The sequence below is a fragment of the Vicia villosa genome, linkage group LG4 (genome assembly GCF_029867415.1).
Source record: "Vicia villosa cultivar HV-30 ecotype Madison, WI linkage group LG4, Vvil1.0, whole genome shotgun sequence".
Classification (NCBI taxonomy): Eukaryota; Viridiplantae; Streptophyta; class Magnoliopsida; order Fabales; family Fabaceae; genus Vicia; species Vicia villosa.
In genome coordinates this window covers 113,752,619-113,824,707 of record NC_081183.1, presented here as the reverse complement: position 1 = coordinate 113,824,707, position 72,089 = coordinate 113,752,619, and the positions used below count along the sequence as shown (strand labels likewise).

At 37.1% G+C, this 72,089-nt stretch overlaps 2 protein-coding genes across 2 annotated transcripts; both read right to left on the bottom strand.

Annotated features, from left to right (window-relative positions):
- Positions 1-49,329: 49,329 nt before the first annotated feature.
- LOC131597701 (uncharacterized) lies at positions 49,330-50,004 on the bottom strand. The gene has a single exon (XM_058870379.1). The coding sequence runs from the start codon at positions 50,002-50,004 to the stop codon at positions 49,330-49,332; it is 675 nt and encodes a 224-aa protein (XP_058726362.1).
- Positions 50,005-52,767: 2,763 nt separating this feature from the next.
- Positions 52,768-53,412, bottom strand: LOC131597700 (uncharacterized). The gene has a single exon (XM_058870378.1). It carries the CDS (start codon positions 53,410-53,412, stop codon positions 52,768-52,770), a length of 645 nt encoding a protein of 214 aa, XP_058726361.1.
- Positions 53,413-72,089: the final 18,677 nt, after the last annotated feature.

Sequence of the window (72,089 nt, the reverse complement as noted above, 5' to 3'; positions counted from 1 at the left end):
TGCTTCTATGCAAGAAGCAGATGCTGAAGATCATGTTGCTAAAACTGTTCCTGTTAAGGAAATCCCTGCAAATGATCTATCTATGGAAGCTGCAGATCAACATGCCATTCCTGTGGTTGAAAGCGGTGAAGCTTCTTCTGATGAATCTTCTCGTCTTGCAAGGACTCTAGAAGAAATTCAGAAGAGACAGGATGAGCAAAGTTCACTCAATGCTGAGTATAGTGCTTTCATGGTGAGGCAAGAAGGACACAACAATATGGTTCAAGAGATGCTGACCAAGATCTTATCAAGACTAGGGCCATCTTAGATTGAGTCTGTGTTGTCTCTTTCGTTTCGTTGCATCTGTCTTTGTGCATCTGATCTTTCCCATCTTCATGTACTTCTGTACCTGCTGTTTGAACTTCAATGAAATCAACTTCTTCCTCCATGTGTTTCTTTTTGTTTATCTCTGAATCTTTTTTGCTTTTTGATGATATGACAAAAAGGGGGAGAAAGATAAATGATAAATGATTTGATTTAATCAGTTGCTCTCACTAACAAGAACTGCAAGTTCTATATGGTTTAAGTGTTTTGCAGGTATAAAGAAGTGAAGAAAATCTTCAAAGCAAAACCATGGAAACTGAAGCAAGCTGAGTGCTATCGAGCTTCAGAAATCAGAAGCAAGAAAGAAGAATGAATCAGAAGCACTGATAATAGAATTCGATCTATATTTGTCTATTTATTTTGACAAAATTCTATTTGCTCTGATACATATAATGTTATGGCTCTGATACATTAATTGCTCTGATACATTATTTTAGCCTATATGGCTCTGATTCATATAATGTGTTCAAACATACATTTTATGTTCTAACTCGTTCATGCTGACTTTTGTCGTTTAGTTTTTTGTTCTGTAACATTTCAGGATGTAGAGATGCTCAGATGATGCTCTGGTACATTCAACAATGTTCTGATACAAATCTAGCATGAAGTGATGTTGGTAGAAATTCAAAGCTCTGAAGCTATCCGAGGGAAGCAGAAATCAGAAGCTGCGAATGTTCTAAAAGATCCAGAAAACTCAAGTTCTGAAGCTGTCCTGAATGGAAGCAGAAATCAGAAGCTGTGAATGTTCAGAAGATCAAAGAAATTCAAGTTCTGAAGCTGTCCTGAATGGAAGCAGAAATCAGAAGTTGTGAATGTTCAGAAGATCAAAGAAATTCAAGTTCTGAAGCTGTCCTAGATGGAAGCAGGAATCAGAAGCTGTGAGTGTTCTAAGGATCTAAAGAAATTCTAGTTCTGAAGCTGTCCTATGGAAGCAGAAGTCAGAAGCTATGAATTCTCTGAAGACAAGAAGCTTATATGATCGTCTCTACCGAAATAATCAGGGAAGTCTTTTATTAAAGTTCTTCGAGTATTTATTTCAGGGGGAGATTATTTATCTCAGGGGGAGATTGTTAATCTCAGGGGGAGACATATTCATATGCTTATGCTATAGCTGTGTAATTTGTCTTTTGCCTACTATTCTTTCTGATCGCAAATTCATATCATTTATATATGTTTTTGTCATCATCAAAAAGGGGGAGATTGTTAGAACAAGATTTGTTCTGATCAATTATCTTAGTTTTGATGATAACAATAATATGAATTTTGCTTAAGATAATATGGTACTCTAATCCAATGCAATTTCCCTTTCAGGAAATATATAAAGAGTACGCATAATTCAGCGCTCAGAAGCTTTGTCTCAAATGGTTCAGCATGCAACATCAGAACATGGTCTGGCAAGACATCAGAAGATGGTCGAAGCAGAATCAGAACATGGGTCTATGGAAGCATCAGAAGAACATGAGATCAGAAGCACTGAAGCTCAGAAGATGGTATCACGCTCAGAAGCACTTCAAGGTCAGAAGATCAGAAGATGCTATGCACCAAGCTGTTTGACTCTGATGATATTCAAACGTTGTATTCACAAACATCAGATCAGAAGAAAGTACAAGTGGCAAGCTACGCTGACTGACAAAAGGAACGTTAAAAGCTACTAAAGGCTACGTCAGTAGACACAGCGTGAACAAGGCTCGAGGTAGTTGACAAAAGCGTATAACATTAAATGCGATGCTGTACGGAACACGCAAAGCATTAAATGCATCCAACGGTCATCTTCTCCAACGCCTATAAATATGAAGTTCTGATGAGAAGCAAGGTTAACGATCCTGAACAAATACAATTCAAATTAACTTGCTGAAACGTTGTTCAATCAAAAAAACTCAGAATCTTCATCTTCATCAAAGCTCACTACATTGCTGCTGTAATATATTAGTGAGATTAAGCTTAAACGATTAAGAGAAATATCACAGTTGTGATTATCGCTTTTAAGAAGCATTTGTAATACTCTTAGAATTACATTAAGTTGTAAGGAACTAGAGTGATCGTGTTGATCAGAATACTCTAGGAAAGTCTTAGGAGTGAACTAAGCAGATTGCAACTAGAGTGATCGTGTTGATCAGTAGACTCTAGAAAAGTCTTAGAGGGTATCTAAGCAGTTGTTCCTGGAGTGATCAGTGTGTGATCAGAAGACTCTGGAAGACTTAGTTGCTGACTAAGTGGAAAACCATTGTAATCCGTGCGATTAGTGGATTAAATCCTCAGTTGAGGTAAATCATCTCTGCGGGGGTGGACTGGAGTAGTTTAGTTAACAACGAACCAGGATAAAAATAACTGTGCATTTATTTTTATCTGTCAAGTTTTTAAAGCTACACTTATTCAAACCCCCCCTTTCTAAGTGTTTTTCTATCCTTCAAAGGCTACACCAAGGCTGATCATGTAAAGAAGATTATCAGAAGCTTACCCAGAAGATGGGGTCCAATGGTGACTGCATTCAAGATTTCCAAGAATCTGAATGAAGTTTCTTTGGAAGAGCTTATCAGTGCCTTGAGAAGCCATGAAATAGAACTGGATGCAAACGAGCCTCAGAAGAAAGGTAAGTCTATTGCGTTAAAATCAAATGTTAAAAAATGTACTAACGCTTTTCAGGCTAGAGAAGAAGATCCTGAAGAATCAGAATCTGAAGAAGAAGATGAACTGTCCATGATTTCCAGAAGGGTAAACCAACTCTGGAAGAGCAAGCAAAGGAAGTTCAGAGGCTTCAGAAGTTCAAAGAGATTTGAACGAGGAGAATCTTCTGGTGACAGAAGATCTGACAAGAAGAAGGCTGTCTGCTATGAGTGCAATGAGCCTGGACATTACAAGAACGAGTGTCCAAAACTTCAGAAGGAGAATCCCAAGAAGAAGTTTCATAAGAAGAAAGGTCTTATGGCAACATGGGATGATTCTGAATCAGAATCAGAATCAGACTCTGAAGGAGAGCAAGCCAACTTTGCGCTGATGGCTACAGAAGATGATGGATCAGAATCTACATCAGAATCAGATTCTGTAGAGGTATTTTCTGAACTATCTAGAGAAGAGTTAGTTTCCAGTTTAACAGAACTTCTGGAACTCAAGGCTCATCTTAGTATCAAATACAAAAAGCTGAAGAAGCAGTTTGAATTTGAAACTAAGAAGCTGGAAGTGGAAAATTCTGAACTGAAGGAAAAAGTTTTAAATCTATCCAAAGATAGTGGATCTCCTTCTGAAACAGAAAAATCCATTCCTAGCATGAATCATATTCTGAAAGAATATGACTCGAGCTTCAGAAAGTTCTTATCTAGAAGTATTGGCAGAAGTCATCTTGCTTCTATGATATATGGTGTTTCTGGAAACAGAAGGTTTGGTTTTGGCTATGAGGGTGATACCTCACAAAAATTTGAACCTATTGATGATCTGAAGATCACATACAAGCCATTGTATGATCAGTTCAAATATGGCCATGCACATGATATTAGGCTCACTTCACATGCACAGAAGTTTAACACTGTTCACACCAAGAAGCTTGTGACACATCCTAAGAAATATCATGCTGACAAACCTAAAGAATATCATGTTGTTCCTCCTGTTAAATATTTTGCTAAACCCAAGTTCAATCAGAACTTGAGGAGAACTAACAAGAAAGGACCCAAGAAATTGTGGGTACCTAAGGAGAAGATAATTTCTGTTGCAGATATCCTTGGCAGCAAAGAGGACAAAAAGCAAAATGTCATGGTACCTGGACTCTGGGTGCTCGCGACACATGACAGGAAGAAGGTCTACATTCCAAGACCTGGTGCTTAAACCAGGTGGAGAAGTCAAGTTTGGAGGAGATCAGAAGGGCAAAATCATTGGCTCTGGAACCATAAGTCTTGGTAACTCTCCTTCCATAACTAATGTACTTCTTGTAGAAGGATTAACGCATAACTTATTGTCCATAAGTCAATTAAGTGACAATGGTTATGACATAATCTTTAATCAAAAGTCTTGCAAGGCTGTAAGTCAGAAGGATGGCTCAATCCTATTTACAGGCAAGAGGAAGAACAACATTTATAAGATTGATCTTTCTGATCTTGAGAAGCAGAAGGTGACTTGTCTTATGTCTGTTTCTGAAGAGCAATGGGTCTGGCACGGAAGATTAGGTCATGCTAGTTTGAGAAAGATTTCTCAGATTAATAAACTAAATCTGGTCAGAGGACTCCCAAATCTGAAATTCAAATCAGATGCTCTTTGTGAAGCATGTCAGAAGGGCAAGTTCTCCAGACCTGCATTCAAGTCTAAGAATGTTGTTTCTACCTCAAGGCCGTTAGAACTCTTGCACATTGATCTGTTTGGCCCAATCAAAACAGCATCTGTCAGAGGGAAGAAATATGGATTAGTCATCGTTGATGATTATAGCCGCTGGACATGGGTAAAGTTCTTGAAACACAAGGATGAGTCTCATTCAGTGTTCTTTGAATTTTGCACTCAGATCCAATCTGAGAAAGAGTGTAAAATCCTAAAGGTTAGAAGTGATCATGGTGGTGAATTTGAGAACAAATTCTTTGAGGAGTTCTTCAAAGAAAATGGTATTGCCCATGATTTCTCTTGTCCTAGAACTCCACAACAAAATGGAGTTGTAGAGCGAAAGAATAGGACTCTACAAGAAATGGCCAGAACCATGATCAATGAAACCAATATGGCTAAGCATTTCTGGGCAGAAGCAATAAACACTGCATGTTATATTCAGAATAGAATCTCTATAAGATCTATTCTAAATAAGACTCCTTATGAATTGTGGAAGAACAGAAAGCCCAACATTTCATATTTCCATCCTTTTGGATGTGTATGCTTTATTCTGAATACTAAAGATCATCTTGGTAAGTTTGATTCTAAAGCACAAAAGTGTTTCCTTCTTGGATATTCTGAACGCTCTAAAGGCTACAGAGTATACAATAGTGAAACATTGATTGTAGAAGAATCAATCAATATCAGGTTTGATGATAAGCTTGGTCTTGAAAAACCAAAGCAGTTTGAGAATTTTGCAGATTGTGATATTGATATATCAGAAGCAGTAGAACCAAGAAGCAAAGCTGCAGAAGCTGGCAGTCTCAGAAGCAATGGATCAGAAGATCAAGTTGCTGCATCTTTAGAGAATCTCAAGATTTCTGAAGAGCCAACAGTCAGAAGATCACCTAGACTTGCCTCAGCTCATTCAGAAGATGTGATCCTTGGAAAGAAAGATGATCCCATCAGAACAAGGGCATTCCTTAAGAACAATGCAGAATGTCAATTAGGTCTTGTTTCTTTGATCGAGCCAACTTCTGTTGATCAAGCTCTAGAAGATCCAGACTGGATAATTGCCATGCAAGAAGAACTCAATCAGTTTACAAGGAATGATGTATGGGACTTGGTTCCTAGACCAAAAGGATTTAACATCATCGGCACTAAGTGGGTGTTCAGAAACAAGCTAAGCGAGAAGGGAGAAGTGGTAAGAAACAAAGCCAGACTGGTGGCTCAGGGTTATAGTCAGCAAGAAGGGATTGATTATACAGAAACCTTTGCACCAGTGGCCAGGTTAGAATCTATTCGTCTATTAATTTCTTTTGCCACTCAATACAACATCACTCTTTATCAGATGGATGTTAAGAGTGCCTTCTTAAATGGTTACATAGATGAAGAAGTTTATATCCATCAACCTCCTGGTTTTGAAGACTCCATGTCTCCAAATCATGTTTTTAAATTAAAGAAATCATTATATGTTAGACGCTGGCCTTAGGATCTAGAGGGGGGGTGAATAGATCTTACACAGTTTTACGGAATTAATTGAACTTTAAGCGGAAGTGATTCTGAATCGACTCGCGTCTATTCCGAACCACTATTGAAACGATTGTATATGTGTTAAAACCACTAACCAGCTTGAGATAAACGATAAGAGAATACACTATAGAATCAATACGTCGCTCTATTGAAAATCAATTAACTTCTTATATGATGAACGACGTTTGCAATGCAGTAATAGTGAAAGAAGCAAAAACACAAACACTTGGTGATAATGATCAAATTGATGGTGATTCAATATGTGATGGATTGTGATGTTTATATAAGTTCTTAATTCACAATCTTAACACTCGAATCGTTGATCAATTTGCTATTATAACCAAATATGAACAGAACGTAAATGAAAAGGTAAAAGCGACAAGAACACGATATTTGTTTAGGTAGTTCGTCGATTTTCCTCGCTACGACTATGTCTGCCCCCAATTCCAAACTGAAATTGGGAAATCTTTCATTAATGTTGAAAGCAGTTTATACAAAGAAGATAACAAAGCGATAAACCATAAACCAATTATGTCGATCCTTTGAATCTTCTTCCCCCTTAATCTTGAACCAGATCAAGGTGATCCAAGAGCTTCACTTGATCTCTTTTCTGCAGTGTCTTGAATTGCCTTGAACCCTTGTTCTTCAATCTTCACACTCAGATGGATCCTCGATGAAACCTCTTGATAAAAACCCCCAAGAAACACCTATCTTGGAGGACAAAACCCGCAGATTTTATTCACCAAAAACCCCACAAATCTTCACCCACTAGGAATCTTCAATTCCGTTCCATGGACGTTATCGAACTCGATCACTAACCCTCAACGCAAGAATGATTATGTGTAATTGTGTTGGAGATGACGAAAAACGAAGATGAGAAGCCTTTGTGTATCTTTCAGTCTTTGGTGTTTTTCTCAATAATTGAACCTTGGACAATATATATGAGAGCTTTTAGGTTGATGCAGAGAAAACCAGAAATTTTGACAGTTTTGATCAGATAGGTCGACCTAATTTAGGGCTGGGTCGACCTAACAGAGCTGCATATACTTTGGAAGTCAGTTGTTCCCAGTTAGGTCGACCTGTCAAAGAGGTAGGTCGACCAGAATCCACTTCAGATGCGTTTTGGGGAAATTTTCTCAGATTAGGTCGACCTAGTTGTTGTGTAGGTCGACCTAGCAGAGTGATATGTAAATTTCTTCATTTTAGGTCGACCTGTGTTGGGAGTAGGTCGACCTAACTGCTGATTTTCTGAGTTCCTCTTATTTTGCTTGTGTTGAGTCGACCTGCGTGCATAGTAGGTCGACCTGCCCTGTTATGAGAGACCAAAGCTTGCTTTTCTTTGAGTTCTTCTGCTTGTACCTTGTTGCTTGAGTGCTTGTTGAGTTTGCCATGAATCAAAAATATCTTTGTGAGTGTGATCTTGTATTCACATACTCTGTGAGTGTGATCTTGTATTCACATACTCCCCCTTTTTGATGATGGCAAACCGGTAGTAGAAGCATTGGCAATAAGTGGTAAAAGCTCCCCCGTACACTCAGCATCTATTTACTCAGCTGAGCTCCCCCGTACACTCAGCATCTATCTCCCCCTTTGACAACATCAAAAGAGATTAAAAAAAACAGAAGAGAAGAGTAACGAGAGAAACATAGATAAAATGCTAGCATTCATAGTATAGTAGATAAAAGGTAGATAGTTACAGCATATGAGCAAGAGAGATATATGCATGAAGTCACTATAAGCATGTTAATTGATAGCATATTATAGTATCAATAATATTTTTGGAAGTGAACAACAATTACGTTACCGCTTTCTCAATATGTAGGTGTCAACTTTAGTGGCAGCCTTTAGTCAATGTGGAATGACGCCTGGCTTGATGATGAACTACCTTTACGCTAAGAGAAATGTTAGCAGAAAAATATATATATAAAGTAAAGGTATAATATTAAGAGAGAACAAACGTAATTAGCCCAAATTAGAGATATCGAGTATCCCTAATTCCCTACGAATGTTGAAGTATTGCTCCGTTGCTAGAGGTTTGGTGAAGATGTCAGCTAGTTGCTTCTTGCTTTCTACATGTTCAAATGTAACGTCTCCTTTCTCTACATGATCTCGTAGAAAGTGATGTCTTATTTCAATATGCTTGGTACGTGAGTGTAAGACAGGATTTTTACTCAAGTTTATGGCACTTGTATTGTCGCACATGATAGGTATGCGATCAAGCTTAATACCAAAGTCAAGAAGTTGTTGCTTGAGCCATAATATTTGTGCACAGCAGCTTCCAGCAGCTACATATTCTGCCTCAGCAGTAGATAATGCAACCGATACTTGTTTCTTGCTATGCCAACTTATCAATGAATTTGAGAATAGATGACATGTTCCACTGGTTCTTTTTCTATCGGATTTGCAGCCAGCAAAATCTGAATCGGAGAATCCTACCAAATGGCACTCATTTCCCTTTGGATACCATAGGCCATATGTAGTAGTTCCACGTAAGTATCGCAGAATTCTTTTGATAGCTTTTAAGTGAGATTCTTTTGGACAAGATTGATATCTTGCACACATACACACACTAAACACAATGTCTGGTCTTGAGGCAGTAAGATACAATAGTGAACCTATCATACCTCGGTATAATTTCACGTCAACCTCTTTACCTTTCTCATCTTTGTCTAGATTAGTATTTGTTGCCATAGGTGTGTCAATTTCCTTTGCTTCACTCATTCCAAATCTTTTGAGCAGCTCCGTACAGTATTTAGTTTGATTCACAAACGTTCCATGACTGAGTTGCTTGATTTGTAGGCCAAGGAAGAAATTTAGCTCACCCATGAGACTCATCTCAAATTCACTCTGCATAAGCTTAGAAAAGTCTTTGACAAGTTTTGCATTAGTCGACCCAAATATAATATCATCTACATAAATTTGGACTAAGAGGATATCTTTATCTTTTCTTTTAATAAAGAGAGTAGTGTCAACTTTACCCCTAGAGTACCCTTGACTAAGGAGAAATTTGCTCAAACGTTCGTACCAAGCCCGAGGGGCTTGTTTAAGACCGTATAGAGCACGTTTCAGCTTATAGACATGAGTTGGATACATGTAATTCTCAAAGCCGGGTGGCTGAGCAACATAGACTTCTTCATTTATATAGCCATTTAGAAAGGCACTTTTAACATCCATTTGGAATAGTTTGAAGTCTTTAGAACAAGCATAAGCAAGTAAGAGACGAATAGCTTCGAGACGTGCTACAGGAGCGTATGTCTCTTCATAATCAATACCTTCCTCTTGATTATAACCTTGGGCAACTAATCTAGCTTTGTTTCTAGTAATAACGCCGTTTTCATCAAGTTTATTACGAAAAACCCATCTAGTACCGATTACTTGATGATCTCCCGGATGAGAGACAAAGTCCCAAACATCATTCCGTTTAAATTGGTTTAATTCTTCTTGCATGGCCATTAGCCAATGCTCATCAAGTAATGCATCCTTAGCATTTTTCGGTTCAACTTGTGAAACAAAAGCAAAATGATGACAAAAGTTACTTATCTTGGAGCGTGTTGTCACGCCCTTTGAGATGTCCCCTATTATGTTGTCGATTGGATGATCTTTTACATTTGTCCAGGCCTTAGGAAGTTCTTCATTGTTTGAGATGCTTTCTTTTTCAACACTATCATGAGACTCATCTTTCTCTTTCTTAGCATCTTCCTTTGCAACACTTTCACTTTCGTATTCCTTATCTTTGACAATGTCTTCAATAGATGGGCCTGCACTATCAAAAGATATACCTTTCTCGACACATTTTGCATAAGATTCATCAAAAGGACACATGAACTGACTCTTCAACAATAAGTAGTAACTGAATTGAGAGAACCTATATGCCTATATGCCTTACTAGGTTGAGAGTAACCAAAAAAAAATATGCCTTCGTCCAAGTTTTAGCATATAAATGTGGTTTACTCATGTGCCATTAAACATGATCTCTCTTTTCTTAATATGTTCTATTGTGCAGCCAGAATTTGTAAAAGTTACTTTGAAGTCTTTGTCGCACAATTGACTAATACTTAGGAGATTATGTTTAAGACCTTCTACTAGTAACACATCAGTTATAGTTGTGGTAGACGGGTTACCTACACTTCCTTTACCAAGTATAGCTCCCCGATTGTTGTCTCCATAGGTGACATACCCCTTTTTCTTTGCGTGGAACTCAACAAAGAGTGATATGTCTCCCGTCATGTGTCTTGAACATCCGCTATCAAGGAACCACAACCTTTCGGCAATGTCAAGACACTTTTCCTGCAAAATTAATTTAGAGTGGAAGGTCCCCAATCTTCATTGTGTCCTAGGTGGTGAGTACACAAATTGTTGCACTTAGGCAACCATTGAAATACTCCTTTAGGAACTAAAATCCTCCTAAATTTGCATTTTTCAATGGTATGTCCTTTTTTGCAACAATAATGACAGGTAATATGATGAGAATATGCTGTTTTGCTAGTTGATACTTTTGGTACAAAAGTGTATTTACTATATAAAGGAGTATACGATCTTTTGAACTTATTTGGATCAACGGCAAAAGTCACTTTTGGTTGTAGAGCCTTGTCTAACTTGGCTTTTAGATCTCTTACTTCTTTTTGCCAAATGTGACATGTCTCACAACCAAACCATGATGTAGGATCTATTTCAACTTTATCCTTTTGAATGTCTAGCATAGATTGTTTTAAAGCTTCCATATCCTTTTCGGTTTTCTCAACTTTTGATTCAAGATATGAAAAGATTTTCTTATTTGAGGCCAAAAGTTTGAAAGCTTTAATTGCATCTCTATGTAATTCTTCAAAAGCAAGTTTTAGTTGAGAATGAGATACCTTATCTACGAGTTCAGGTTTAAGATGACTTACAGCTTTCTTTTTCTGGTGTTGATGAGCCATGAAACATAGGTTTGTTGATTCTTCTTCATCGCTTGATGAGCTTTCACTAGATGAATCACTTTCCCATGCTATGTAGGCTCTTTTAGATTTGTTATGACCTTTGCTTTGGTTCTTCTCTTTTTCCTTCTTAAGGTATGGACAATCCGGTTTGTAGTGACCGGCTTTCCCACAATTGAAGCAAAGGCCTTTGATTTTTCCTTTATTGTCGTCATCTTGTTTGAACTTGTTTGATTGCTTTCTATAGTTGATCAAGCCTTTGTCAGAATGTTTTGCTCCATTTTTCTTTAGATATTTGTTGTATCTTCGCACAAACAGTCCCATTTCCTCATCATCGGAGTCTTCGTCATCACTTGTATCACTATCCTTTAGCTCTTGTCTTGAGGTCTTGGAGCTTGAAGCTTTTAGAGCTATTGACTTCTTCTCTACCTCTTTCTCCATGTTCTTTTCTTTCTTTGCCCTTTTCTCATGCATGTCAAGGCATTTAAGGTGTTGTTCATGTTCCTCTAGTTTACCAAAGAGAGTGGTAATGTCTAAGATGTTTAGATCATTTGCTTCCTTTATTGCTGTAACCTTGGGTTGCCATTCCCTGTTCAAGCATCTTAATATTTTGTTAGTAGCAACTGCATTGGAAACAGGTCTATCAAGAGAATTTAACCGATTTTTCAGGTGAACGAATCTCTTCTGCATGTTTTCGATGGATTCACCATCTTCCATGTGGAAGAGTTCGAACTCTTGAGTTAACGTATTGATCCTAGCTAGTGTGACATCATCCGTTCCCTCGTGGGCAACTTGCAATGTGTCCCACATAGCTTTAGCGGATCTACAATGGGAAACACGATAGTATTCATCAACTCCTAGAGCTGAGATTAGAATGTTTCTCGCTTTCCAATCGTATGCATATCTCTTTTCATCTTCAGCATCCCAAGTATTTTCTGGTTTTGGAACAACTGCACCAGCTGCATTTTTCATGGTGATCTGAAAGGGACCATTGACAATAGATGTCCAGATGTTCCTATCAATTGCATTGATGTGGACACACATACAATCCTTCTAATAGCCATACTTTTCACCGTTGAAAACTGGAGCTCTATTGTGAGCCCCTTTAGGTCCGGAAGCCATCTTTCCAATAAGTGTTTCACGTAGCACGGAATAAACCAGAGCTCTTGATGCCACTAGTTAGACGCTGGCCTTAGGATCTAGAGGGGGGTGAATAAATCTTACACAGTTTTACGGAATTAATTGAACTTTAAGCGGAAGTGATTCTGAATCGACTCGCGTCTATTCCGAACCACTATTGAAACGATTGTATATGTGTTAAAACCACTAACCAGCTTGAGATAAACGATAAGAGAATACACTATAGAATCAATACGTCGCTCTATTGAAAATCAATTAACTTCTTATATGATGAACGACGTTTGCAATGCAGTAATAGTGAAAGAAGCAAAAACATAAACACTTGGTGATAATGATCAACTTGATGGTGATTCAATATGTGATGGATTGTGATGTTTATATAAGTTCTTAATTCATAATCTTAACACTCGAATCGTTGATCAATTTGCTATTATAACCAAATATGAACAGAACGTAAATGAAAAGGTAAAAGCGACAAGAACACGATATTTGTTTAGGCAGTTCGTCGATCGTCCTCGCTACGACTACGTCTGCCCCTAATTCCAAACTGAAATTGGGAAATCTTTCATTAATGTTGAAAGCAGTTTATACAAAGAAGATAACAAAGCGATAAACCATAAACCAATTATGTCGACCCTTTGAATCTTCTTCCCCCTTAATCTTGAACCAGATCAAGGTGATCCAAGAGCTTCACTTGATCCCTTTTCTGCAGTGTCTTGAATTGCCTTGAACCCTTGTTATTCAATCTTCACACTCAGATGGATCCTCGATGAAACCTCTTGATAAAACCCCCCAAGAAACACCTATCTTGGAGGACAAAACCCGCAGATTTTATTCACCAAAAACCCCACAAATCTTCACCCACTAGGAATCTTCAATTCCGTTCCATGGACGTTATCGAACTCGATCACTAACCCTCAACGCAAGAATGATTATGTGTAATTGTGTTGGAGATGACGAAGAACGAAGATGAGAAGCCTTTGTGTATCTTTCAGTCTTTGGTGTTTTTCTCAATAATTGAACCTTGGACAATATATATGAGAGCTTTTCAGTTGATGCAGAGAAAACCAGAAATTTTGACAGTTTTGATCAGATAGGTCGACCTAATTTAGGGCTGGGTCGACCTAACAGAGCTGCATATACTTTGGAAGTCAGTTGTTCCCAGTTAGGTCGACCTGTCAAAGAGGTAGGTCGACCAGAATCCACTTCAGATGCGTTTTAGGGAAATTTTCTCAGATTAGGTCGACCTAGTTGTTGTGTAGGTCGACCTAGCAGAGTGATATGTAAATTTCTTCATTTTAGGTCGACCTGTGTTGGGAGTAGGTCGACCTAACTGCTGATTTTCTGAGTTCCTCTTATTTTGCTTGTGTTGCGTCGACCTGCGTGCATAGTAGGTCGACCTGCCCTGTTATGAGAGACCAAAGCTTGCTTTTCTTTGAGTTCTTCTGCTTGTACCTTGTTGTTTGAGTGCTTGTTGAGTTTGCCATGAATCAAAAACATCTTTGTGAGTGTGATCTTGTATTCACATACTCTGTGAGTGTGATCTTGTATTCACATTATACGGATTGAAACAAGCTCCTAGAGCTTGGTATGAACGTTTGAGTTCTTTCCTTCTGGAAAATGGTTTCACTAGAGGAAAAGTGGACACTACTCTCTTCTGTAAAACATTTAAAAAGGATATTTTAATTTGTCAAATATATGTTGATGATATTATCTTTGGAACATCTAATGCTACACTTGGAAAGGAGTTTGCTGAGTCTATGCAGGCTGAATTTGAAATGAGCATGATGGGAGAACTCAAGTATTTCCTAGGGATTCAAATCAACCAAACTTCTGATGGAACCTATGTTCATCAAACGAAGTATGTGAAAGAACTTCTGAAAAAGTTTAATCTTTCTGAAAGCAAAGAAGCCAAAACTCCTATGCATCCAACATGTGTGCTAGGTAAGGATGAGGTAAGTAAGAAGGTAGATCAGAAGTTGTACAGAGGTATGATTGGATCTCTTCTATACCTAACTGCTTCTAGACCTGACATTCTCTTCAGTGTTTGTTTGTGTGCTAGATTCCAATCAGATCCGAGAGAATCTCATTTAACTGCGGTTAAGAGAATTCTGAGGTATCTGAAAGGTACTACTAATGTTGGTTTAGTTTACAGAAGATCCAAAGATTACAACTTAGTAGGATTCTGTGATGCTGACTATGCTGGAAATAGAATAGAAAGGAAGAGTACTTCTGGAAGTTGTCAATTTCTTGGAAGTCACCTGATCTCATGGTACAACAAGAAGCAAGCTACAATTGCCCTCTCCACAACAGAAGCAGAATATGTTGCTGCTGCTGGTTGTAGCACACAAATGCTCTGGATGAGAAGTCAGCTAGAAGATTATCAGATATATGAGAGTAACATTCCTATTTTCTGTGATAATACTTCTGCTATATGTTTATCTAAGAACCCTATCTTACATTCAAAAGCTAAACATATTGAGATTAAACATCATTTCATAAGGGACTATGTTCAGAAGGGTGTTATATCTTTAAACTTTGTGGATACAGACCATCAATGGGCTGATATCTTTACAAAACCCCTTGCTGAAGATAGGTTTAAGTTCATTCTAAAGAATATCGGTATGGATTTATGCCCAAAATGAGAAGATGAGAAGATCTTATGTATGAGTATCTTCTGAAATGAGATTGGATTAGTCTTTTATAAGAAGTTCTGATTGTAATCAATTAGAAGTAGTGATTCAGTTATTACTAACATTTCATTGTCTAAGTTGACTCAGAATCTCCTTAAAAGTAAAACAACTGTAACTGGCTATCCAGGTGGTAAACACGTGTTCACTATTTCTGGACAAACGTGCGTGCAGTTGAGGGGACGCCTACTTAGGTAACTGTGCTAATCACTTCTTTTGTCATTATTATCTCTCCTCACGTCATGTAACATTAAATGCTATCCATCATTTCCTTTTATTTCGTTCTCTTTTATTACTCTTCAAACGTTTCTTTTCCCTCTTATATTTCTCTCTCTTGCATTCAGTTTCTTTTTCGCCCTCTCTCTCTCTCTTTGCATTCATATCGTAAACCCTAGCAATTTTCACTATCTGCAACTTCATCATGAATCTCTCGTCAAGTTCTGCAAATCAAGAAACTGATCGTAAACAAAAGCGAAAGGCAACTGATGAACCTGAAATCAAACCAAAAAGAGTAAGGATCACCTATGACCCTCTCAAAGTGATCCCGTTTGAAGCTATGATGTCTGGAAACTACTCTAGACGTGTGTATCAACCCCTTGATGGTACCCCTCAATCACCTCCCTCTTCACAGACTTCCACCACCTCTTCCTCTTCTTTCACCTCTCTGGAACCACCATCATCACCATCCGATATCCTTTCTCCTACAACCCATCCCACAGATATCTCCTCATCTCTCTCACACCCTTTTCCCACTAGAACACCTAACCCCTACAGTTTTGTGTTTCTTGACTCCAGATTCACTGTCAACCCTCCAACACCTATCACTCAATCATTTCTAGAGCTTTTACATTCTGATGTAAATAGCTGGTTGGAGATTCTGGGTGCTGCTCACCTTAATCATCTGGATAAGTATGCTACCTGCAACCTCTGGGAAGCCTTTCGCCAGGATTTTCTGGTTAGGGCTACGGATGTCCAGAGAATGATCATGACTAAAGCACCTGGGGCTCGTGGTCGTCTCTTGGAAGTTGGTGAAAGCAGCTATCACCATATCATCAGGAATAGAAGAGTTCTTGAAGAGAGGATACCTGCAGATGAGATGGAAGAAGGAAACCCCTGCAGAGACATTGTGGTATGGAGACCAAGGTTTCCAGTGCTGACTGGAGATTTTCAATGGCTGTTCAATTGGTTCAGAATGAACCCTGCTGAAAGTGCTCCTCACATGGTCTTTCCAGAAGTGGTTTATCCTGCTGAAGTTGATGGTCCAACTCCTCCAACAAACCTAGCAGCTATTCTTCAGGCGTTGGAAGTTGGAGCTTCTGAGTTTCCTGAACCAGAATATGCTGAGGCTGGTCCTGAGTCAGACTCAGATGTTGAGATGGAAGGTACAGAAGCTGAAGACCTCCCAGAAGATCGTCCTGCTGAGATTGCTGTCCCTGTTGGCAGAAACTATGGTGCTTCTTCTTCTGGTGTACCCTCAGCTCTGATGGAGACCTTGGAAGCTCTGCATCTGAATCAAGCTTTGCTGGCTTCTCGTTTGGACGCGCAAGAAGCAGCCAATGCTGAGTTTCGCTCCTTCATGGCAAGGGAAACTGCAAGCACTGACGGGGTTCATGACATTCTGGCGCAGATTTTGTCTAGGCTAGGGTCTTAGTCGTTTGGTCTTTGTAGTTTTCTTTCCTTGTTGCATCTGTTTTCTGCATACATCTTTTGTAATTCTGCTTGTTTCAATCAATGAAAAGTTTAATTCAGTTTCTTTCCTTTGTCGTTTTCTACATCTGAATCTTTTATATTCTTTTTGATGTTATGACAAAAAGGGGGAGAAAATATATGATAAATGATCTGATTAATATTATCAGTTACCGGGTAAAAAGGCCCCACATTACTAACAGAACTTGCAAAGTTCTATGTTTTTAAGTTGTGCTGTTGCAGGAATTGAAGATTCTCTTTAAAGATCAACATGAGAAGCAACAAGATGAATCAAGTTCTTGGATTCTTGAAGCAAGCTGAGTGCTATGAAGCTTCAGAATCAGAAGCAAGAAGGAAGAATGATCAGATATTCTGATGATAGAATATGATCTGATTCTGAATGTCTATTTGTTCTGATACATTCTATATGGTTTATATGGCTCTGATACATATTATGTGTTCTGAAACATATTTTATGTTCTGATTCATTCATGCTGACTTTTGTCGTTTAGTTTTGTTCTGTAACATTTCAGGATGTAGAGATGCTCTGATGAAGCTCTGGTACATTCAACAATGTTCTGATACATTCTAGCATGAAGTGATGAAAGAAGAAATTCAAGCTCTGAAGCTGTCCCAATGGAAGCAGGAATCAGAAGCTGTGGATGTTCTGAAGATCAAAGAAATTCAAGTTCAGAAGTTGTCCGATGGAAGCAGGAATCAGAAGCTGTGAATGTTCTAAAGATCAAAGAAATTCAAGTTCTGAAGCTGTCCGATGGAAGCAGAAGTCAGAAGCTGTGAATGTTCTGAAGATCAAAGAAATTCAAGTTCTGAAGCTGTCCGATGGAAGCAAAAAGTCAGAAGCTGTGAATGTTCTGAGGATCTAAGAGAAATTCAATGTTCTGAAGCTGTCCTATGGAAGCAGAAATCAGAAGTCGTGAATGTTCTGAAGATCAAGCACTGTGAACGTCTCTACCGAAATAATCAGGGAAGTCTTTTATTTATAAAATTCTTCTAGTATTAATTTCAGGGGGAGATTATTCATCTCAGGGGGAGATTGTTAATCTCAGGGGGAGACATATTCACATGGTTATGCTATAGCTGTGTAAATTGTCTTTAGCCGTCTGCTCTTTCTGATCGCAAATTCATATCATTTATATATGTTTTTGTCATCATCAAAAAAGGGGAGATTGTTAGAACAAGATTTGTTCTAATCAATATTCTTAGTTTTGATGATAACAAGGATATGAATTTTGTGTGAGATAATGTGGTACTCTAATACATTGCAATTTTCCTTTCAGGAAATATATAAAGAGTATGCACAAATCAGCGCTCAGAAGCTTTGTCTCAGAAGGTTCAGCATACAACATCAGAACATGGTCTGGCAAGACATCAGAAGATGGTCAAGGCAGAATCAGAACATGGGTCTATGGAAGCATCAGAAGAACTTGAGATCAGAAGCAGAAGCACTGAAGTTCTCATGGTATCACGCTCAGAAGCACTTCAAGGTCAGAAGACAAGAAGATGCTATGCACCAAGCTGTTTGACTCTGATGATATTCAAATATTATATACACAAACGTCAGATCAGAAGAAAGTACAGGTGGCAGGCTATGCTGACTGACAAAAGGAACGTTGGAAGCTATTAAAGGCAACGTTAGTAGACACAGCGTGAACAAGGCTCGAGGTAGTTGACAAAAGCGTGAAACATTAAATGCAATGCTGTACGGAATACGCAAAGCATTAAATGCTCCTAACGGTCATCTTCTCAAACGCCTATATAAATGAAGTTCTGATAAGAAGCAAGGTTACCAATCCTGAATAAACTTATTCTGAAAAACTTGCTGAAACGCTGTTCAAATCAAAGCTCAGAAACTTCATCTTCATCAAAGCTCACTACATTGCTGTTGTAATATATTAGTGAGATTAAGCTTAAACGTTAAGAGAAATATCACTGTTGTGATTATAGCTTTTCAGAAGCATTGTAAAACTCTTATTTGATTACATTAATTTGTAAGTAACTAGAGTGATCAAGTGTTGATCAGGATACTCTAGGAAGTCTTAGCTTGTGTCTAAGCAGTTGTAATTAGAGTGATCACGTGGTGGTCAGGATACTCTAAGAAAGTCTTAGCTTGTGTCTAAGCATTTGTTCCTGGAGTGATCAGGTTGTGATCAGGATACTCTAGAATACTTAGTTACGGACTAAGTGGAAAACCATTGTAATCTGTTGCGATTAGTGGATTAAATCCTCAGGTGAGGTAAATCACTCCGTGGGGGTGGACTGGAGTAGTTTAGTTAACAACGAACCAAGATAAAAATAACTGTGCAAATTTTTTTTATCGTTCAAGTTTTTAGACTACACTTATTCAAACCCCCCCTTTCTAAGTGTTTTTCTATCCTTCACCGACTACCACCTTCAACAAATTTTTGATGTTCCCACTCTTTCGAAAGAACTAACTGCGTCTTTCGCTTCTACGCAGGAGCGTTTTAAGAAAGGTACTTCGACACATATCAAAGAAATACAAGCGTTCCAAAAATTCTTTGAAACTGCCTATAGGCCAGATGATCTTAGTCGAACCATTAGTGCGGCAACTTTTACCTTAAACGAAAAATTTTCTAAAAAATTGGAGAGTCTGAAATTGCCTTCATACGTTCGTCCTGAACAACGTTATGAAACGACTTTCAAAATGTACCCTCCAAAATTCCCTCGATTGCCCAGTGCTGACTTTGGTGTGGCTTTTAGTCCCTCATTTCCAGATTGGTTCGTCTGTTGGAATGTTACAAAGATTCTTTGCGAAGAGTCCAAAAAAAGTGGTGAACGAGTGGTTCCAACTAAGCATACCCTAGAATGTTTCAAAGGACATCTTCATATTAGCCTCGAACACGTTTGTGTTCTAACTCCGATACCTGAAGGCGTGGAAATGGAGAATCTTTCGATCTCACTTATTTTTATCTTTCTAAAATTCTTTATATTAACTTTTTTGTTCCCTTTACTTGACTGCAGCTCTTGGTCGAAGGCAGAATATTAAAGATTCGACGGCCGTTGCGCGAAATCCTGCCACTCTTTCAAGAGATAAAAAATCTAGTGAAGACTCCAGCAACTCTAGTAAATCAAAGCCTATGGTAATCATCTGACTCTCGATTTATACACCTTAATTTATTGTTGTGAAATTATGACATTCTTTGTTTCAGAATACTCGAAAACCTCCCCCAACTCCAAAATGAAAAGCTACTTTAGATACCATCAGGATCAACTCTGATGCTGAAGACTAATCTCCTCCACATTCCAAATTGATAGTTAGGAAGAGGCCAAAAAATATAGTTCCTTTGGTTCAGGAAAAGGCTTCTGGGACTTCGAAGCCTAAAGCCTCAAATGACCAACAGGCATCTGAAGAACAACCCTTAAAGACTGTCAGGACTGCGGCAGTTGTCGAAAGTCATAATTCTAGCCCAGATAATGTCTTTTCCAAGGTACACTACAATTCTAATCCTCATAAGTTTTTTGCTCACTCCAGATTCAGACCGATTCATGTCGTTTGTGTTGCGTAGGATTATATTGGTACTGCTACTTCAAATCTTAAGTTTGATAATCCTCTATCTAACAATCCTCCATATGATAATCCTTCAAGTATGTACTTTTGCTCGACTCCTCTCTTCATCTAACAAAGGTTCTCTTGAAGGATCAAACTATGACCTTAATGATTTTCCTTTTTGCAGTTCCTACTCAAGAACAAATGTTTCAATCTGGTCCTCTTTTACAATCTTCGGCCAATTCAGATACTGAGAGTGATGACGCATTAAAAAACACTCAAAATCTAGGTTTGCTGAAGTGGTACTTCAAGATGACCCGTCCCCTAAAATTCCACATAGAGACCAAGATGTTGAAATGGAAGATAACCCACAACTGTTGAATATTAATGAAGGTGATGAACAGTCCAAAGAAGGCGAAGAAGCTGGTCCCACGGGCGAATATGAAACCAAAAATGAAGCTTCGAGCAAGCCAGAGGCAACAAATAAATCTAACCAACCTTCTTAAATTCTATCTCAAGCTAGATTGGACAACCTCGAGGCTACAAACCTTGCAGGTTTTCTTAAGGCTATGATGAATATAAGAAGAAGTTCGTCTGACAAGGGTGGAACCTCTTCGACAACTTCAGGGGAGAAAGCTACAAAATTAATTAGCCAAAGCCTCCTTCGCCAAATAAAAGAGAAACTTTTTGATGTCGACTTGGTTCAAGCTGTGAGGGATAATGTTAAAATTTGCTTTGGCCTTAAAGACTTGCTGGAGAAGGTAGATGTGTGTAAATGTTTCTGAAGAAGTCTCTCAAGTGCTAATTTCATTGGGCTTCTTGATTGATCAGCTTCAATCATACCAACTTTCCAAGTAAGATGTCTCTCAAAAGATTACTGCCAAAGTAAGTGTTCAATCCTCTTCATGGGATGTTGCCAATGCTTATAATATCAAGGTTGAGGCTATGAAAAATCAACACTCAAAGTATGAAGCGGAATATGCAACTTGTGAGAAAAACATCAAGTCATGGGAACTACAAATAGAAGAGTTGAAGCAAAAGATACAGGCTGCAAAGGATCGTTAGGATGAGATCTGACAGCTTGATAACCAGAAGCTAAAGGAAGAAATTAAAACCGGCATTCAACATATCGAAAAGGCCCAACTATTGGAAACTGAAATCGAAGAGTTGAAAAGACAACGAATTGTGGTTGAGCGTCACCTGGTTGTATCTGCTTCTCAATATGCTCACATGAAGGCTACTCTTCCCATTGACTTTGATACTTGATTATCTTGCAAAAAATTTAGGCTTCTATTAACTTCGAACTTGTTTTTGTTCCTATCTTATTTTACATTTGACAATATTCATGGGTGGTTGTTATTTTGGGATGTAATATGTTGAGATATTGCCATTTTGGCGCTTTTTATTTAAAATACACCATTTTGGCTATGCACTACTTTTCATTGTTATTTCGCCATTATTTTGATTTCTTGTAGAAATGGTATGTACTAATTCAAGTACTTTCCATTTACTTTTAGGATCCTTCGATCCTCTGCTAATTCGTTTATCTCATGAGCATTATTTGAAAATACTTTTAAAATTCGAAAAGGCCCTCCCAATGTGGGGACCATTTACCTAAAGCTTGATTCTTTCGATTTATAGGCAAAATAACTTTCCAAACTAAATCATTAACAGTAAAAGCCTTACCTTTGACCCTCTTATTATATGCTTTTGCCACCCTTTCCTTTTGTCTTCTTAACATTTCTAAAGCGCGCAGTCTCTCTTCGTCTAAATCTACCAATTCATTCATCATCATTTCCCAATAAAGGTTTGGAGAAATTTCTTCTTGTGTTTTGAATTCGAACTGATTGCAAGTAGATTTCTATTGGCAATACTGCATCATGTCCAAGCGTAAGCAGGAAAGGTGTAGTATTAGTTGCTTCCTTAGGTGACGTTCGACAGGCCCAAAGTGCCTGATCCAAAGTCTTATACCAATTCTTTGGCTTTTTTCCCACATGTTTCTTTATCAAACCAATTATCTCCTTATTGGTTGCTTCGACCTGACCATTTGCTTGGGCATAATAAGGTGTGGATGTTAACAATTTGAAACCCATTTCTTTTGCAAACTTGTGCATCTTTTGACCAATGAAGACTGGTCCTTGGTCTGTTGTTATGCTCTCTAGGATTCCAAGTCTATAGAGTATTTGTTTCTGAATGAATTCAATAACAATCTCTTGATCTACATTTACTAAAGGTATGGCTTCGACCCATTTTGTAAAGTAATTTATTCCTACCAGAATGTATCTTTGACTTTTTGATGAGGTAGGTCGAATCTCTCCAATTAAGTCCAATGCCTAACCTCTGAAAGGCCATGGCTTGATGATTGAGTGTAGTTCACTTCCAGGAGCATGTTGGACACTTGCATGCATCTGAAATTCTTGGCATCCTTTAGCAAACTCTATACAATCTTTCAACATAGTGGGCCAATACATTCCATAACGAAATAACAGCCATTTCATTTTATGGCCTGCTTGATGGGCTCCACAAGCTCCATTATGGACACTAGATAGCGCCAAATATGCCTCACTTTCTCTTAAGCATTTCCACAAAATTCCCTCAGGAGTTTTCTTAAATAATTCATTTCCCATTAATAAATAAGAAAATGCTCTGTATTTAGTCTTTCGGTATGTGTCCGTCGAAGGGTCTCTGAGATAATTAACAATTGGAATCCACCAATCTGTATCTATTAGATTGTCAATAGTCAATATTTCAAACTCCTCTTGGTTGGAGATGCCTAACTATGTAGTCTCCAAATCTGATAGAGATAATCTGGTAGCCATTGCTTTTCCTCTGACTTCGACCAACTCTTCTAACCTTTCTTTTGACACTTTATATTGTTAGAACAAGATTTGTTCTTATCAATTATCTTAGTTTTGATGATAACAATAATATGAATTTTGCTTAAGATAATATGGTACTCTAATCCAATGCAATTTCCCTTTCAGGAAATATATAAAGAGTACGCATAATTCAGCGCTCAGAAGTTGTGTCTCAAATGGTTCAGCATGCAACATCAGAACATGGTCTGGCAAGACATCAGAAGATGGTCGAAGCAGTATCAGAACATGGGTCTATGGAAGCATCAGAAGAACATGAGATCAGAAGCACTGAAGATCAGAAGATGGTATCACGCTCAGAAGCACTTCAAGGTCAGAAGATCAGAAGATGCTATGCACCAAGCTGTTTGACTCTGATGATATTCAAACGTCGTATTCACAAACATCAGATCAGAAGGAAGTACACGTGGCAGACTACGCTGACTGACAAAAGGAACGTTATAGCTACTAAAGGCAACGTCAGTAGACACAGCGTGAACAAGGCTCGAGGTAGTTGACAAAAGCGTATAACATTAAATGCAATGCTGTACGGAACACGCAAAGCATTAAATGCACTCAACGGCCATCTTCTCAACGCCTATAAATATGAAGTTCTGATGAGAAGCAAGGTTAACGATCCTGAACAAAGACAATTCAAATTAACTTGCTGAAACGCTGTTCAATCAAAAGCTCAGAATCTTCATCAACTCACTACATTGCTGTTGTAATATCTTAGTGAGATTAAGCTTAAACGTTAAGAGAAATATCACAGTTGTGATTATCGCTTTTAAGAAGCATTTGTAAACTCTTGAATAGATTACATTAAGTTGTAAGGAACTAGAGTGATCGTGTGATCAGTATACTCTAGGAAGTCTTGGCAGTTGGCTGAGCAGTTTGTAACTAGAGTGATCAGGTTGATCAGTAGACTCTAGAGAAAGTCTTAGGAGTGAACTAAGCAGTTGTTCCTGGAGTGATCAGTGTGTGATCAGAAGACTCTGGAAGACTTAGTTGCGGACTAAGTGGAGAACCATTGTAATCCGTGCGATTAGTGGATTAAATCCTCAGTTGAGGTAAATCATCTCTGCGGGGGTGGACTGGAGTAGCTTCGTTAACAGCGAACCAGGATAAAAATAATTGTGCAATTTATTTTTATCGTCCAAGATTTAAAGTCACACTTATTCAATCCCCCCCTTTCTAAGTGTTTTTCTATCCTTCAATTGGCATCAGAGCGCCGGTTCTAAGGTGCAAGCACTTAACCGTGTTTAGAAAAGATTCAGGAAGAGAAAAACGCTTCATTTAAAAGATGGTTGATGAAAGTGAAAAGACTACATCTACATCTGGCTCTGCTGAGCAATACAACGGTAACAATGGTTATACTAGACCGCCGGTATTTGATGGTGAAAACTTTGAATACTGGAAAGATAAACTGGAAAGTTACTTTCTGGGTCTAGATGGTGATCTATGGGATCTTCTGATGGATGGTTACAAACATCCAGTAAATGCCAGTGGCGCAAAGCTGTCAAGGCAAGAAATGAATGATGATCAAAAGAAGCTTTTCAGGAATCATCATAAATGCAGAACTGTTTTGCTGAATGCTATCTCTCATGCTGAGTATGAGAAGATATCTAACAGGGAAACGGCCTATGACATATATGAGTCCTTGAAAATGACTCATGAAGGAAATGCTCAAGTCAAGGAGACTAAAGCTCTAGCCTTAATCCAGAAGTATGAAGCCTTCAAGATGGAGGATGATGAAGACATTGAAAAGATGTTTTCAAGATTTCAAACTCTTACTGCTGGATTGAGAGTTCTTGACAAGGGATACACCAAGGCTGATCATGTAAAGAAGATCATCAGAAGCTTACCCAGAAGATGGGGTCCGATGGTGACTGCATTCAAGATTGCGAAGAATCTGAATGAAGTTTCTCTGGAAGAGCTTATCAGCGCCTTGAGAAGTCATGAGATTGAGCTGGATGCAAATGAGCCTCAAAAGAAAGGTAAGTCTATTGCATTAAAATCAAATATCAAGAAATGCACTAACGCTTTTCAGGCTAGAGAAGAAGATCCTGAAGAATCAGAATCTGAAGAAGAAGATGAACTGTCCATGATTTCCAGAAGGCTAAATCAACTCTGGAAGACCAAGCAAAGGAAGTTCAGAGGCTTCAGAAGTTCAAGGAAATTTGAACATGGAGAATCTTCTGATGAAAGAAGATTTGACAAGAAGAAGGTCATGTGCTATGAATGCAATGAGCCTGGACACTACAAGAATGAATGTCCAAATCTTCAGAAGGAAAGTCCCAAGAAAAAGTTTCATAAGAAGAAAGGTCTTATGGCAACCTGGGATGAGTCAGAAGATGATTCTGAAGATGAGCAGGCCAACTGTGCGCTGATGGCGACAGAAGATGACGGATCAGAATCTACATCAGAATCAGATTCTGAAGAGGTATTTTCTGAACTTACTAGAGATGAGTTAGTTTCCGGTCTAACTGAACTTCTGGAACTCAAGTCTCAGATCAGTCTCAAATACAAAAAGCTGAAAAAGCAATTTGAATTTGAAACAAAGAAGCTTGAGTTGGAGAATTCTGAATTAAAAGAAAAACTTTTAAAATTATCCAATAATGTTGGATCTCCTTCTAATTCAGAAAAATCCACTCCTAGTCTAAACCATATTCTGAAAGAATATGATTTAAGTTTCAGGAAGTTCTTATCTAGAAGTATTGGCAAAAGTCAGCTAGCTTCTATGATATATGCTGTGTCTGGAAACAAAAGAGTCGGAATTGGTTATGAGGGTGAAACCCCATACAAACTTGAACCTGTTGATGAAATGAAACTCACATACAAGCCATTGTATGATCAGTTCAAGTATGGCCACTCTCATGATATTAGGCACACTTCACATGCACAAAGTTTTCACATTACACACACTAAGAAGCATGTGACACAACCTAGGAAATATCATGAAACTCACATTAAGAATTATCATGCTATTCCTCCTATTGCTTACAATGTTAAATCCAAGTTCAAACAGAACTTGAGAAAATCTAACAAGAAAGGACCCAAGAAAATGTGGGTACCTAAGGATAAGATTATTCCTATTGCAGATATCCTTGGCTGCAAGAAGGACAAAGCACAACATGTCATGGTACCTGGACTCTGGATGCTCGCGACACATGACAGGAAGAAGGTCTATGTTCCAAGACCTGGTGCTTAAGTCTGGAGGAGAAGTCAAGTTCGGAGGAGATCAGAAGGGCAAGATAATTGGCTCTGGAACTATAAAGTCTGGTAACTCTCCTTCCATCTCTAATGTACTTCTTGTAGAAGGATTAACACATAACCTTTTATCTATCAGTCAATTAAGTGACAATGGTTATGATATAATCTTTAATCAAGAGTCTTGCAAGGCTGTAAATCAGAAGGATGGCTCAATCCTATTTACAGGCAAGAGGAAGAACAACATTTATAAGACAGATCTGCAAGATCTTATGAGTCAGAAGGTGACTTGTCTTATGTCTGTTTCTGAAGAGCAGTGGGTCTGGCACAGAAGATTAGGTCATGCTAGTTTGAGAAAGATTTCTCAGATTAACAAACTGAATCTGGTCAGAGGACTCCCTAATCTGAAATTCCAATCAGATGCTCTTTGTGAAGCATGTCAGAAGGGCAAGTTCTCCAAACCTGCATTCAAGTCTAAGAATGTTGTTTCTACCTCAAGGCCATTAGAACTCTTGCACATTGATCTGTTTGGACCAGTCAAAACAGCATCTATCAGAGGAAAGAAATATGGATTAGTCATCGTAGATGATTATAGCCGCTGGACATGGGTAAAATTCTTGAAACACAAGGATGAGACTCATTCAGTGTTCTTTGATTTCTGCATTCAGATTCAATCTGAAAAAGAGTGTAAAATCATAAAGGTCAGAAGTGATCATGGTGGTGAATTTGAGAACAAATCCTTTGAAGAATTCTTCAAAGAAAATGGTATTGCCCATGATTTCTCTTGTCCTAGAACTCCACAGCAAAATGGAGTTGTAGAACGAAAGAATAGGACTCTTCAAGAAATGGCCAGAACCATGATCAATGAAACCAATATGGCTAAGCATTTCTGGGCAGAAGCAATAAACACTGCATGCTATATTCAGAATAGAATCTCTATCAGACCGATTCTAAATAAGACTCCCTATGAATTGTGGAAGAATAGAAAGCCCAACATTTCATATTTCCATCCTTTTGGATGTGTATGCTTTATTCTGAACACTAAAGATCATCTTGGTAAGTTTGATTCCAAAGCACAAAAATGTTTTCTTCTTGGATATTCTGAACGCTCAAAAGGCTACAGAGTATACAATACTGAAACATTGGTTGTAGAAGAATCAATCAATATCAGGTTTGATGATAAGCTTGGTTCTGAAAAACCAAAGCAGTTTGATAATTTTGCAGATTGTGATATTGACATATCAGAAGTTGTTGAGCCAAGAAGCAACGCATCAGAAGCAGAACCTCTCAGAAGCAAAGAATCGGAAGATCAAGTATCAGCTTCTCTGGAGGATCTAAGCATTTCTGAAGAACCATTTGTCAGAAGATCATCCAGACTCATCTCCGGTCATTCAGAAGATGTCATTCTTGGAAAGAAGGATGATCCAATCAGAACAAGAGCATTCCTTAAGAACAATGCAGACTGTCAATTAGGTCTTGTATCTTTGATCGAGCCAACTTCTGTTGATCATGCTCTAGAAGATCCAGACTGGATAATTGCTATGCAAGAAGAACTAAATCAGTTTACAAGGAATGATGTTTGGGATCTTGTTCCTAGACCAGATGGATTCAATATAATTGGTACAAAATGGGTCTTCAGAAACAAGCTCAGTGAGAAAGGAGAAGTGGTAAGGAACAAAGCCAGACTGGTGGCTCAGGGTTATAGTCAGCAAGAAGGGATTGATTATACAGAAACCTTTGCACCAGTGGCCAGGTTAGAATCTATTCGTCTATTAATTTCTTTTGCCACTCAACATAACATCACTCTCTATCAGATGGATGTTAAAAGTGCCTTCTTAAATGGTTATATAGATGAAGAAGTTTATGTCCATCAACCTCCTGGTTTTGAAGACTCTATGTCTCCTAATCATGTTTTTAAACTTAAGAAATCATTGTATGGATTGAAACAGGCTCCCAGAGCTTGGTATGAACGCTTAAGTTCTTTCATTCTGGATAATGGTTTCACTAGAGGAAAAGTGGACACTACTCTCTTTTGTAAAACCTTTAAAAAGGATATCTTAATTTGTCAAATATATGTAGATGATATTATTTTTGGAACATCTAATGCTACACTTGGAAAGGAGTTTGCTAAGTCTATGCAGGCTGAGTTTGAAATGAGCATGATGGGAGAACTCAAGTACTTCCTTGGAATACAAATAAATCAAACATCAGAAGGAACGTATGTTCACCAAACCAAGTATGTGAAGGAACTTCTGAAGAAGTTTAATCTTCTGGACTGCAAAGAAGCCAAAACTCCTATGCATCCAACATGCATCCTAGGTAAGGATGAGGTAAGTAAGAAGGTAGATCAGAAGTTATACAGAGGTATGATTGGATCTCTTCTATATCTGACTGCTTCTAGACCTGACATTCTGTTCAGTGTTTGTTTGTGTGCTAGATTCCAATCAGATCCTAGAGAATCTCATTTAACTGCTGTTAAGAGAATTCTAAGGTATCTGAAAGGTACTACTAATGTTGGTTTAGTTTACAGAAAATCTAAAGAATACAACTTAGTAGGATTCTGCGATGCTGATTATGCTGGAGACAGAATTGAAAGAAAAAGTACTTCAGGAAGTTGCCAATTTCTTGGAAGTCACTTAATCTCCTGGTACAGCAAGAAGCAAGCAACCATTGCTCTATCAACCACAGAAGCAGAATATGTCGCAGCTGCTGGTTGTAGTACACAGATGCTCTGGATGAAGAGTCAGTTAGAAGATTATCAGATATTTGAGAGTAACATTCCTATATTCTGTGATAATACTTCTGCTATATGTTTATCTAAGAATCCTATTCTTCATTCAAAAGCTAAACATATTGAGATAAAACATCATTTCATAAGGGACTATGTTCAGAAGGGTGTTATATCTTTAAACTTTGTTGATACAGACCATCAATGGGCTGATATCTTTACAAAACCCCTAGCTGAAGATAGGTTTAAGTTCATTCTGAAGAACATCAGTATGGATTTATGCCCAAAATGAGAAGATGAGAAGTTCTCATGTATGAGTATCTTCTGAAATGAATGTGGAACATTTTTTTTTAATCAGAAGTTCTGATTGAATTCTTTTAGAAATTATGATTCGGTTATTACTAACGTTTCATTGTCTAAGTTGATTCAGAACCTCTTTTAAAGCAAAACAGCTGTTACGTTTTATCTCGGGATGGTAAACCTGTCATTACTATTCATGGATATGCGCGCGTGCAGTTGAAGGGACGCCGACCATAGGTAACTGTGCAAGTCACCTCATTTGTCTTTATTATCTCTCCTCACGTCACGTAACATTAAATGCTAGTCATCATTCGTTTCATTTTATTTTCTTTTAAATTCTCTTCAAAATGGTTTTTGGTTTCCTATCTCTTTGTTTTCCTCTTAAAGTTTTTTTTCCCTCTCTCTCTCTCTCGTTTTTCATTTCTTCTCTCAAAACCTAGCGTTCAACCTAAGTCTGTTGAAGCTCCATGACTCAAAGGCGACAGATCTCTGTGCATCTCGGGATGGCTCTTCTAATACCTCTCAAGTCAGATCCTTCTTTGATGTTGTTATCAACTTTCATCCAAAGACAGAAGACTTTCTTGAGTTGTGGGAAGATATGCTCAACTTCTATGTTGAGTTTCTTGACCGAATGTTGTATTTTTTTAATTTTTGTAGTCATTTCCTCTTTGGAAACTCTACTTTGTATTTGCTAGGAATGTTTCTCATCTTGGTAAACATAGGAACCTTTTGTAATATCTTTTGATAATCAATGAAAAGTTTCTTTGTGTTTTACATTCCAGTAAATGTTTTCTTTTGTCGTTTTATACATCTGAATCTTTTTTAATATTCTTTTTGATGTTATGACAAAAAGGGGGAGAAGATAAATGATAAATGATTTGATTAAATCTATCAGTTGCTGGGTAAAGGCTCCCACACATTCACTAACAAGAACTGCAAGTTCTACATGGTTTAAGTGTTTTGCAGGTACAAAGAAGTGAAGTGAATCTTCAGAAGCAAACACTAGAAGCAAAACCATAAGAAGTGTTATTCTGTAAAAGGAATAAGCTCTTGGAAACTGAAGCAAGCTGAGTGCTGTCAAGCTTCAGAGATCAGAAGCAAGAAAGAAGAATGAATCAGAAGCACTGATAATAGAATTTGAATATCATTGTCTATCCTGTTCTGACAAAATTCTATTTGCTCTGATACATATAATGTTATGGCTCTGATACATTATTTGCTCTGATACATTATTTTAGCCTATATGGCTCTGATTCATATAATGTGTTCAAACATACATTTTATGTTCTAACTCGTTCATGCTGACTTTTGTCGTTTAGTTTTTGTTCTGTAACATTTCAGGATGTAGAGATGCTCTGATGATGCTCTGGTACATTCAACAATGTTCTGATACAAATCTAGCATGAAGTGATGTTGGTAGACATTCAAAGTTCTGAAGCTATCCGAGGGAAGCAGAAATCAGAAGATGTGAATGTTCTAGAAGATCCAGAAAACTCAAGTTCTGAAGCTGTCCTGAATGGAAGCAGAAGTCAGAAGCTGTGAATGTTCTGAAGATCAAAGAAATTCAAGTTCTGAAGCTGTCCACGATGGAAGCAGGAATCAGAAGCTGTGAGTGTTCTAAGGATCTAAAGAAATTCAAGTTCTGAAGCTGTCCAATGGAAGCAGAAGTCAGAAGCTATGAATTCTCTGAAGGCAGAAGTTTATATGATCGTCTCTACCGAAATAATCAGGGAAGTCTTTTATCAAAGTTCTTCGAGTATTTATTTCAGGGGGAGATTATTTATTTCAGGGGGAGATTATTTATCTCAGGGGGAGATTGTTAATCTCAGGGGGAGACATATTCATATGCTTATGCTATAGCTGTGTAATTTGTCTTTTGCCGTCTACTCTTTCTGATCGCAAATTCATATCATTTATATATGTTTTTGTCATCATCAAAAAGGGGGAGATTGTTAGAACAAGATTTGTTCTTATCAATTATCTTAGTTTTGATGATAACAATAATATGAATTTTGCTTAAGATAATATGGTACTCTAATCCAATGCAATTTCCCTTTCAAGAAATATATAAAGAGTACGCATAATTCAGCGCTCAGAAGTTGTGTCTCAAATGGTTCAGCATGCAACATCAGAACATGGTCTGGCAAGACATCAGAAGATGGTCGAAGCAGTATCAGAACATGGGTCTATGGAAGCATCAGAAGAACATGAGATCAGAAGCACTGAAGATCAGAAGATGGTATCACGCTCAGAAGCACTTCAAGGTCAGAAGATCAGAAGATGCTATGCACCAAGCTGTTTGACTCTGATGATATTCAAACGTCGTATTCACAAACATCAGATCAGAAGGAAGTACACGTGGCAGACTACGCTGACTGACAAAAGGAACGTTATAGCTACTAAAGGCAACGTCAGTAGACACAGCGTGAACAAGGCTCGAGGTAGTTGACAAAAGCGTATAACATTAAATGCAATGCTGTACGGAACACGCAAAGCATTAAATGCACTCAACGGTCATCTTCTCAACGCCTATAAATATGAAGTTCTGATGAGAAGCAAGGTTAACGATCCTGAACAAAGACAATTCAAATTAACTTGCTGAAACGCTGTTCAATCAAAAGCTCAGAATCTTCATCAACTCACTACATTGCTGTTGTAATATCTTAGTGAGATTAAGCTTAAACGTTAAGAGAAATATCACAGTTGTGATTATCGCTTTTAAGAAGCATTTGTAAACTCTTGAATAGATTACATTAAGTTGTAAGGAACTAGAGTGATCGTGTGATCAGTATACTCTAGGAAGTCTTGGCAGTTGGCTGAGCAGTTTGTAACTAGAGTGATCAGGTTGATCAGTAGACTCTAGAGAAAGTCTTAGGAGTGAACTAAGCAGTTGTTCCTGGAGTGATCAGTGTGTGATCAGAAGACTCTGGAAGACTTAGTTGCGGACTAAGTGGAGAACCATTGTAATCCGTGCGATTAGTGGATTAAATCCTCAGTTGAGGTAAATCATCTCTGCGGGGGTGGACTGGAGTAGCTTCGTTAACAGCGAACCAGGATAAAAATAATTGTGCAATTTATTTTTATCGTCCAAGATTTAAAGTCACACTTATTCAATCCCCCCCTTTCTAAGTGTTTTTCTATCCTTCATATATCCTGGTGCTATTTGTGCCAGATCATTTTCCTATTGATTCTTTATCCTGGGGACATGTTTTATATCCACATATTCAAATTTGTTAAGCAACCTATTTTCCATAACAAAGTACATAATCAAATTCTCCTTAATGCGCTTGTATTCCTTTGTTAATTGTTTGATCACCAATTCAGAATCTCCTTTAATTTTGACTTTGGTTGCCCCCAATTCCAACAAAGCTTCAAGTCCTGCAAGTAAGGCTTCATATTCTGCTTCGTTGTTTGAGCATAGAGGGCCTTCGATTCTATACTTGAGTTTTGTTGGAATTTCTTCAGGAGAAATTATCAGAATTCCAACTCCACTACCATCTTTATGTGTAGAACCATCGATGAATAATCTCCATGGTTTTACTTCGACATAATGCTGATTGTTTTCGACCACTACATGGTCCATAATGAAATCTGATACTATTTGACCTTTCATATCTTTTAAAGGCAAAAAGGTTAAAGAGTACTCATTAAGGGCTAAAGCCCGTTTGCCAATTCGACTGTGCAATATTGGCTTTGACAACATGTGTTTAATAACATCGAAATGTGAAGAAACATAAACTAGTTATATATAATATTTAAGTTTTATACAAGAAAAATATAAACATAGGCAGAGCTTTTCTATAGCAGTGTATATAGTCTCTGCATCATTTAATACTCTACTTAAATAATAAATGACTCTTTCGACGCCATCTTCGTCCTCTTGTGCTAACATGCTACCTATGGTAGTGTCGGAGGCTGATATATATAATCTCATAGGTTTCTTTTATAAAACTTTACAAAAAATATATCATAGAAAATAGAGCAACACTTCAGCGTAAGTTTTACATAGCCAAAAAGAATTTTGTTGAAGGTTAGAATAGGTATACTCAATTTTAGTTGATTTTCCATAACAGTCAGTAAGGGAGTGGTCGACTATATAATATTGTATTATAGTCCTTGTGTAACCCTATCCGGATAGTGGAAACATATGTACCTCGTATACAAACCAATTTTGATCTTATCTTCTAATTTTCAGAGGCTTCTGATAGTTGAAAATAAAGCATGCTTAGAAGGACCAAAACTTAAATCTCCAGAGCCTAAATCTTTAGAGTCTTTAGAACATATTCATCCAGAACCATATCTTTAGAGTCTTCAGCATTTGGTCTTCAAAATATATGTCTTTAGAATCTTCAGAACTTATTCTTCCAGAACCTTGTCTTCGGAATTTTTAGAATTTGGATAACAAAATCTCTATCTCCAAAATCTTTAGAGTTTGTTCTTCCAGAACCTTGTCTTTATAATCTTAAGAATTTGGACAACAGAATCTCCAGAACTTGGAAAACAGAATCTCCAGAACTTGGACAACAAAATCTTAGAACTAAAGGAGTCTACAGAAGCTTTTCCACAAGAGACATAATCAGAAGCTCTATCACTGGCGTTCATTTGAACTGTTGTTTAAGAAGAATTTTAGAACTTGACAACGTCTTTGTAAACACCCACTGGTTTCTTCCAGAGCCAGAGTGTGTTTAGTTTATAACCTGATGATGTCACACACCTTTTCTTCAAAGTCAAAACCTGTTAGCAAAAGCTGCACACTAGACAGAAACTATTAGAATACTAATATCATGTAATGTTATCATCAAAATATAAGGCCATATACATAACCAAATCTTATTCTTACAGGGTTGAATTATGTTAGCTTTTTATTTCTTTCTTTTGTAATACACTATTATCAGATTATGAACACAAGGGCTGGAATCTGGTTGTTTGCAGCGGATAAAACAAGTTCAGAATTAGAGAATTAACAAAAGAGATACATAAGCAATTTTTCTTGGTCCCTCCCACAAAATGAGAGTAGTCCAGTCCTCTAGCACTTCCAAGGACTTTCACCATAATCACTTATGATTTTAATTGCTCAAGCATACAAACTAGAGATTTTCAATGCTTAAACACACAAGTACAAAAGTAAGAGGCTTATAACAATCTATCCTAATTAGATGAAAGATAGTCTGGATGTTACAGTTGATATACAATCAGAGTTGATATACAATCAGAGGTAAAAAATAAACAATTCAATAAGACTCTTAAGACTTAATAATTTCTAGAATATACAAATGTTAAGAAATTATAAGTTAAACTTGTGCTTTTCTATTTGACAGGATAAAAACTATTTTGATTGTCAAAGATTCGTAATTTTTCTTCAAGTCTTCATCTCCTTATATAGAGAAACAAAAAAGAGTCGTTGAAGAAAAGAACTTACACAAAAGAGTCTTGGAGAAGTTTAATCATAGACGTTAAAATGCTTTAAACATGATTTTATTACCCTTAATTAAATTTAATTTTTTCTAATTATAATGTCCTTATCATGTGTCTTTAAAACACATGTTAGCAGGACCCAATTTTTTTTGGATAGAGAGGGCGAAACGCCCGAGAGAAAACAAAACTACAACAAAGTTCTCCTAACAATGGAGGTGCCTAGCCAATTTGTTTCTAAAAGATTTTTTATAAATGTTGGAACCTCATGCTCAAATAAAGAAAAATTTCCACTCGTTACTCCAAACTTAGCTAAGGCGTCCACACAACGGTTCGCTTCTCTGAAGGTGTGAACTAGCTTAATATCTTTAAACCATCTCATCAATTCCATGATTTGCTTCACTAAAGCTCACCTTTACCGGATTTACCGGATTTTATCCATGTTCATGTCTTTACCGGATTTTATCATTTCTATAGCTTTGATAAAATCCGTGTTTACCTCAACTTTATTGCAACCCAAATCCTTCGCAAGAGATAACCCTGCAAAGATTCCCCAAAGCTCAGCTTTCTCAGTACTGCAGTTGCCTAAAAATTTTGGGAACCCTCCCTTGCAACCTCCACGATCATCCCTGATAATTCCTCCGCAGCCCGCCACATAACCATAACTGTTAGCTCCATCCGAATTTAATTTCACCCAGCATCTATTTGGAGGTTGCCACTTGATCTTTGTCGACGTATAGTCCTTACCCACTGTAACCTGCTTGCTTTTAATATTAGAGTAATAATCATTTACTCTATACTGCACTTGACTTCTCGTAAGAATCGGTCTATTGAAATTATCATCATAAATTTCCATGTTTTTCCAATACCAGTTACTATGTGCCATACCCCAAAATTTACCCGATACGATTCACGTCTATTAATTTATTGAGGGTATCAAAATTAGGAGTTATGGGGTTTAACATTTGTATTGTTAAACCAAATCTCTTATAAAAAAAACCTTCTATTAATCATTATTATTATCAAAATCAAATCTTATGAATCAAATATACAATAAAAGTCCAAATACAGAATCAATCTAATTTACAAATTGAATAAAATCCTAAAAACCTAAATCAAAACCTAAAATAAATCAAATCTTATTTCATGAATTAATTTACAACAAATCAAATATATTACAATCAATTACAAAGTAAATCTAATTTATAAAAATCAAATCAAAGATTGAATCACATCAAACAAAATCAAATCCAATTTATTAACAAATCAAATATATTACAATCAAATCTAATTTACAACAAATTGAATCATTCCTAATATGAATTAACCCTAAGGCTATAAATAAGAAACCTAAGTCTACAGAAAAGGGGATGAAGAAGAAACCCTAATCTAAAAGACGGAGAAAGAGAGATCGGAGAAGGGTGTTGAAGCGCGAAGCCTTCAACCTTGCGCCGACACCTGTAAGCAAAAAAGAAGAGGATTAATAAGGAGATTGGAGCTTACACGATCCATAATTCAAGATAAAAGGTAACGCGAGACACTTAGCTTAGGTTTTTATGTCGAATGCATGTGTGTTTTGATGTTGGTTTATGGAAATTTAGGGTCAGGGTTCTTCAACTTAGGGTTAGATTAACACCCCCTGGATTAATATTAAACAAAAAAATACACCTTATGCGTTCTAGTCAAAAGAAAGAATAATTAATTGTTTTAAATTACATGATTAATTTTAAATAATTGTTATTTGGTTCGATTGTATTTAATAGTCGCGTTGATTAATAATATTTCTTCGGATAAAAAATATTCAAATTGATATTAATAATTGGATATAATTTTACATGCACACTTAAGGTTTAATTCGTTAATTGTTTTAATCGAATCAATCGATTACGATGATTCGCGACAAAAATTAATTTTTGTCAAGCTAATTTATATTAGGGTCGATTTATTAATTGTTTTAATCAAATCAATTGATTATGATGATTAATAATCAATTATTCAAATTTACTTTAATTTATTTAATTTATTTAAACTGGTTCTATTTACTAAAGGTTTTAATCAATTCAGTTGGTTACGATAATTAGTAATTCTTTACTAATTTGTTAATTATGTTGATCAAATCAATTGATCAATGCGATTAATAAAATTTCAAAATATTGAAAAGGGTTGTATACCATATAATAAACTTTTAATATCTTCACAAACTACGAATTACACAAAACTGCGACAACTGCCAAACTGCGTACGGTAATTTAAAACACACTTCAACATACAAATTATAAAATGCATACAACCTCTAAAAAAACACCAACATACCCCGAACTACATAGACTCTGATCCCCCATAGAGAGGTACGTAGGCACTTGGTAACAAGGCGAGTCCCCTTCCCTAAAATTTCAATAGGTTTGAGATTTGCCCTATTTAACTTTCTGTCACCTTTCTTTATTAGCTATAAACCATTACCTTAGACAAAACCTCAGGAAAGGGTTAAGGGTGCCTAACACCTTCCCTTGACCTGATTATAATAACTTACCCAGATCTTTAAACTTCGTAGGGTTTCCTATTCGCCCTGGTAGAATAGGTGGCGACTCTAAAATCTAAAATTTTTAGGGCAGGTTGCTACAGCTGGTGATTCTGTTGGGGATAAACAAAAGGCGAATTATTATGCTCCTAGGTTTGGTTTAGGGGTTAGGTATATGGTTTATTATTAGGGTTTGGCTAATTTTTTAGGGTTAGAATTTTGGGTTAGGGTTTAAGTTTTTATTTTTTTCATTAAATATTTAATTTTCTCTTTATTTATTTACAGTTCTTATTTATTTACAGCAATTTAAATAAATATCTGTTTAATTGAATATTTGTTTTTTATTGCATTTTTGGGTTATATATAAATTGCTGTTAAAACATAAGTGTTGGAATTATCTTTAAGACCAGAGGAGACTTGCATCGCCTACGAGTCTTAATGATAATTCCACTCAGAGAGTTGAATATTCGGAAATGTCCAAAACGAGGCTTGACTTTGTTGAGGGCAGGACTGGGTATTTAGCTGATCTCTCTGGGAACCTACCCTTAAAACTCGAACATCATGGGCAAATGAGTTGTTCTAAAATCCAAAGAGACAAAAAGTCTCGGAGGCTACGAACGGCCCCATGAGACCTTTTAGAACATACTGTCATACCCCAAAATTTTCCTCCTTCATTCCATCTACAATGATTCAAAGATTAGGGTTCTATCTAAACAACACTACCTTAGTCAAGAGCCTCCTGAAGCTAGGGTTTGAGGTTCTCTTGAGGAAATCAATAAGGCAAGGTTCTTAATCAAGTCTCTATGGTCCATGATGATATAAGATAGTTCTATGGCAAAGATCAAGACCCAACTCCAAAGGTTACCTGCTCAAACAATTCCAAGATCCACAGTCAACTGATCCAAACCTAAAAGTCAACTACAATCAAAGCATGGTCCAGACCTTTGATCTTTGGTCAAACATCAAGTATAAAGGTCTATATCCATCATTTGATCAAAGTTTGATCATGATTTATCAGTAGAAACTCAGAGATGAACAAATACAAAAAGGTTCAAATTAGGGTTTCTCTAGGAGAAAGTCAACTCAACTTTGACTGGCCATAACTTTCACATGGAACATCAAAAATTACCCACTCAAAGCCTATTTTTAAGGAAATTGGATTCTCTACAACTTTGTCTCTCACAAGCCAAGGCTAGAAATGCTTCATTTGGGAGATATGATACAAAACATTACAAGTCCTTTTCAAACATCAAGTCAAAAGCAGTTTTTTGTCAAAGGGGATATGATCAAGATAAAAGCTCCAAATGAAAAATATGTTCCAAAGTGTCTTATAGAGGACATCTTTAGGTTTCCAAAAAGTCCTAGAACTCTTTCATAGCTTAAAAATTGAGTGAGATATGCTTAGTCAAAGTTGGGTAATTTTAGAGGATAACATGTGAAATAAAGGAGGTTCAAATTGGATTTCTTGCAAGTGGGCCTATATTTTATGACTCAAACTTGGTCCATAAGTTATCCAAACCATATGCCACGAGTTTTAACCTTTTATTTATTTTCATATAATTTTATTTCATTTAAAAAATGATTTAAAATGGTTTAATTAATGGAAAATTAAATATTTTTGTTAAAAGGTGCATATGGATTGATTCCAATCAGTATTTATGACCAAATATAATATAATTTTCGTGCATAAATGGATTGGAGGAGATTGATACAATATTAGCCAAGAATAGAAACTTTTGAATCAAGAATAAAATCAAATTTGTGAAACTTGGCAAGGTTGGATTTAATGATCATTGGGCCTCAATTTCTTAACCTAATGCAAGTCTATAAATAGTTGAAGGTGTGCACACGAATAAGGGTTGGGATTTCTGTCCAGAAGCATATTTGCAAGAGCTCGAAAATACACAAAGAAATCCAAACTCGGTTTGCAAGAATTCAGAGGTTTTAACAAGATTCCAAGGTTGCAATAGCTTGCTCGTGGCATTCTGAAGGTGATTGGATATTAGCATAGCATCAACACCCCCAGAATATCCTCCATTTAACTCAAGTAAGTCGCTCTGAAAACTTGGTCGATCTGAACAATTCATGCACTCTCATTGAAATCTAACTGCATATTTAGGTTTATCTTGATGCCATGAACGTTTCTGGGTTGTTTGTTTTGAGTTTACGTGCCTTAATCTCGTTTTGCCATTAGAGGCCGTTTCGAGTCCTAGGGTTGTGAATTGGGGTTTTTATTTAGAGGTAAAATTAGGTCATAATAAAGGTGTGGTTGAATTCGTATGATTCAGACGAGAGGAATAGGACAGGTGCGAAAAATTTATATGTATGTATGGGTTGTTCGCTATTTTTCAGGTAAGCTTGCTACGAGCGAAAACCATAGCCAATTCGTAGCTAATTCCCAGAAAAAACACAGGTCTGGTGGGGAAGATGATGAGGTGTCCCCATCTGGTTCGCCAGTTTAAAAATTCGCGCGCGTTTTATTAGGTTTTCGTTGTTTTTTTTATATATAATTAATTGAATGCGTTCGTTTAACACGAAGCGCTTCTGGATGCGTTGGCACATGTGTGTGTTGGTCACCCAAGGGTCCAGGGTTCGATCCCTGGCCCTTTCATATTATTTTTCTCAAATTTGTTCTCTGATTCCATGCGCCCACTGCCATAGGTCCCACCATAAACCCTCAATATCTCACCCTTGATTCTCCACTCAACCTAATCCAATAGCCCAGAACTGATGCCCATAACATGAACCCCTTTATCCAACCTCATTGAATCATAATCTCAATAAACTAAAAATTATTTTAATTAATATATTTATTTTGATTAAATCTTTTATATATATTTATTTATATAACAATAATTATTTTTTATAAATAAAATTAATATATAATATTAATATTAAAAATCATAATTTGTTGTTCGTTCCGATTAAATCGATTAATCGCTATGGTCAATAATAATTTTAATTAAAATATTATTTAATTAAAATGTAATTAATTTCGATTTGGTTAAATGGTTTCAACTATTTTATTAGTTGCGATGATTAACTTATTTATTTTCCATACCTCAATTCATTATTCTTTTTAATCGAATCAATTGATTACGAGGGGTAATGATGCAAATTAATTCATAAAAATTGTTAAAAAATACTATTATTCGTTATTAGTGATAATTAAATCAATTGATTAAAATTGGTAACGATACAACTACTAATCTGTTAACTATGGTAATTGAATCAATCGATTATTGCGGTTAATAGTACAAATTAAAATCAGGGTTGTACGCCCAAAGCCTAAAACATTTCCAAAACAAACCTTTTCCAATTCCTAACTTATCATAGGCTATTTCAAAAGCCTTTGAAGTAACTTTCAACCATATCAGATCAAATTCAAATCCTAAGGCGTACAACCCTTCCCCGAACTACGTAGACTCTGATCCTCCATAAGGAGGTACGTAGGCACTTGGCAACAAGGCGTACAACCCTTGTCCCGTTTTTTTTATTTCTTTGAATTACAAACCTTTAATTATGATAATCTTTGCCATTTTACCCTATAACTTTCTGTCACCTTTCTTTATATTAATCCTATAATGCAAACCATAGGAAAGGGTTGAGGGTGCCTAACACCTTCCCTCGACCTGAATATAGTATCTTACCCTGATCTCTTAACTGCGCGAGGTTTCCTATTTGCCTTGGTAGAATAGGTGGCGACTCTAATCTTTAATTTTTAGGGCAGGTTGCTACACATACCAATGGGAAAGGTAGACTTCCTAAACCGTTGCGTCGAACCTAAGAACTTAGGGCTTATGTGCTTATGTGTTTAATTATATGCTTTTATTATTTTATATCATATAATTGGTTGCATTCATCATTCATCATGTGCATTTCTTCATCATGTCTTATCCACGGGAATAAAAAAAAAGGGTTTTAAAAAAAATAAATAAAATAAATAATAATAAATGTGGATAAGACATGAACATAAACATCGCATTCATGACATGCATATCATTTCAAATCGTTTTTTAAAAAAACATTAAAAGGAGGAAATTGTCTTTATCTCCGATCACGTCATTGGAGAAGATAACCAAGCAACCATATCGCCATACCAAACTAGGTCTCAAAGAAAGAAAGCAAAGGAACAACTAGAGCATAATCAAGCCGCCCCTCGTGAAGAAGTGACCCAACTGAAGGGTACTGTGGAGGAAATTAAGGGAGGGATGACCCAAATGCTGAGTTTCATGAAGGAATTCATGGATAAACAAGAAAAGGGTAAGGAAACTCAAGATCAGTCCGAGGATATACAAGATGATGGTAACCCGCTGTTAGGATACATTCCAAGTATTGATTCTCACAGAATGAATGCCCGCTCTTCCAAAAGAGTCATCCGATCCCATGAGGAAGGAGAGACTTCTCAGGAAGGATTCATCCCTATTGCGCTGAAGGAAGGGGTATCCCGCAGAGTTTGCATTCCTGCCAATAATCCTCCTAAAGAGGATGATTACTTGGATCTGCAGTATGGCGATGTTGATAATATAATCCAGGTGCCTCCACACAAGCAAACTTCCCCTAACTCTGGAGAAGATTCTAAGGACAGTGGACAAATTAAGGCATTAGAAGAAAGGCTAAAGGCATTAGAAGAGTACGATGCCTTTGATGTGGATACCTTCGAAATGAGCTTGGTCCCAGACTTGACCATCCCACATAAGTTTAAGGTTCCTAACTTTGAAAAATACAAAGGACTCACATGCCCGAGAAATCACTTACGCATGTATGTACGAAAAATGACTGTCTACGCCCATGACCAAAAGCTGATGATACAGTTCTTCCAAGATAGCTTAAGTGGAGCGTCTGTTGATTGGTACATGCAGTTGGAAAAGTCCTATATCCGAAGCTGGAATGACCTTCTAATAAATTCTTAAAGCAATATAAGTACAACTTGGATATGGCGCCCAACCGGTTGCAACTACAAAATCTATCACAGAAGAAGGATGAAGCATTCAAGGAGTATGCACAAAGATTGTGAGAGATGGCTTCTCGAGTCCAACCTCCCTTGCTGGAGAAAGAACTGGTAGACATGTTTATGGGCACCTTGCAAGGACCATACTACGATAAGATGGTCGGAAGCGTATCTTCAGGATTCTCGGATTTGGTGGTTATTGGTGAAAGGATTGAAAATGGGATTAAGAACGGAAAGATACAAGGGGCATCCTCAGGTTCTTATCCCTCAAAGAGGCCCACCCCAACCTTCGCAAAGAACAAGGAAGGGGAGACCAATGTTGTAGTGCATCAAGAACCTAGACCTACTATGTCATTTCCACAACAGCAGAACAGGTTTCAAGGCCCTCAAAGGAAATTTGATCCTTTGCCTACATCCAAGAGCGAAATACTAAATACTTGATAAGCGAGTCATTGGTAGAGATCAAACCATTGGCACCTCCTCTTCCAGGGAAGGTTCTACCCAGATACAATGCCAATGAAAGGTATGAATACCATGCTAATTCCCCTGGACACACATTGGAAAAATGTAGGGCCTTCAGGCATAAAGTTCAGGATCTAATAGAGTCATGGGAAATTGCCTTTGATAAACCCAACGTGAAGACGAATCCTATGCCTCACCATGATGGGGTAGTCAATGCAATAGAGGTCGTTACCAAGCAAGAGTTGGTTCAACAAAGAAGTTCCCCCATAGATGCACTTAAGAGGTATCTACTTATAAAGGGGTTCATCTTAGAACATAAAGAAGCTTTTAAAGACACTCTGCAAAGGCTCATGGATCAAGGGTTGATTCAACTAAAGGAACACTCTGAGGAGGAATATGTAGCTATGGTGGATAGAAACGAGCCATTGGTGATACCTAGCCAAGGGACAAGGAAGCCATTAATTATCCCATGCTCTAAACCACCGTTGTGGATACCTGCACAAGAGCATACTAAGGTGATCCCAACCAACAAGAATAGAGCTCCATATCCTCTAGACAAAATGAAAACAGTGCCCTGGGAATACAATTCCGGTGCTAATACTTCAGTGTCAAATATCTTGGGACCTGGAGGCATGACCCGTAGTGGTCGCATATTCAAAACTGCGCAGGCACAACCAAAGCCTAATGAAAACTCGACACAAACAAGTGATCAAGCTGCGGTAGGATCAAATGTTAAGACTCCTAAGGATAAATAAGTCACTAATAAGGATGTCGAGGAATTTTTAGCTTTGATCAAGAAAAGTGATTATAGGGTGGTAGATCAGTTACAACAGACGCCATCCAAAATATCACTCCTATCACTACTAGTAAACTCCGAGAAGCATCGAGACGCCTTGATGAAGATTCTAAACGCCGCCCACATAACTAAGGACATCATTGTAAATCAATTTGATGGGATAGTGGCTAATCTCACCGCTGGGGCATGTCTGGGGTTTAGTGACCATGAGTTACCTCCGCAAGGAAAAGCGCACAACAAAGCCTTGCACATCTCTATACAATGCGGGAAATCTCATCTATATAGGGTTCTGATTGATACAGGTTCGTCACTAAATGTGATGCCAAAAGAAACCCTCGAAAAGATAGCCCTGGAAGGTCTTGTTGTCAGACCAAGCCGTCTAGTGGTCAAAGCCTTCGATGGATCACAGAGTCCAGTGTTTGGAGAAGTAGACCTACCGGTTGTAGTTGGTCCTTATACCTTCTGTATCAACTTCCAAGTGATGGAGATAGAGCAAGCTTACACATGCCTACTGGGGCGTCCTTGCTGTTACAAATAAGCAGAAATCTTCTGTTAAAATAAAGGTCTTTAATCATAGGTTTCTTAAATTGTCTCCACAATTAGAAACTACACAATCTTCAATATTTTGTCTTGATTCTTTTGACCTTTAAATCCTAATAAACTGACATAACAATCTGTTGCTAAAATTGCTCCACAATATAAGCTCCAAGATATTCTCCACAAATATCTCCATAAAATATGCTCCAAGTAACAACAATAAGTTGTTACACTTTTGCAACAGATTCTCCTATAAAATCTTTCCACATTTAGTTTCCTAAATATTCTCCTTAAATATAGCTCCACATAGGATTCAATGTTTTAGGAATATTCTATTTCTGCTATAAAAGAATCCAAACTGTCAGCTCAAATACGATGTCACGACATCTTCTTCGACATCCAAACTGTCAGCACAAATACGATGTCATGACATCTTCTTCGACATGTTGTTCCAGATGTTGAAACATTTCAACACAACATATTTCTTCATTAAATAGAACTTCCACCTGTTTTCTCTTACAAGTTATATTTCTATTTATCCTATTGCTGCTAAATTAGTTTTACCAAACATAAAGTCAATCCTTAAAAGCACTAACAATCTCCCCCTTTGGCTTATTTTGGCTAAAACTAATTTACATAACCTTTTTATTACAGAAGCATAAAAAATATAAGGGTTTAAACACTACAATTCAGTAGCAGCAATTTAGAAGTCTTCAGTAGTTATTGTTTATGATATTTCAAACTTTAGAAGTGACAGTCTTCAGTCTTCTTTTATGATGTTGAAACATCATACTAGGACATCTTTTTGGAAGGTCCAACTCCAATATTCTCTCTCTCTTTTAAGGATCCCACAGATCACACACAGTTTCTCCCCCTTAAAAGTTGCTCTTCAGAGATAACATAACATAACCACTTCTCCCCCTTTTTAGCCATAATAAGACAAAGGCTTTATTGAAGGAGAACTCACTATAGCATAGGAAACATAACATCACAGATATCATCTTCATAGAGAAGGAGAAAATTGAGCCCATGGTGCACATGAGGAAGAAAATACTAAATGCTCCCCCTCAAATTGAGAACTAAGCTATGACACAAATTGACACAACATCCTCTTTTAGAGCATAAGAGGATACTCACTAACGGAAATTTAAACACTTGGATTATCCATTTATAGACATAAAGAACAAGACCTCTATAAGGGAAAACTTATTTTGATTGAAAATGGAGGAAAAGATTCAGCTGCGTCTTTGACGTGAGCTTTAATAGCTCAAGAAACCGTTCGATTAGAATATATGCCAAATACCCTTAAGGTATTTAGGTCTATTCCTTTAGCAAAGGATCCTGAATCATATTATTCCTGGTTAGAGAAAGTTGAGTCGAAGAAAGCTCAATTCTAGAAATAATTAGGAATTTACAATTTAATCCAGTTGTCGAAGACTGGACTAGAGTATAATCAACCTATGCTGGTAGCGTCTTTGTACTTCTGGGACGCGACTCATAACAATTTCCATCTCTTATGTGGAATGGTCACTCCAACCCTTTTTGATGTGGCTGCTATTACTGGGCTTCACTCATTGGGAGAAGATTTCGACCCCAATTTTATGGATGTTGATACTATAAAATTCGGAAAGAGTAAAGCTACTTACACCTTATTCACTACGAGACATCACAATAAAGATAGTGATGATGTTTTTAATGAAGGGCACGTTGCTTTCCTGGCGCTTTGGCTATCGAGATGTGTCTTCTATTCGAGATTGCTAGAGGTGGCGAAAAGATATCTTGCTATGGAGAATCAGCTTAACTTTGGCAGGAAATTGGATTTAAGCCTGATGATTCTTGGATATCTTTATGAATGCGTTGGTGAATTTGCTGATCTTCTGAGAGCTTACGAAGCTGGTACCTCTTTGCTCTTTGCTGGACCTTTTTTGGTTGTTGCAGTTGTGGTTAAATGCCAATTTCGAGGCTGTCTTGCCAAAGAAAGGATTGGTTGATGAGAACGAAAATGTTATCAAGAACAGAGTAGTCGAAGGAACAAGGTTGGCCTACTTAACCCCTCAAGACGAAGGAGGTAAACTTCCTGAAGCCTTTCGAGCTTACATGCTGATGTTTGCAAAGCGTTATCGATTTAGTCCTTCGATTGCTCCTTTTGTTGAGAGGAAAGTAGGCCCAGAATGGTTTACTCGAGAATTTCTTGCCCCTTTACCAGAAGAACAGTCTGAATCTATAGCCATTTGGGAGGCATTTTTAACTCTTAAAATGTTATCCCATAGGCTGTGAACTACGATGAGTCACTACGCCCTCCTCAGTTATCAACTTAATCTTATTTAAAGACAATTTGGACTTGTTCAAATCAAACCCATGTCCATGTATGAAAAGAAGAGCCACATGTGCCTTCATTCAATATTCTCTACTGAAGAGAGTTTTGAATCAAAGACTGCAAGATACATTGGAATTACTTCTCTCACACCCATCTCTTTCAGACCTTCGTTCTATTGTACTCTGGAGTTTCACTCATGTTGGTCCGACTACCACCTTCAACAAATTTTTGATGTTCCCACTCTTTCGAAAGAACTAACTGCGGCTTTCGCTTCTACGCAGGAGCGTTTCAAGAAAGGTACTTCGACACATATCAAAGAAATACAAGCGTTCCAAAAATTCTTTGAAACTGCCTATAGGCCAGATGATCTTAGTCGAACCATTAGTGCGGCAACTTTTACCTTAAACGAAAAAATTTTCTAAAAAATTGGAGAGTCTGAAATTGCCTTCATACGTTCGTCCTGAACAACGTTATGAAACGACTTTCAAAATGTACCCTCGGAAATTCCCTCGATTGCCCAGTGCTGACTTTGGTGTGGCTTTTAGTCCCTCGTTTCCAGATTGGTTCGTCTGTGGGAATTTTACAAAGATTCTTTGCGAAGAGTCCAAAAAAAGTGGCGAACGAGTGGTTCCAACTAAGCATACCCTAGATAGTTTCAAAGGACATCTTCATATTGGCCTCGAACACGTTTGTGTTCTACCTCCGATACCTGAAGGCGTAGAACTGGAGAATCTTTCGATCTCACTTATTTTTATCTTTCTAAAATTCTTTATATTAACTTTTTTGTTCCCTTTACTTGACTGCAGCTCTTGGTCGAAGGCAGAATATTAAAGATTCGACGGCCGTTGCGCGAAATCCTGCCACTCTTTCAAAAGATAAAAAATCTAGTGAAGACTCCAGCAACTGTAGTAAATCAATGCCTATGGTAATCATCTGACTCTCGATTTATACACCTTAATTTATTGTTGTGAAATTATGACATTCTTTGTTTCAGAATACTCGAAAACCTCCCCCAACTCCAAAATGAAAAGCTACTTCAGATACCATCAGGATCAACTCTGATGCTGAAGACTAATCTCCTCCACATTCCAAATTGATAGTTAGGAAGAGGCCAAAAAATACAGTTCCTTTGGTTCAGGAAAAGGCTTCTGGGACTTCGAAGCCTAAAGCCTCAAATGACCAACAGGCATCTGAAGAACAACCCTTAAAAACTGTCAGGACTGCGACAGTTGTCGAAAGTCATAATTCTAGCCCAGATAATGCCTTTCCCAAGGTACACTACAATTCTGATCCTCATAAGTTTTTTGCTCACTCCAGATTCAAACCGATTCATTTCGTTTGTGTTGCGTAGGATTATATTGGTACTGCTACTTCAAATCTTAAGTTTGATAATCCTCCATCTAACAATCCTCCATATGATAATCCTTCAAGTATGTACTTTTGCTCGACTCCTCTCTTCATCTAACAAAGGTTCTCTTTGAAGGATCAAACTATGACCTTAATGATTTTCCTTTTTGCAGTTCCTACTCAAGAACAAATGTTTCAATATGGTCCTCTTTTACAATCTTCGGCCAATTCAGATACTGAGAGTGATGACGCATTAAAAAACACTCAATATCTATGTTTGCTGAAGTGGTACTTCAAGATGACCCGTCCCCTGAAATTCCACATAGAGACCAAGATATCGAAATGGAAGATAACCCACAACTGTTGAATATTAATGAAGGTGATGAACAGTCCAAAGAAGGCGAAGAAGCTGTTCCCACGGGCGAATATGAAACCAAAAATGAAGCTTCGAGCAAGCCAGAGGCAATAAATAAATCAAACCAACCTTCTTAAATTCTATCTCAAGCTAGATTGGACAACCTCGAGGCTACAAACCTTGCAGGTTTTCTTAAGGCTATGATGAATATAAGAAGAAGTTCGTCTGACAAGGGTGGAACCTCTTCGACAACTTCAGGGGAGAAAGCTACAAAATTAATTAGCCAAAGCCTCCTTCACCAAATAAAAGAGAAACTTTTTGATGTCGACTTGGTTCAAGCTGTGAGGGATAATGTTAAAATTTGCTTTGGCCTTAAAGACTTGCTGGAGAAGGTAGATGTGTTAAATGTTTCTGAAGAAGTCTCTCAAGTTCTAATTTCATTGGGCTTCTTGATTGATCAGCTTCAATCATACCAACTTTCCAAGCAAGATGTCTCTCAAAAGATTACTGCCAAAGTAAGTGTTCAATCCTCTTCATGGGATGTTGCCAATGCTTATAATATCAAGGTTGAGGCTATGAAAAATCAGCACTCAAAGTATGAAGCAGAATATGCAACTTGTGAGAAAAACATCAAGTCATGGGAACTACAAATAGAAGAGTTGAAGCAAAAGATACAGGCTGCAAAGGATCGTCAGGATGAGATCTGACAGCTTGATAACCAGAAGTTGAACGAAGAAATTAAAACTGGCATTCAACATATCGAAAAGGCCCAACAATTGGAAACTGAAATCGAAGAGTTGAAAAGACAACGAATTGTGGTTGAGCGTCGCCTGGTTGTATCTGCTTCTCAATATGCTCACATGAAGGCTACTCTTCCCATTGACTTTGACACTTGATTATCTTGCAAAAAATTTAGGCTTCTATTAACTTCGAACTTCTTTTTGTTCCTATCTTATTTTACATTTGACAATATTCATGGGTGGTTGTTATTTTGGGATGTAATATGTTGAGATATTGCCATTTTGGCGCTTTTTATTTAAAATACACCATTTTGGATATGCACTACTTTTCATTGTTATTTCTCCATTATTTTGATTTCTTGTAGAAATGGTATGTACTTATTCAAGTACTTTCCATTTACTTTCAGGATCCTTCGATCCTCTACTAATTCGTTTATCTCATGAGCATTATTTGAAAATACTTTTAAAATTCGAAAAGGCCCTTCCCAATGTGGGGACCATTTACCTAAAGCTTGATTCTTTCGATCTATAGGCAAAATAACTTTCCAAATTAAATCATTAACAGTAAAAGCCTTACCTTTGACCCTCTTATTATATGCTCTGGACACCCTTTCCTTTTGTCTTCTTAACATTTCTAATGCGCGCAGTGTCTCTTCGTCTAAATCTACCAATTCATTCATCGTCATTTCCCAATAACGGTTTGGAGAAATTTCTTCTTGTGTTTTGAATTCGAACTGATTGCAAGTATATTTCTACTGGCAATACTGCATCATGTCCAAGCGTAAGTCGGAAAGGTGTAGTATTAGTTGCTTCCTTAGGTGACGTTCGACAGGCCCAAAGTGCCTGATCCAAAGTCTTATACCAATTCTTTGGCTTTTTTCCCACATGTTTCTTTATCAAACCAATTATCACCTTATTGGCTGCTTCGACCTGACCATTTGCTTGGGCATAATAAGGTGTGGATGTTAACAATTTGAAACTCATTTCTTTTGCAAACTTGTGCATCTTTTGACCAATGAAGACTGGTCCTTGGTCTGTTGTTATGCTCTCTGGGATTCCAAGTCTATAGAGTATTTGTTTCTGAATGAATTCAATAACAATCTCTTGATCTACATTTACTAAAGGTATGGCTTCGACCCATTTTGTAAAGTAATTTATTCCTACCAGAATGTATCTTTGACTTTTTGATGAGGTGGGTCGAATCTCTCCAATTAAGTCCAATGCCCAACCTCTGAAAGGCCATGGCTTGATGATTGAGTGTAGTTCACTTCCAGGAGCATGTTGGAAACTTGCATGCATCTGACATTCTTGGCATCCTTTAGCAAACTCTATACAATCTCTCAACATAGTGGGCCAATACATTCCATAACGAAATAACAGCCATTTCATTTTATGGCCTGCTTGATGGGCTCCACAAGCTCCATTATGGACACTAGATAGCGCCAAATATGCCTCACTTTCTCTTAAGCATTTCAACAAAATTACCTCAGGAGTTTTCTTAAATAATTCATTTCCCATTAAGAAATAAGAAAATGCTTTGTATTTAGTCTTTCGATATGTGTCTGTCAAAGGGTCTCTGAGATAATTAACAATTGGACTCCCCCAATCTGTATCTATTAGATTGTCAATAGTCAATATTTCGAACTCCTCTTGGTTGGCGATGCCTAACTACAAATCTGATAGAGATAATCTGGTAGCCATTGCTTTTCCTCTGACTTCGACCAACTCTTCTAACCTTTCTTTTGACACTTTATATCCTGGTGCTATTTGTGCCAGATCATTTTCCTATTGATTCTTTATCCTGGAGACATGTTTTATATCCACATATTCGAATTTGTTAAGCAACCTATTTTCCATAACAAAGTACATAATCAAATTCTCCTTAATGCGCTTGTATTCCTTTGTTAATTGTTTGATCACCAATTCAGAATCTCCTTTAATTTTGACTTTGGTTGCCCCCAATTCCAACAAAGCTTCAAGTCCTGCAAGTAAGGCTTCATATTCTGCTTTGTTGTTTGAGCATAGAAGGCCTTCGATTCTATACTTGAGTTTTGTTGGAATTTGTTCAGGAGAAATTATCAGAATTCCAACTCCACTACCATCTTTATGTGTAGAACCATCGATGAATAATCTCCATGGTTTTACTTCGACATAATGCTGATTGTTTTCGACCACTGCATGGTCCACAATGAAATCTGATACTATTTGACCTTTCTTCGCTTTTAAAGGCAAAAAGGTTAAAGAGTACTCATTAAGGGCTAAAGCCCGTTTGCCAATTCGATTGTGCAATATTGGCTTTGACAACATGTGTTTAATAACATTGAAATGTGAAGAAACATAAAGTAGTTATATATAATATTTAAGTTTTATACAAGAAAAATATAAACATAGGCAGAGCTTTTCTATAGCAGTGTATATAGTCTCTGCATCATTTAATACTCTACTTAAATAATAAATGACTCTTTCGACGCCATCTTCGTCCTCTTGTGCTAACATGCTACCTATGGTAGTGTCGGAGGCTGATATATATAATCTCATAGGTTTCTTTTATAAAACTTTACAAAAAATATATCATAGAAAATAGAGCAACACTTCAGCGTAAGTTTTATATAGCCAAAAAGAAGTTTGTTGAAGGTTAGAATAGGTATACTCAATTTTAGTTGATTTTCCATAACAGTCAGTAAGGGAGTGGTCAACTATATAATATTGTAGTATAGTCCTTATGCAACGCTATCTAGATAGTGGAAACATATGTACCTCGTATACAAACCAATTTTGATCTTATCTTCTAATTTTTAGAGGCTTCTGATTGTTGAAAATAAAGCATGCTTAGAAGGACCAAAACTTAAATCTCCAGAGCCTAAATCTTTAGAGCCTTTAGAACTTATTCATCCAGAACCATATCTTTAGAGTCTTCAGCATTTGGTCTTCAAAATATATGTCTTTAGAATCTTCAGAACTTATTCTTCCAGAACCTTGTCTTTATAATCTTAAGAATTTGGACAACAGAATCTCCAGAACTTGGACAACAGAATCTTAGAACTAAAGGAGTCTACAGAAGCTTTTCCACAAGAGACATAATCAGAAGCTCTATCACTGGCGTTCATTTGAACTGTTGTTTAAGAAGAATTTTAGAACTTGACAACGTCTTTGTAAACACCCAGTGGTTTCTTCCAGAGCCAGAGTGTGTTTAGTTTATAACCTGATGATGTCACACACCTTTTCTTCAAAGTCAAAACCTGTTAGCAAAAGCTGCACACTAGACAGAAACTATTAGAGTACTAATATCATGTAATTTTATCATCAAAATATAAGGCCATATACATAACCAAATCTTATTCTTACAGGGTTGAGTTATGTTAGCTTTTTATTTCTTTCTTTTGTAATACACTATTATCATATTATGAACACAAGGTCTGGAATCTGGTTGTTTGCAGCGGATAAAACAAGTTCAGAATTAGAGAGTTAACAAAAGAGAGACATAAGCAATTTTTCCTGGTCCCTCCCACAAAATGAGAGTAGTCCAGTCCTCTTGAACTTCCAAGGACTTTCACCATAATCACTTATGATTTTAATTTCTCAAGCACACAAACTAGAGATTTTCAATGCTTAAACACACAAGTACAAAAGTAAGAGGCTTATAACAATCTATCCTAATTAGATGAAAGATAGTCTGGATGTTACAGTTGATATACAATCAGAGTTGATATACAATCAGAGGTAAAAAATAAACAATTCAATAAGACTCTTAAGACTTAATAATTTCTAGAATATACAAATGTTAAGAAATTATAAGTTAAACTTGTGCTTTTGATTTGACAGGATAAAAACTATTTTGATTGTCAAAGATTCGTAATTTTTCTTCAAGTCTTCATCTCCTTATATAGAGAAACAAAAAAGATTCGTTGAAGAAAAGAACTTACACAAAAGAGTCTTGGAGAAGTTTAATCATAGACGTTAAAATGCTTTAAACATGATTTTATTACCCTTAATTACATTTAATTTTTTCTAATTATAATGTCCTTATCATGTGTCTTTAGAACACATGTTAGCAGGACCCATTTTTTTTTTTTTGGATAGAGAGGGTGAAACGCCCGAGAGAAAACAAAACTACAACAGAGTTCTCCTAACAATGGAGGTGCCTAGCCAATTTGTTTCTAAAAGATGTTTTATAAATGTTGGAACCTCATGCTCAAATAAAGAAAAATTTCCACTCGCTGCTCCAAACTTAGCTAAGGCATCCACACAACGGTTCGCTTCTCTGAAGGTGTGAACTAGCTTAATATCTTTAAACCATCTCATCAATTCCATTATTTGCTTCACTAAAGTGTAACTATCCATGTTCATGTCTTTACCGGATTTTATCATTTCTATAGTTTTGATAAAATCCATGTTTACCTCAACTTTATTGCAACCCAAATCCTTCGCAAGAGATAACCCTGCAAAGATTCCCCAGAGCTCAGCTTTCTCAGTACTGCAGTTGCCTAAAAATTTTGAGAACCCTCCCTTGCAACCTCCACGATCATCCCTGATAATTCCTCTGTAGCCCGCCACATAACCATAACTGTTAGCTCCATCCGAATTTAATTTCACCCAATATCTATTTGGAGGTTGCCACTTGATCTTTGTCGACGTATACTCCTTACCCACTGTAACCTGCTTGCTCTTAATATTAGAGTAATAATCATTTACTATATACTGCACTTGACTTCTCGTAAGAATCGGTCTATTGAAATTATCATCACAAATTTCCATGTTTCTCCAATACCAGTTACTATGTGCCATACCCCAAAATTTACTCGATATGATTCACGTCTATTAATTTATTGAGGGTATCAAAATTAAGAGTTATGGGGTTTAACATTTGTATTGTTAAACCAAATCTCTTATAAAAAAAACCTTCTATTAATCATTATTATTATCAAAATTAAATCTTATGAATCAAATATACAATAAAAGTCCAAATACAGAATCAATCTAATTTACAAATTGAATAAAATCCTAAAAACCTAAATCAAAACCTAAAACAAAATCAAATCTTATTTCATGAATCAATTTACAACAAATCAAATATATTACAATCAATTACAAAGCAAATCTAATTTATAAAAATCAAATCAAAGATTGAATCACATCAAACAGAATCAAATCCAATTTTATTAACAAATCAAATATATTACAATCAAATCTAATTTACAACAAATTGAATCATTCCCAATATGAATTAACCCTAAGGCTATAAATAAGAAACCTAAGTCTACAGAAAAGAGGATGAAGAAGAAACCCTAATCTAAAAGACGGAGAAGGAGAGATCGGAGAAGGGTGTTGAAGCGCGAAGCCTTCAACCTTGCGCCGACACCTGCAAGCAAAAAAGAAGAGGATTAATAAGGAGATTGGAGCTTACACGATCCAAAATTCAAGATAAAAGGTAACCCGAGACACTTAGCTTAGGTTTTTATGTCGAATGCATCTGTGTTTTGATGTTGGTTTATGGAAATTTAGGGTCAGGGTTCTTCAACTTAGGGTTAGATTAACACCCCCTGGATTAATATTAAACAAAAAAATACACCTTATGCGTTCTAGTCAAAAGAAAGAATAATTAATTGTTTTAAATTACATGATTAATTTTAAATAATTGTTATTTGGTTCGATTGTATTTAATAGTCGCGCTGATTAATAATATTTCTTCGAATCAAAAATATTCAAATTGATATTAATAATTGGATATAATTTTACATGCACACTTAAGGTTTAATTCGTTAATTGTTTTAATTGAATCAATCGATTACGATGATTAGCGACAAAAATTAATTTTGGTCAAGCTAATTTATATTAGGGTCGATTTATTAATTGTTTTAATCAAATCAATTGATTATGATGATTAATAATCAATTATTCAAATTTACTTTAATTTATTTAAACTGGTTCTATTTACTAAAGGTTTTAATCAATTCAGTTGGTTACGATAATTAGTAATTCTTTAATAATTTGTTAATTATGTTGATCAAATCAATTGATCAACGCGGTTAATAAAATTTCAAAATATTAAAAAGGGTTGTATGCCATATAATAAACTTTTAATATCTTCACAAACTACGAATTACACAAAACTGCGACAATTGCCAAACTGCGTACGGTAATTTAAAACACACTTCAACATACAAATTATAAAATGCATACAACCTCTAAAAAAACACCAGCATACCCCGAACTACATAGACTCTGATCCCCCATAGAGAGGTACGTAGGCACTTGGTAACAAGGCGAGTCCCCTTCCCCAAAATTTCAATAGGTTTTTGATTTGCCCTATTTAACTTTCTGTCACCTTTCTTTATTAGCTATAAACCATTACCTTAGACAAAATCTTAGGAAAGGGTTAAGGGTGCCTAACACCTTCCCTTGACTTGATTATAATTACTTACCCAGATCTTTAAACTTCGTAGGGTTTCCTATTCGCCCTGGTAGAATAGGTGGCGACTCTAAAATCTAAAATTTTTAGGGCAGGTTGCTACAGCTAGTGACTCTGTTGGGGATAAACAAAAGGCGAATTATTATGCTCCTAGGTTTGGTTTAGGGTTTAGGTATATGGTTAATTATTAGGGTTTAGCTAATTTTTTAGGGTTAGGATTTTGGGTTAGGGTTTAAGTTTTTATTTTTTTCATTAAATATTTAATTTTCTCTTTATTTATTTACAGTTCTTATTTATTTACAGCAATTTAAATAAATATCTGTTTAATTGAATATTTGTTTTTTATTGCATTTTTGGCTTATATATAAATTGCTGTTAAAACATAAGTGTGGGAATTATCTTTAAGACCAGAGGAGACTTGCATCGCCTACGAGTCTTAATGATAATTCCACTCAGAGAGTTGAATATTCGGAAATGTCCAAAACGAGGCTTGACTTTGTTGAGGGCAGGACTGGGTATTTAGTTGATCTCTCTGGGAACCTACTCTTAAAACTCGAACCTCATGGGCAAATGAGTTGTTCTAAAATCCAAAGAGACAAAAAGTCTCGGAGGCTACGAACGGCCCCATGAGACCTTTTAGAACATACCAATGGGAAAGGTAGACTCCCTAAACCGTTGCGTCGAACCTAAGAACTTAGGGCTTATGTGCTTATGTGTTTAATTATATACTTTTATTATTTTATATCATATAATTGGTTGCATTCATCATTCATCATGTGCATTTCTTCATCATGTCTTATCCACGGGAATAAAAAAAAGGGGTTTTAAAAAAAAATTAAAAAAAATAAAAAAAAAATAATAATAAATGTGGATAAGACATGAACATAAACATAGCATTCATGACATGCATATCATTTCAAATCGTTTTTTAAAAAAACATTAAAAGGAGGAAATTGTCTTTATCTCCAGTCACGTCATTGGAGAAGATAACCAAGCAACCATATCGCCATACCAAACTAGGTCTCAAAGAAAGAAAGCAAAGGAACAACTAGAGCAGGATCAAGCCGCCCTTCGTGAAGAAGTGACCCAACTGAAGGGTACTGTGGAGGAAATTAAGGGAGGGATGACCCAAATGCTGAGTTTCATGAAGGAATTCATGGATAAACAAGAAAAGGGTAAGGAAACTCAAGATCAGTCCGAGGATATACCAGATGATGGTAACCCGCTGTTAGGATACATTCCAAGTATTGATTCTCACAGAATGAATGCCCGCTCTTCCAAAAGAGTCATCCGATCCCATGAGGAAGGAGAGACTTCTCAGGAAGGATTCATCCCTATTGCGCTGAAGGAAGGGGTATCCCGCACAGTTCGCATTCCTGCCAATAATCCTCCTAAAGAGGATGATTACTTGGATCAACAGTATGGCGATGTTGATAATATAATCCAGGTACCTCCACACAAGCAAACTTCCCCTAACTCTGGAGGAGATTCTAAGGACAGTGGACAAATTAAGGCATTAGAGGAAAGGCTAAAGGCAGTAGAAGAGTACGATGTCTTTGATGTGGATACCTTCGAAATGAGCTTGGTCCCAGACTTGACCATCCCACATAAGTTTAAGGTTCCTAACTTTGAAAAATACAAAGGACTCACATGCCCGAGAAATCACTTACGCATCTATGTACGAAAAATGGCTGCCTACGCCCATGACCAAAAGCTGATGATACAATTCTTCCAAGATAGCTTAAGTGGAGCGTCTGTTGATTGGTACATGCAGTTGGAAAAGTCCTATATCCGAAGCTGGAATGACCTTATAATAAATTCTTAAAGCAATATAAGTACAACTTGGATATGGCGCCCAACCGGTTGCAACTACAAAATCTATCACAGAAGAAGGATGAAGCATTCAAGGAGTATGCACAAAGATGGCGAGAGATGGCTTCTCGAGTCCAACCTCCCTTGCTGGAGAAAGAACTTGTAGACATGTTTATGGGCACCTTGCAAGGACCATACTACGATAAGATGGTCGGAAGCGTATCTTCAGGATTCTCGGATTTGGTGGTTATTGGTGAAAGGATTGAAAATGGGATTAAGAACGGAAAGATACAAGGGGCATCCTCAGGTTCTTATCCCTCAAAGAGGCCCACCCTAACCTTCGCAAAGAAGAAGGAAGGGGAGACCAATGCAGTAGTGCATCAAGAACCTAGACCTACTATGTCATTTCCACAACAGCAGAACAGGTTTCAAGGCCCTCAAAGGAAATTTGATCCTTTGCCTACATCCAAGAGCGAAATACTAAATACTTGATAAGTGAGTCATTGGTAGAGATCAAACCATTGGCACCTCCTCTTCTAGGGAAGGTTCTACCCAAATCAATGCCAATGAAAGGTGCGAATACCATGCTAATTCCCCTAGACACACATTGGAAAAATGTTGGGCCTTCAGGCATAAAGTTTAGGATCTAATAGAGTCAGGGGAAATTGCCTTTGATAAAACCAACGTGAAGACGAATCCTATGCCTCACCATGATGGGGCAGTCAATGCAATAGAGTTCGTTACCAAGCAAGAGTTGGTTCAACAAAGAAGTTCCCCCATAGACGCACTTAAGAGGTATCTACTTATAAAGGGGTTCATCTTAGAACATAAAGAAGCTTTTAAAGACACTCTGCAAAGGCTCATGGATCAAGGGTTGATTCAACTAAAGGAACACTCTGAGGAGGAATATGTAGCTATGGTGGATAGAAACGAGCCATTGCTGATACCTAGCCAAGGGACAAGGAAGCCATTAATCATCCCATGCTCTAAACCACCGTTGTGGATACCTGCACAAGAGCATACTAAGGTGATCCCGACCAACAAGAATAGAGCTCCATATCCTTTAGTCAAAATGAAAACAGTACCCTGGGAATACAATTCCGGTGCTAATACTTCAGTGTCAAATATCTTGGGACCTGGAGGCATGACCCATAGTGGTCGCATATTCAAAACTGCACAGGCACAACCAAAGCCTAATGAAAACTCGACACAAACGAGTGATCAAGCTGCGATAGGATCAAATGTTGATACTCCTAAGGATAAAGAAGTCACTAATAAGGATGTCGAGGAATTTTTAGGTTTGATCAAGAAAAGTGATTATAGGGTGGTAGATCAGTTACAACAGACGCCATCCAAAATATCACTACTAGTAAACTCCGAGAAGCATCGAGACGCCTTGATGAAGATTATGAACGCCGCCCACATAACTAAGGACATCATTGTAAATCAATTTGATGGGATAGTGGCTAATCTCACCGTTGGGGCATGTCTGGGGTTTAGTGACCATTAGTTACCTCCGCAAGGAAAAGCACACAACAAAGCCTTGCACATCTCTATACAATGCAGGAAAGCTCATCTATCTAGGGTTCTGATTGATACAGGTTCGTCACTAAATGTGATGCCAAAAGAACCCCTCGAAAAGATAGCCCTGGAAGGTCTTGTTGTCAGACCAAGCCATCTAGTGGTCAAAGCCTTCGATGGATCACAGAGTCCAGTGTTTGGAGAAGTAGACCTACCGGTTGCAGTTGGTCCTTATACCTTCTGTATCAACTTCCAAGTGATGGAGATAGAGCCAGCTTACACATGCCTACGGGGCGTCCTTAGATTCACGCAGCTGGGGCAGTCACATCTACTCTTCATCAGAAAATAAAATTAGTGGATTAAAATTCCATAGTAACTGTAAATGGAGTGGAAGATATATTTGTCGGCAACTTGGATTCATACAAATATATCGAGGCTGGAGAAGGGGCATTAGAAACTGCGTTCCAGGCGTTAGAGATTGCAACTGCAGTCACACTACCCGTGGAGAAAATACGAAGGGCGGTAACATCTTGGAGAGACCTACAAGACATGAATGTGGAAGGCTAGGGAAAAGTTCCGGAAATCCTGGAGAAGAAGGATCGCTTAGGGTTAGGATATCAACCATCGAAGATCACAAACGCTGCAAAAGAGGAACAACGATTCCCCCCGATTATGCAGACTTTCGTGATAGACGGGTACGAACATGTAGCTATGATATCCAACACGGACTCTGTCATACCCCAAAATTTGACCATTATATTTATTCATATTTCAGTCCATCTGACTTTCAAATGCTCAAAGATACACAAGAAGGAAACATGCAGTCTCTCTCCTAAGCAACAACCTCTAAACTAGGGTTTTGTATTTCTCAAAGTAAAATCAAGTTCTAAGACCTCAAATGGATCCCATGGCTTCTCATAAGCTTCAAAGGTCCCTCATGCCAAGTGTCAAGCTCTGATGCCAAGGATTGATCACTCAATTGCTCAAAAAGTCAACAGTTGACTAAGTTTACCTAAAAGTCAAATGTGGTCAAAGTACAATCAAAATTCCTGATTTTGGGTCAACATCCTTATTTTGAAGTATCATTCATCATTTGATCAAGGATTGATCATGATTCATCAAGGAAACCTCTAAAATCATCAAAACTCAAACTTTATAAATTAGGGTTTTTGGACCTAAAGTCAACTGAACTTTGACCAGCCATAACTTTCACATGGAACATCAGAAATTTTCCATCCAAATCTCAATTTGAATGAAATTGAATTCTCTACAACTTTGTCTCTCACAAGCCAAGGCCAGAAATGCACCATTTGGGAGATATGAGCCAAAACATTACAAGTCCTTCTAAAGGATCGCAAAAAGCTGTTTTTCGTCAGGAGCCATATCATCAAGATAAAATCTCTGAATGGAAAATATGTTCCAAAGTGGCTTTTAGAGGACATCTTGGGCTTTCCAAAAAGTCCTAGATCATCTCCATATGATAAACATTGAAGGAGTTATGGTTTGCTAAAGTCGGCCAAAATTCAAGGAATGCACAAAAGTCATGGTGAACAAACTTGATCGTTTTGACTGTTGGGCTTAGGTTTTGGACTCTAAACATGTTCATGACCCATTACAAGACTCATGATGCCATTATTTTATTTTTATTTGGAATTTATTTATTTAAATTCTTAAATAAAGTAAACAAATAATGTAAAACATAAAAGATATAGTATTGGTTTATTTTGTGATCAAATCTTGAGTAAATATCTGAGCTTAATATATGGAAATTCGTGAGGAATAGTTGGGGCAAGATAGGTTTCAAAAATAGAAAGATTCATGTATATTATCAAGCAAATATTTATTCAAAAAATATGTGGATCCAAGCCCATGCTTCTAACCTAATGCACTCCCTATATATATCCAAATTCATTCAACACTAGGGGAGAACGAAAAAAGAGAAGAAAACCCTAGCCTCCAACCTTGCTAAAGCTTTCAAGAAATTCAAAAAAAACTAGGGCACAAGATATCTTCCCCTACAGCCAACCTCAGATAATTTTGAGGCATGCATCACGTTCTTGAAGTTACCAGCAGTCTTCCTCAACATTTTTGAAGTCAGCAACGCGCCAAAACATCACCAGCAGGACCACACCGGTTTGGATCATCGTTTTGAGGATTTGGTAGAGGAACGAAGAGTCACCATTGTTAGGGCTTGAAAACGGCAAAGCTTCGAAACCCTAGTTGCAGACCATTTCTGAGAAAACTAAGCCCACCATCAAAATCGCAGGGGTCGATTTATTTGATCTGGGTCTTTTTTTGTTTCTTTTGATGCTTGTATTGCAGGTTTGATGTTGGAGGTGATCGGAGATGGTGATCGGGATCACTGTTCCGGTGGATGCAAAAACCTTGGGAAAATTGAATTCGTTGCGTGACACTTTCATGACCTTCCATTGGACAGTCAAAGTCAAGCGTCCTCTCTCTACAGTTTCGATTGGCTGCAGCATAATATGTGGGCCCAATTCTGATAAGTTTTTTTTACTTTTCCACTTAAGTTCCTTTGTTTTTATATTTATTATGCTTTGGTTAACCCACTAACAACAAAAACAAGCATCTTAATTGGCCAGGCGGAAGGACTTATGAGACAAGTGACATGGGATCGATCCCTGGCAATTACATGTATTTTTACTATTTTCTTGGATAGTCTTTGATTGCAGATCCAATGTACTCAATCAACGCGCGCCCACGGTACAACCACCAACGTCAGCCGATGGATCTTTCCAAAGACGAATCTAAGGGTCCTGGAGACGCTGCCTCATCATGGACATCCCAAGCCTCCTCACATAGGATAATTGCGCCAGGTTTTATTAGTTTTTTTATATACTTTCTTATTGCTTTAATTGATTTCAAATTTTATTATTTTTCTCTTTAACTAAAAACATGCCTTTAATAATTTCTTCTTTTTAAAACCTTTTGTTAAGAATAAAGTTATTTTCTTTTTAGATAATTAAATTAATTTGATTTAATAATTAGAAAATTAATTTTAATTAGGTAAAATAATTAATAAAATTAGGTTAATTGAATTTAAATTAGGATTAATTAATTTAGGTCAATATAAAATCAAGGGTTAATAGTAGTTTACCCCCTTGTAATATGAGCATGTTTCGGTTTACCCCCCTACCGTTGCCAAAGGCATGTTATGGCAACGGTATTTTTGAAAAAACCGTTGCCAAAAGGTAGGGAGGGGGGAAAAGCAAAATTCGCTAACATTACAGGGGGGTGAACTACTATTAACCCTAAAATCAATTTAGGGTTTGTAATTTAATCAGGATTAGTTGATTCTAAAATTAATTAGGTTAAAACCAATAATTAATTTTTTGTTAGGTTTGTTAACCTCGATTCATTTATAAACCCTAGTAGCCTTAGGTATTTTTAGGTAGGCGTTGTCCATTAATTAATGTATCGAATTTTCTCATAAAACCTCCATTCCCTAAAAATCAGGGTTTACCCTGAATGTTTTCAAAACCTTTGCATTTTTTTTAGAACCTCTTTTATTTCTTATCAATGTCTTTTATTTGCCACAAAAAGTTTTCTACCTTTCTCTTCTTCATTTTTTCAGGATTAATCAGGATCTTTCAGCCACGCGCCATCAGATCAAAAAGCTAAGTCTCTAACTCTTGCTTTGTTTAAATATCATTTTAATTTTTATTTTGCCTCTTTGCCCAAAATAGGGTTTACTTCAAGTAGTCAATGAATCTCTCCTACACTCACCCCTATTATTGTCCGTTTAATTCTCAGATGTTCAGAGTCAATCGAAGGTTCGAGGGAGATCAAGGTTGAAGATCTGTAAATTAATTATTGTTCTCTCTTATTTTCTGCCTTTATTTTTCTGTTACCCTATAAGGGTTTTATTGTAATAGGTTAGGTTTTATTTTTCGCCTTTTAATTTTCCCCATCCTCGCAGGTGTTTATTGTAATAGCGTAGGATTTTAACTATTTTATTTTCTGCCATGGTTAGTAATCCTAAGGAGTGCAAGCCTACTAAATAACTTAGATCACTAATTTTTACAAGATAAATATCATCGAAGTTAACCACATGATTGTGCACCCACACACCTTTAGGGTAATCCCTCTGGTTGCCTTGTTGCCTTATTACTGTTGCCTTGTTGCCTCTAAGTATACTAAATAGTCAAGTCCCTCGATTCCGAGGATACCTAAAGCAATGTTGCCTTTAAAGTTATTGAAACTCCCTCGAAGCTGCCTCGGTAAAATATGATTGTCCCAATTGCTAAGGTATCCTCGCCTGTTGCCTAAAAAATTAAATGACTATTATATCCTTCCCTTAGACTACCTGCCCTCTTTATGGTAGGGACAATCTTGTGGCGAACGATAATCTCGATGACCCTTCAACATCCAATTGAAAGACTTCCTGCCCTCTCATGGTATGGATAGACCCTTTGACCCTGAAAAGCTAAAAGAACGTTTTTTTTTCAAACTTAAGGGTAATTGCTTTTTTAATTGCTTGCTCTTTTTCAAATTCAAATTCGAAACTCTTTTTCCCACTTATTTTCAAATTCTTTCAAACAAGGCTATGCTTATTTACAAGCTAAAGTCCTTAAGTAAAGTTTTTACTATTCACACCCTACATTTCAAACAATTCAAGCATTTTGAAAATAAAGTGAGCTAAGCAATTAAGAGCCCATGGAATACTATGGATGCAAAGGGTGCCTTACACCTTCCCTTTGTATAACTTACACCCCGAACTCAAAGTCTTTTAAAAAGGTTTTTTTCTGTTCTTTTAGCCTTTCTTAATTGGATAAAATAAAAGTCGGTGGCGACTCTTACTTACCGCAACATTTCGAATAAAGTCAGTTCACCGTGTTACAGACTCTAAGGAGGGAACATCCAACTTCATCCGAAGGGTGAGATAAGGAGAGCAGCTCCAGAATTGGACGAGCCTGGAGATACCGGAGATAGTTTTTGTTTCAAAGTAATTTACTTCTGTTTTATTTTCCAATAAAGACAATAACGCTCGTGCCTCACCCGAAGCACATAGTTGGTTGTAAGGGCCCCATTTCTTTTAAAATTTAAGGTTTATCATTAAAATTGTTTTTTCATTTGGTATTGAAAAAAAAGTCTTGTCTATTCTTGCATTTATTTCTTTTCAAAATGACAAATAAACTTTATCACAAAAACACATCCATATCTGCATACTAAAAACAAAACATAAAATATGTGCAGATCACATTCTAACACTACCGATAATAATACTGCTGAAACTCAATATAAACTCGAGGCTCTCTCTAATCAGTTCGAGGAAGGGGATGAGGAAGACGATGAACTTCCAGAAGAATTGTCAAGGTTAATAGACAGAGAATCCAAAAGCATGCTCCCTCATTAGGAGGCCATTGACATCATAAAATTGGATACGGACAAAGAACCCAGAGAAATCAAGATTGGGGCAACACTGAACGAGGACGTGAAAGCAACACTAATCAAGCTCCTCCACGAGTACGCAGAAATATTTGCTTGGTCATACCGTGGCATGCCAGGGTTGGATACGAATATCTTTGTACATAGATTACCACTCAAAGAAGGATGTACAATAGTCAAACAAAAGCGTAGGAGAGTTCGTCCTGACATGGATAACAAAATCCGAGAAGAGGTACTCAAACAGTTCGACGCAGGGTTTCTTGCCATGGTTGACTATCCACCATGTATTGCTAACATAGTTCCAGTTCCTAAGAAAGACGGGGAAGTACGCATGTGTGTGGATTATAGAGATCTGAACAAAGCAAGTCCAAAAGAGGAATTCCACTACCGCACATAGACGTGTTGGTGGACAATACAGCACAAGCTTCGGTTTTCTCCTTCATGGATGGGTTCTCTGGGTATAATCAAATTAAAATGGCTCCGGAAGACATGGAGAAGACAACCTTTATGACACCCTGGGGCACCTTCTGCTACAAGGTAATGCCTTTTGGATTAAGAAACGCAGGGGCAACATATCAACGAGCCATGGTCACACTGTTCCATGACATGATCCACAAGGAGGTCGAAGTATACGTGGATGATATGATTGCTAAGTCTTGTACCGAGGAAGAGCATATTACACACCTGCAGAAATTGTTTGAGCCCTTGAAGAAGTTCAAGCTAAGGTTAAACCCGAACAAGTGTACATTTGGTGTGAGGTCAGGAAAGCTATTGGATTCATTGTGAGCCAGCGAAGCATTGAAGTAGATCCTAACAAGGTGAAGGTTATACAAGAAATGCCTGCCCTGCCCCAAAGACAGAAAAAGAGGTTCGTGGGTTCTTGGGTAGGTTGAACTACATCTCAACGTTCATCTCACATCTGACAGCCATGTGTGAGCCTATATTCAAGTTACTAAGGAAAGATCAGCCGATCAAATGGAGTGACGATTGTCAAGTAGCCTTCGAAGCTATAAAGAGATACTTACAAAACCACCGATTATCATACCTCCCGTGCCAGGGAGACCACTAATCATGTATCTCACAGTTCTCGAAAGGTCTATGGGATGTGTATTGGGGCAACAGGATGAAACAGGCAGAAAAGAGCACGCTATTTACTATCTTAGCAAGAAATTCACGGATTGTGAATCTCAATATTCACCATTGGAAAAGACATGTTGTGCCCTAGCATGGGCCTCCAAACGTCTACGGCAATATATGCTGACACATTCCACATGGTTGATATCCAGGATGGATCCTTTGAAATACGTGTTCAAAAAGCATGCTCTCACAGGAAGAATTGTAAGGTGGCAAGTGTTACTCTCACAATACGACATATAATATGTCACTCAGAAAGCAATAAAGGGGAGTGTATTGGAAGAACATCTTTCCCACCAGCTCCTCGAAGAATACCAATCTATGAAATTCGACTTTCTTGACGAGGACATCATGGTGATAAGGGACTACGAAATACCAGGATCCGACGAAGGACCCGAACCAGGGGCAATATGGACACTTACGTTCGATGGGGCCTCATATGCACTAGGACATGGCATAGGGGCGGTCTTGACATCTCCTGACAATCGTCACTTACCTTTCACTGCGAGATTATGCTTTGACTGCACCAACAATATTGCAGAATATGAAGCGTGCATACTGGGGTTAGAAGCTGCGATTGATCTAAGGATTAAACTGCTCGAGGTGTATAGGGATTCAGAAATGGTGATCCACCAAGTCAATAAAGAATGGGATACTCGAGATGCAAAGCTAATCCCATACCGGGACCTCATATTAGAGTTAATGGTTGAATTTGAAACAATCACTTTTACTCACATCCCAAGGGAAGAGAATCAAATGGCTGACACACTGGCAACACTTTCCTCCATGTTCAAAGTAAATTGGCCGAACCATGAACCACAAATAACGGTTAGACACTTCGATGAGCCTTCCTATTGTCTCACAATCGAGGAGCAACCTAATAACAAACCATGGTTCCATGATATCAAAGGGTACCTGGAGAAACAAGAATACCCAGAGAATGCCTCCGCAATCGACAAAAAGACACTAAGGAAATTGGCAGCCAAGTTCTTCTTGAGCGGAGATATCCTATACAAACGAAATTATGACTCGGTATTGCTGAGATGTGTGGATAAAAATGAGGCCAAGGAGATTATCAAAGAAGTACACGAAGGAACCTTCGGAACCCATGCAAACGTACTTTCAATGGCGAGAAAAATACTACGAGCAGGATATTACTGGCTGACAATGGAAGCTAACTGTTTCCAATACGCAAGAACATGTCACAGATGTCAAATCTACACTGACAAAATACATATGCTGCCTAATCCGTTGAACGTTCTGAGTTCACCGTGGCCGTTTGTAATGTGGGGGATTGACATGATAGGGATGATTGAACCGAAAGCTTTTAATGGACACCAATTCATATTGGTTACCATATATTACTTCACCAAATGGGTTGAACCCGCTTCTTTCACAAACGTGACAAGACAAGTAGTCACCCGGTTCATTAAGCATAACATCATCTGCCGGTATGAGGTTCCAAACAGGATCATCACCGACAATGGGTCGAATCTAAATAACAACATGATGAAGGAGCTGTGCGAGGATTTCAAGATCGAACATCACAATTCTTCACCATACAGGCCTAAAATGAATGGCATTGTCGAAGCTGCGAATAAGAACATCAAAAAGATAATACAAAAAATGGTGAAAACATACAAGGACTGGCACAAAATGCTTCCTTTCGCCCTGCACGGCTACAGAACCTCGGTATGCACATCCGCAGGAGCAACTCCATTTTTCCTTGGTTTACGGTATGGAAGCAGTCCTCCCTATCGAAGTGGAGATTCCTTCATTACGAGTCTTGGCGGACACAAAGTTAGAATAATCGGAATGGGTAAAAACCCGTTTTGATCAGCTTAATCTCATTGAAGAAAAGCGACTGGCGGCTTTGTGTCACGGGCAACTCTATCAAAAAAGGATGAAAAAGGCGTTCGATAAAAAGGTTCGTCCTCGAACTTTCAAAGAAGGAGATGTCATTCTCAAGAAAATTCTACTACCTCGACTTGATGCCCATGGAAAATGGACACCCAACTACGAAGGTCCATATGTCATAAAAACTGTATTCTCAGGAGGAGAACTTGTCCTCACTACAATGGACGGGGATGAATTACCGCCCCCAATCAATTCCGATGCGGCAAGAAATATTACGCCTAACAAAGGCAGGATCATAGGCTATGAGCCAAAGACGAAATACAAAGGATAAGGATTCGTGCAATTATTCACTTCTAAAGGAAAAGGATTAATGGGACCCTGGAGAACAAAGGAGTAACGATAGTATTAATATCATTTCTATTTGTTATTTTCTTTTCACATCTTGTACATTCGCCGACTTAAGGCAATATCAATAAAGTTTTCTTTTCTTCATACCGCGCTTTCTCGTTATTTCAATGCCATTTGCAAAGGAAAAAATTTTCATAAACTTTATACTGAATTTATTATGGGGAACTTACAAAAAAAAATTTCAACACAAAAGCAACGAAACGAAACTGCAAAAAATCTCCGGAGGATAACATACGCCGTAATCACTTTGATCTATCACGACCCTTTTATGAAGGATATTTTGCACTCACAAAAACATTATTGTTATACCCCAAAATTTTCCCGCATCTTTTTCAAAAGAGAAGGCAACGGACTTCTGTCTAAAAATTTGAAGTTTCATATAACCTTGGATTTTATTTCATAAATATCCTGATTTTATGAATACTCAGTTTTAAGAAGGTTTTGTACGGTATTTTGATTCGCTGTTGAATTTATTCTTACACAAACGCCACATACTGTTTATCACTTCACACGCTGTTTATTTGAGATTTATTTTCAGATAAATAATACCGACGCAATTGGTACAGAATTAAATTTTGCAGGCGCAAAGTCCGGGGATTCAAACTGTACTGGTAACAATTAAATTATTATTAGTTTTTTGTTTCCCACTAATTTTTGTACTATATTATTGTTTTCAAATCTTTTCCTTTCTTTTCAAATCTCTTTCTTTCAAATCAAATCCTAACTTTATTCCATACATCTTTCTTTTCAAACCCTACCATACACTTTCTTTCAAAACCTACTATCATTCAAACTTTCCTTTTTTGTACGACATCACTTCATTCCCCAACGTCTCCATCCTTCTTTTCACTCTATAAATACCCCTCATTTTTTTCATAAATTCTCACATCAAATTTCACTCATCTCCTAGATTTCTATCTCATAGATATTTTCTCTTCTTCCCCGGCAAGAATGGCAAAGTGGATGGATACGTTTTTTCTTATGGTCATCATTGTTTTGGTGGTGATCATGTCCTTTTTCTGTCTACATAGTCCTGAGAAATGCGGACCTGGGATGTTTACACTCCCGTGCATCTATATGTTGTTATTTATAGCATGGGTTTTTAATCGTCATACTTAAAGTTTGTTGTATCTTTCGCTTTCAAATAACGTACCGTTCATTATATTTGTCGTACTGTTCGCTATATTTTTATGTAATATTTGTACTGTCAGTATTAAATATTATACTATCTGTTATACCGTCGTTTAATTATCAAGATAGTATTATGTGTGTTTATTGCTAGTTAAATATTTATTTATATGCATTAAATCCTTTTCAATTTTATTATCGGTAATTTCGTTCGCATACGGTATATTTTATTTATTTATTATGTTTGTGTTTTTCTAACAACCCAGGTAAATAATTTTCACCATTAACACAACAAAAACAAAAAAAGAAAAATTAACTTTAACTGTTAAGTTTTCACTTTAACTGTTACGTTAATGCCCGGACAGCCAGTTAACAGTCAAACCCGTTGACAACACGATTCTCCGTGTTTTGTATTATTATTCAAATCAATCTTTCACATTTCAAAATTCCAAGATTTTTGTTCTAGAAGTCTTCTGATAATCACATGATCAGCAGAGACTCAACACTGCACAAAAATCAGGTACGCTTAACTGTCTCCTACACAAACAGTCCCTAACTAGGGTTTTTGTTTTTTTCAGGAGAACAAGTTTTTTGAGACCTCAAATGGATTTCATGGATCTCCATATGTCTCAAAGTACCACCAGACAAATTTTCAAACTTTGATTCGCTCGGACGCACAGTCAGCAGCTCAAACAGTCAACAGACGACCAGTTTGACCGAAAAGTCAACAGACAGTCAAAAATGAAATTTTTGGTCAAAATCCATATTTTGTCAAAAAATTCATCATTTGATCAATGGTTGATCATAATTCATCAAGAAAAGTTCAGAAATCAACAAAACCCTAAGTTTCAAAATTAGGGTTTTCTCCTAAAAAGTCAACTGAACTTTGACCGGCCATAACTCTTTCCTCGTTCATCCAAAAAATCCCAACCAAAGCTTATTTTGAAGGAAATTCAATTATCTTTCAAATGAAATTGGTCCCATGGTGATTGGATTTACCATTTGGAAAATATGAGCTCAGACATTACAGGTCATTTTCAAAGTCAACAAAAAGTGGTTTTTTGTCAAAGCCCATAACATCAAGATAACTTCTCCAAATGCAAAAAAGCTTCCAAAGTAGCTTGTAGAGGACATCTTGAGGTTTCTAAAAAGTACAAGAACTCCTTCATATGATCAAAATTGAGGGATTTATGCCTTGTTGAAGTTGGCTATTTTTTGGGAAAATGCATGAAACCAACATTGATCAAAATGGTTTTTTTTCCAAAAGAGGCCAAGCATTCATGATCCAAACATGTTTCTAATGATGTTAAAGGGCTCCCATGACCAACATTAGGCCCATGACATTTTTGTTTCTTTTTTAATTTAATTTTATTACATTTAAAATTAAATTAAAAAAAGAAATGGTTCAAGACAATTATCCAAAGCTTTTGTCCTTAGCTTGAGTCACCAAGTTAGCTTAACTTCTGCAGCATAGAGATGTACAACAGGCCTATAGCAAGAGGGGTGAAGAAAATTGAAGCCATGGCCAAAGTATTCAAAGCTTTTATATTAAAAAATTCAAAAGTTCAAAGACAATCAATGCTTGTTAGCTTAAGATTTCAGCACCTCTATTGCTCATAAATAGCTTAGGACACTTCAGTAAGAAGAGAGACACGAATTCAGAACCAAACATATGCTTGTATCACACTTGTGTTAACTTGAAATTTTCAAAGAAATTCAAATTTTGAATTTTTAGTTTAAGCTAATTTACAGTCCAAATAATTATCTAAACACGATCCTCAAACATCCTTGAACCTATCCCAATCATTTTCAGCAAGCAAAGCACTCAGAACCAAGCACCATAGCTCACGGTTTGTCCAAACATAAACTAACACGAATTCAATCATACACGCATGTTTAACAAGATGTAATTGTATATTTGTGTTTGGTTAGATGTTCTGATCGTTTCTGGAACTTTAATTTGATTTTAATGGAGGTTTGAAGCATATGCCATTTTAGGGTTTATGAAGCTCGAAATGGGACTTTTAGTTTAAGGCAAAATCTGACCAAACTAAGGCCATGGTTGTGATCAGTGGATCATTTGCAATCGATCCATGGTCTCATGATTATTAATTTGTCTTGTGATTATTAATTTGCAGGAGCTTTAGTGACGGAAAAAACCGTTGGTAAAGCCTTTACCTACGGTTGCACGATTTTGAAATGAAGAAGACGAAGACGTGGCGTCCTCTGGTTGGCCGATTTGCGCGCGTGTGTGTTTTAAGTGTCAGACCAATTATATGCTTTGTGTTCCACCATCATATTATGCGCCTCATGATCTCAGCCTTCAGATCCATCTGTCCCCTCATCCAACGCACCTGAACACGCATCCACACCATAGACCCTCCTATTAACCACACTTGATCCAGATTTAATATATTTTCCATTTTATTTTATTTTCTTTGCAAAATTATTTATAAAATAGTTTAAAAATCAGAAAAAATATGCAAAAAAATATTTTAGGTTGACAAAATATTATCTTAATTTTTGATATAAAAATATTTTATTTTTCTTCATAATTAAAATATTTTGTTTAATTAATTAGATAATATTGTTATATTTATCTTTTAATTAATTTCTAACCTATCAAAAAAATCAAAAAAAAAATATTTTCTTTTATTTAAATTAGGTTTATATTATTAAACTAATTTTGTACATATTTAGAATATTTTTCTCTTTAAGTTTAATTTATGAGTATGATTATTTGTATAATTATATGTTAATTAACTTAATAATCTCCAAAACAACTTCAAAAAAAATCAAAAAAAATTAATTTTATTTTAAAATTAATTAACAAACAATTTGGACATATGCTGGGGAATTCAAAAACAAATTTTTTTTAAAGGGGTTACCTTAGAGTTTAGATCACTTCGATACTTTCAATTGCTTGTCTTGTTTGCTCTATTTTTCAAAGGTTTGTTTGGGTATTTACTTGTGTGAAAGATTCTAGCCCGAATCTCGAGATACCTTAAGTATGTGACAATAGACCAAGGAAACTGTACGACATGTACCGATACGGTTGATCTGGTAGTCACCGTTAGTGCGACACTTTGGCTTGTACTGATATCCCTTGAAAACGATCAAGGAGTATGTTAGGCTTCCGAAATGTCATCAAGCACTAATTTGCCTTAGAACCTTTAGTTGAACTTGACTTGTGGCCTATTAAGTGACTGGCTTTGAAATTGATCGAAGTTGGTTATCCTCGAGGAATGTTTTGATCGGCCGTCCGAGTGCCGTATTGAGATGTTGTCTCCAAGGATCATAGAACCCGAATACCATTCTAAGGCAGATTTAAACCAACTCAACTTCAGTGGGGAGGGTATCACCTATAAACCTCGTGCAAGCCTTTAAACCTAAGGCTATTGTGTGATTTGTTTGTGTTTTCCACATGTTTGACATCATGACATCATAAGCATCATAAACATATCATTTTCTCACTAATCATTTCAAGGATCGAAGAGTTTACTTTTGTTTTGTTATTGTAGGTAATGGCTCCCACTACCAGAGATTATATCCGGATCAACATCTCAATAGTACCATCTGAACTAAAGGACTTAATATCAGAATTTCCCAGAAACGCTCAATTCACCGAAAGGCACGGTCACCTACTCCATTTGGTTACCTCAAAATTTGAAGAAGACATGATACGGGTCCTGTTCCAATTCTTTGATCCCGAACATCATTGTTTTACATTTCCTGATTACCAGCTAGTACCCAC

Bases quoted from the DNA above. Each gene is read 5' to 3' on its own strand.
- LOC131597701 (XM_058870379.1), bottom strand. From the start codon at position 50,004: ATGTTGAGAGATTGTATAGAGTTTGCTAAAGGATGCCAAGAATGTCAG.
- LOC131597700 (XM_058870378.1), bottom strand. From the start codon at position 53,412: ATGGAAATTTGTGATGATAATTTCAATAGACCGATTCTTACGAGAAGT.